Here is a 72,089-nt window from a genome sequence, read left to right on the forward strand (position 1 = left end):
GTCCTGGAAAATAAACCAGTAACCTCAGAATGCAAGAATACCACCACTGGGTTAATAGGACAAACTTTCTGAGGGACACAGGGAGTAATTCACTATACTTCCCCTTTCTCTAACTCCTTTCCTCACACCGATTTCTTTTCTTTCCTCCAGGATAGGTTTTATCCTGTGGAAAAAAATTTGGTTGTATTTGTAAAGTGCCGTAAATAATATCCTGATTGAAGTAGGCAATGTTTTAGCTAATGATGCTCAGGAATCAAACTTTTGAAAAAGGTCAGTCAGCTAGCTACTAGCAGAGACCATCAGTGGCTTGCAGGAAAAAAAAAAAAAAAATCAGATAATATGTGTTTGCTAAATAGATAAAAAGAATAAGCAGTTAAAAATGGGTGAAAACTCCCAGGGTTTATTGTGAACTAGAAAAACAAAAGCAGACAGGTGACCTTTGATTCAGCCCATTTACTTGTGGAGTGAGCTATAAGAGGCTCCAAGATAGAGTTTGGTTCCTAACAGGGTCCACAGCCAAAGGGCAAACTCAGAACGTCTCCTCCTCTCGTAGAAACTGGAACACGGGTGAGAAGTCTTTTTTGGAGTAGCCCTTCGCACACATCATCCTGTAGATCTGATGGGTCTGACTGTCCAGAAGGATTGGGCTCTTCGTGCTGGCAGCAGAGTCCCGTGCTAATCCCAGATCCTCAGCCATGAGTGTTGTTCCAAATCCACCCTGATAGTTATTAGCCGAGGGAACTCCATCCATCACCCCAGGTACAGGATTATAGGTGTCACTTGACCAACATCATCCTGAGCTCATATTTAGGATTTTAGCCAAGAGTTTTGGGTCAAGCCCTAACCTGATTCTCAGATTCATAGCTTCTGCAGTTCCAATCATACTAATAGCTAACAGCAAGTTGTTGCAGATCTTCACAGCCTGCCCAGTCCCGACGTCTCCACAATGCACCACATTGGAGCCCATGCACCCCAGAAGCTCTTGGGCAGCAGCAAATTCTTCTTCGACTCCTCCCACCATAAACGTGAGGTTCCCAGACCGAGCAGCTCCCACACCACCAGAAACAGGGGCATCCGTGAAAACCGCTCCCATTTTCTCAACTTCTTTGGCCAATTCTTTCGAAACCATAGGATCAATAGTACCGGAATCTATTAATAGTGAGCCTTTCTTCACTTTTTTTAGAATTCCATTTGCTCCAGAATAAGCTTCTATTGCATTGATGCTGGTGGGCAACATGGTAATAATTCTGTCAGCTTTTTCAGCTACATCTGCTGGGGAAGACACTGTTCACCTGCATCTAGAAACTCTTTGCATGCATCAGGGAGCACATCATAAACAATGAGTGGATAGCCATGTTTCATGAGATTTTTTGCCATTGGATTCCCCATGTTGCCTACTCCAGTGAATCCAACTGGAGTCTTAGAAGCCATTGACCTAGAACACACCGCTGCAAGGCTGGCCACTGCCGGTCGCTGCTGGCGGCTCCAGTACCGGAGGCCGGAGGCGGCTCCATGGAGCCGTAAGGAGGCGGCCACGCTGCCCGCCCCCGCCCCCCCTCCCCACGGTGACCTCCGCGGCTCCCGGCTCACCCACTGACTGCTCTAAATTTTAAAGTTGAAGTATGGGGAGGGAGAAGACGCAAGACTATTTTACTTGCAGACAGAATTGCGGATAGAAAGTCCAAGGTGACTTTAAAGGCAGGAGTGAGAGGAAGATGAATGTGTTTGGACACATTGACTGTGAGAGAGGGAAAAAAATGGGAAGGAGAAAAAAGGCAGGAGAGACAAGAGGGCGAGAAGTAATGCATCTTAGTAAATTATCAAAAGCGCTAAAGGCAAAGTAATCTTGAGCCGTGACCTACTCGCAAGAACCTATTAAGTATTTCCTACTCTGAAGTGAATTTTCCTGCAGGGTCAATTTATTATGTATTTTATCTTCTCAGTTTTTAATCTAGTCATTCTAACTGTGATGATGCTTTATGTCTCTCCCTACCTCTCCAATAAATATTCAGAGATAAAGGTATTACATTCTTAACCAAATGTTGTTCAGTTATTTCCTTGATTAATCTAAGTACAAACTTAGAACATATATTATGGTTGTCAATTTTACATTATATATATATATATAAAAATAAAAATGTGTCAAACTCAGTAGGCACAGCAATAAATGTTTGAGTGATTTGATGAATAAAAAGCATCTGCCTGACGTCAGTAAATATAGCAAAATTAACAGTGAGAATCTTCAGATTAACTGTTCACATTTTACTGTGACTTTGTGTAAACATCTTACTAAGAAATGATGAAACACAATATCAGCATTTATCACCTGTCCATAATTCATTAGTCTAACTCAGAGTTTGGCAAACAGCCTGTTGGCTAAATCTATACTACTGTCTGTTTTTATAAAGTTTTATTGGAATACAGCCATGCTTATTTGTGGGTCCTTTCGCACTACTACAGCAGAATTCAGTGGCTGAGACTACTTTTATGGCCAGCAAAGCCTAAAAGATTTAGAGACGTACCTCTAAGATGTTATGGGTTTGGTTCCAGACCATGGCAATAAAGTGAATATTGCAATAAAGCGAGTCACACAAATTTTTTGGTTTCAGAGAGCATATAAAAGTTATGTTTATACTATATTGTACTCTATAAAATGTGCAGTAGCATTATGTCTAAAAAGACCAATGTTCATACCTTATGTCTAAAAAATACTTTTTTGCTAAAAAGTGCTAACCATCATCAGAGCCTTCAGTGAATCATAGTAGTAACATCAAAGATCACTGATCACAGATCACCAGAACAAATATAACAATAAAAAATTTGACATATTGTAAGAATTACCAAAATGTGACACAGAGACACGAAGTGAGCAAATACTGTTGGAAAAATGGAGCCAATAGACTTTCTTGATGCAGGGGTGCCACGAACCTACAATTTGAAAACATGGAAAATCTGGGAAGCACAATAAAACAAGGTATGCCTATGCTATCTGATCCTTTACAGAAAAGGTTTGCTGACCTCTGACAGCTACTATGCACAGGAGGGGCCTCCTTGTCCTGACTGTGGCTCTAACTGATTCAGGCCAGAAAATATGCCAGGGGGGTCGGCAGTGGCATTTTTACCACATAACAGCAACATTTATTGATAGCTTACTGTGAGCCGGAATGGTCTAAGCAGTGTACATAAATAATAACACTTAATCCTTGTAATAACGAGATAAATATTATCACTATGACCATTTTAGAGGTGAGGCAACCAGAGAGATTTTGTGGCTCACCTTTGATTACGTCAGCGTGTTGAAGCCAGGAATGGACCCTGAGTAATTTGATGCTGAACTTTAAAAAAAAAAAAAAAAACAGAGAGATTTGAGTAAAAAAGTTATTTTGGGGACTTCCCTGGTGGTGCAGTGGATAAGACTCCGCCCTCCTAATGCAGGAGACCCGGGTTCGATCCCTGGTCAGGGAACTAGATCCCACATGCATGCCGCAACTAAGAGTTCATATGCCACAACTAAGGAGCCCACCTGCTGCAATTAAGGAGCCTTCCTGCCGCAACTAAGACCTGGTGCAACCAAATAAATAAATAAATATTTTTTTTAAAGTTATTTTGTATCCTCATGTTCTTCTTATTTTGCTATCTTACAACATTTGCAGCTGGGACTAGACAACACAGAAAACACAGTCAAGAGTCTTTTTGAGGAAGGGTTACAGAGGGCGAAGACTAGGCTGCTGTGACAGAGATGACCCAGAGAAAAGTGAAGTTCATTCCCTCACTTCTAACAGTCCCAAGGTGAGTGGCGTGGGTTGATGGATGGCTCTTTTCCACACTGCCCTTCAGAGAATCAGAATTACTCCCATCCATGGCTCTGCCATGTTCTAGGGGGCTGACGTGTCTGCAGACAGAAGCTGAGTGACAGTCATCCCTCTTCTTCTGTCTGCAGATGTTGAAGAGTGTGTAGGAGCACACATCTGCTGTCCCAGAACCCACACCTAGTTGTGGTACATGCGACTTCAGCTCACAGACACTCAGGAGAATTTAGTCATCTGGTATCCTCCTGCCTGCAGAGAACACTGGAATATTTAGGCTCCAGCTGAGCAGCCATGTGACCAGCCATGACCCTATTTCTGTGGCAGAGAGATGGATTTGGGGTTGACAAATGGCAATTTTCTTAAGAGCAAAAGAGTAAAAATTTTATCTTTTTAAGGTTTTTCAGTGGCATAACTGGTCCATCTGACTTTTGGTTCAGTTGTTCTTGAGCAGGAAAACTTTCATGATAGTTTATGAGGGGGAGAAAAAGCAAATGGACTATTGAGTTTTAATTGAAAGAGGATCAGAGTGGAGACCTTTCCTTGGGTCATCTCCAGAGAACATCCTTGGATTATCCATCCGCTGTTCTACTTTGATTTTCAAACCTCTATTATTATTACCTTTTTTCCATCTCTCTATGATCTCGATTTTTTTCAAAATACTTAATATTATTAGACTATAGTAATGTGAAGTATACAAATATGTATTTTTAGCAAGTGTATATCAATATATTTATAGTCCTCATAGCTAACTTATTTACTAAAATTATATTAAGTGATATTTATAGTTTACATTTCTTATGTGTCAGGAAGTTTTAAGATACTGATGGTGACTTTTCTTCTTATTTTCAATCTAATTCTTATTGTTCTACTGTATTGTAATTCTTACTGTGCATTGGCAAAACAGATTATTAGAACTGAGTATTTGGGAGCTGGAAAAGTGTGAAAAAGCTTCCTAGAGATCAAAACAGAAATGAGTTGAGTCTTGAAGGGAAAATAAAACTAACAACTAAATATATTTGCAATATCCACACACATGCACACATTTTCTAAGGAAAATTTAAAAACTCTATAGTAATGAATATTAGAGTACAAGTGACTTTGTGTCTGAATTTCATTTTCCTCTGATTAAAGTGACATTTTCCTTTGCCTAAATAAGCTTAAGCTGAAACTGTCTATATGAAATCATCTAACTATAGATCTCTCCTCCAAAACAGTCGAAGTTGCTTGATTATCTTGGTTTTCCAGGCATTGTATCTCTCCCATTTACCTCTGTAGGCTCTTGGAGAAGTCAATGAAAATAAATGTGTGTGAGTTGATACTTTCTTTCCTTCCTTTGATGTATACAGCGAGATACTCACAATGTAGCAACACTTATACTTTTAAAAGAGAGAATCCTGGTGGGAAAAAAAAAAAAAAAACTGAGGTATGCATCCCTGTAAAGCAAACTTTGCTTTAGTTTGTTTCTTTGTTTTCTAACCGTTGAGAGGCATTTGAAAACACGTGGAGTGCTTTAGATTTCTATGTCTGGTAATTATTTCCCGGGTCAGAGTCAGATATGACAAAGTCCTGCAACAGAGAAAGAGGCTCGCAGGTGCACATCAAAAGACTGGCTTGCCCAGGATGCCGGAAGCACTGGTGTGGAGGCTTGAGTAGAGTTAAGCTCCCCGGCCCAGGATGCCTCATTGGTCAGGTGGGAAAGAGCCGGGTACGGAAGTCAAGGAACTACCTTAAGGATTCAGTGAAATGATCCATGCAAAGTGCTTCGTGTTTGGCTCAGAATAAGCAATGCGTACATTCATCGTTATTTATAGAATTAGGTTGTTTCTTCCTGCTCCAGGTCTTAACCCTTGGAGTCAATTTCTAACATATTTTTTTTTTTTTTACTTTTATTTATTTATTTAATTTATTTATTTATGACTGTGTTGGGTCTCTTAGTTTTCGTGTGAGGGCTTTCTCTAGTTGCGGCAAGTGGGGGCCACTCTTCATCGCGGTGTGCAGGCCTCTCACTATCGCGGCCCCTCCCGTTGCGGAGCACAGGCTCCAGACGCGCAGGCTCAGCAGCTGTGGCTCACGGGCCTAGTTGCTCCGCGGCATGTGGGATCTTCCCAGACCAGGGCTCGAACCCGTGTGCCCTGCATTAGCAGGCAGATTCTCAACCACTGCGCCACCAGGGAAGCCCTCTGACATATTTTTTGTAAAGCAGCAACGATCATACTTACTTCACAGGTTCCTTCTAAGGCTTAAAGATTATTATTGCTATAAAGTATCTCACCCTTGGTAGGTTACAGATATTCTTATTCTCACCAGTCTCCACTGTTTTAATATTTTAGTTCTATATTTTTTAAAGTCCCTTTGATTTCTGGAAAAAAAAGTATACGTTTATGGTTTTGCATTTCTGACTTCTGGTTAATACTACTATTAGTGTGTTCTTCTCATCACCTGCTGGAATTTCTTCAACCCAGCAGAATCTTCCTTGTAGTTTTCCTCTTGCCACCTAGTAATGCTCAGTCCCTATATTCTGGGTTGGGAGCTGTGATATTACTTATTAAATCATCCTCTCCGTCCCCCAGTTATTTTCCTAAAAAAATCCTTTAGGGTTTTTTTGTTTTTGTTTTTCCTTTTAATCTGTCCTCTTACCTTCTCTCTTTAGATAACATGTCATATTATGTCTCGGGGAAAGTTTCCTTTTACTGACTCAAAATTTGTGACTTGACTTATTAAAGATTTTGTATTTCACCCTCCCTCAAAAATCCATTTTAACTCAGATTTCTAACTCCCAAATTCACAATTGCTTAATTTTCAAAGGCTTTCTTGTGACATCTTAATAGAAAGAAGATAAGATGGAAGAGGTAACATTCAAAATGTATTATTTGGATTCTCAAGATTAGACCTATTATTCTAGAGTTTCCTGAAATATGCATAGAAGTTCTTTGGAGAACCCATTCCTTTATGATTTTGTGAAACAGTTTTCATTGCTTTTTGGTATCTGTTGATTTAGAAATTACTCAAATACAGTGTGGACTTTTACATTTATGATAATATACAATTCAACTGAATGTTTGAATAAATACATCGCACAAAATTTATTCAGAATTTTAAAAATTTACTATGCCTTAATGGCAATTAAAGCCAAGGTCCTTCCTCAATTAAAATTGACTGTGATATTTTTCAAGAAAATAATTTTGCAATTTTACATACAATGATGTGTAGTATCTTTATGTAGTACTGGTTTTAAATGTGATTATTTAAACTATTTTTAATATTACTTTCTAAGTATGCCAAGTGTTTTACTACATATATCAAAATATTTGAATTATTTTTTGATATTTAAGTAGTTTTCTTTCTCATTCTGCTTGATTAAATATTCTTACATTCCAACCAATGCCAAAACTTAGCCCAGTTTTTCTTCCCTTTATCTTAACTACTTGTCTGTAAATGGGAATAATAATAATATAAACCTCAAATGTTGAATTCAGTATTAAAACTAATGCATATAAATTGCATAGCATAGTGACTTGTATAAACCAGGCAATCTGTAACGATTTTGATGTAGAAAGTATAATCAATTCTATCTTAGTTCGTTCGGGCTGCTATGACAAAATACTACAGGCTGCGTAGCTTATAAACAGCAGAAATTTATTTCTCACAGTTACGGAGGCTGGGGAGTTCAAGGTCAAGGAAGAAGGCCCTCTTCCTAGTTCATAGCAGGTGCCTCCTTGCTTTTCGTCACATGGTGGAAGTGGCAATGAGCTCTGTGTCATCTCTTTTATAAGAGTGTCAGTTTTATTCATGAGGGTTACAGAGTCATGACCCAAGCACCTCCCAAAGGCCTCACTTCCTAAATACCATCATGTGGGGCATTAGGATTTCAACATATGAGTTTGCGGCGGATGCAAACACTCAGACCATAGCAAATTCCTTACTCTGTTGTTGGAAATATAAAGTCTAAGTTGCACTAATCTACTAAAAAACACCTAAATCGATGATTTTCTAAAGTTTTACACTTTATAGGTTTTGAAATCTGCTTCCTTCACATTTGTAGTTTCATCATTTTTAAAGTGTACAGTTAGTATCTGAACTCTTTTTATTTTGCTTTGTATTTTTTTCATAGAAAATAGCAGAGAACCATCTGAATGTAACATAAAATTAATAATAAACTGTTCCTAAAAGTCAAATGGAGAAAAATGTCAGCTATGTAGGCCTCAAGAATAGTTGGAACTTTTAAAAATATCTATTTATTCTTTTTGCCCAGGGGAAGCAGCAATGGTAACAGAGAATCTATATGGTTAATGATAAAACACATAAATAGAAACTAGAATCACCTTGTAGTATTCAAACCCCTGCTATACCCACCACTTATATTTTTTTTGGCTTTTGTTTCTTCAACCATAAAATAGTGGCTACAATATTATTTCCCTCATAAATTCCTGTGCAAATTAAATAAATTAATGTAAACAAGGTGCTTAAAATAGCATCTAGCACATAATAAGCACTCAGCAATGTTACATATTATCCATGATATTGAAAATAAAATATAATATAAAATTTGATAATGATATTTGGACATTTTTGGAAAAATGAAAATCAACCATGATCTGCCATCAATGTTTAAAGTGACAGAAATAAAATAATGATATTATTGGAATTATTTTGCTTTTCTAACACTTAACAGTGATTTTATGTCTTTCATTCCTTGCTTGGACAAGAAAATCAGTTAATTTTTCAGCCTAGCCGTTTCCTTCTCTCCTTAAATAAATATATTCGATGAAATTAAGTTATGAAAAAGGAAGTAAAATTCCAGCTGAGACTGGTATTGAACTTAATTCTCTAAACAAACAAACAAAAAAAAACTAAAGAAATACATAAGGGTAATAACTTTCTCTCTAAGTAAATATTGAAACTTTCTGCTCTGGTTAAAATATAATTATATTCAGGAAGTAAAAACTGTACTGCCTTTCAATACACAGTATGTTTTTTTAAACATCTTTATTGGAGTATAATTGCTTTAAAATGGTGTGTCAGTTTCTGCTGTATAACACAGTGAATCAGCTATACATATATACTTATATCCCCATATCTCCTCCCTCTTGTGTCTCCCTCCCACCCTCCCTATCCCACCCCTCTAGGTGGTCACAAAGCACCGAGCTGATCTCCCTGTGCTATGCGGCTGCTTCCCACTAGCTATCGATTTTACATTTCAATACACAGTATTTTGATAGTATTATTTTATCTCCGAAACACATAAGTGCACTGTCCAACTCTCCAGAACGAAAAATAGAAATACATACTGCGAGCAGAAATCTTGGTATAAAAGGTCAAACTGATAGACCATTTATTCAGTACTGAAAGCAAGTGAGCTGTAATAGCCTCCAGTCTTGGGAGTGTGAGCAGGAAAGGAAAATGCAGCGGAACCAGAGGAAATGAGGGCATGCAAGAGGGCAAAGGACAAAGATTAACAGTCACCCTTACCGGGTAGCAGCAGGAGGGATTCTCAGACACTTACAGTTCCATCAGTTTGGTTTTGTTTTCTTTCATCATGTACTCGTTCTGGATAAACACAGTGATCATTCTGAGAGAACATGAAAAACAAAAGAATATAAATGAATATATTGTGTCCATTGTATAAAACATCTTATAATTCACCAAAGCAACAGTTGTTCCTTCTTTGTGAAAGTACTGAAAATATGCTAAACTATTAATAAAATTCATTTTTCTTTAGCTTAAGTTCTCAGTTTTTTATCTAGAATATACAGAATCAAGAGTGAAGGATTTAACATGATAAACCACATCATTTGAATGCAACTCCAGTTTATTACTGCACACTATGAAAAAATAACAAAGCTTAATGCTAAAATATAGATACTCCAGTGAAATAAAAGAAAAATGCATTTTATATGTATGAAAAACAATATTTACCTAATAAAATCCTGGAATGGAATAGGTGCAAAAACAGTAAAATAGGCCACTGAAGAGAATAAGTTTTGAATACAGAAAGTATACTGAATATAGAAATATTCAGCATATATAGAGATTTTCTTGAAAGATTAGCATATAAAGCTGTATGCTTATATGTATGTGAACTGCATCACTGATTTACAGTTTTTGATAATGACTAGGAAAAAAAATCACATTTCCCCACATTTCCTAAATTCTTCTCACGTCTTTCTACTCCATCGTTTACACGTTTTAGATAATACAAACCCCATGGCATTATTTTAACTGAGAGAAATAAAAAGGTAATAGCAAAAACTTAATCTCACTAAGTATCTCTAAAACACATTTTAGCAGTTTTCTGACAATGTGAAGAGAATTTCTGCCTCATACGAAGCATGTATCACGATTACCCACTAATTTAATGCTAAACTAATTTAGTAGCTATGTTTTCAGATCAGAGCAACTTTGTACAGTATCATGTAGGTATTACATTTTCCTTCTAAGCTTCACTCAATGAGTTCTTTAAAATAAATAATGAAATATTATTTTAAAGGTAAACAATGGGTACAAATATCATTTGTTAAAACAAATAAGGCAATTAAAAATAACGGTTCCTAACAGATTGAAGTATTAGTAGAGTGCAGTTGGTCACAAGAGAAGAGGGAAGAAGCTATTGGTACTCAAAGGAAGGTAAATGTGAGCAAGAGTGAGCTGGTACAGGAAGGAGTGCGAGTAAAGTCTTGCCATGTGTCCTCGTCTGAGCACAGAGGAAGGTGAACTTTGGTCTCTCCTGGGCACTAGAGGCTCAGAAAGCGGATGGCTGTGAATTTTCATCTGAAGCCAGACACGAAGCCACAGAACAAGGACAGAAGAAAGTCAAAGTGACTATTGCCTCGAATTCATTGTGCTTGCAATTATGCAACTCTTGAAAACATGAGACTGCTTGATATTTTTTAAAACTCTGTATTTTACAATGCTTTTCCCCCCCAATTTTTATCATGGCTATTTTAAACACACAGAAAAATAGAATGATAAAATGAACGCCCCTGTTAACTCTATTTGATAATTGTTAACATTTTACCATATTTGCTTCATCCTTTCTGGCTTGGTTGATTTCATCTAGAATCAGAACAGCCTTATTTGTCAGTTTTTCCTTCTCTGTGTATTTAATAAATGGTAATTGCTCACTTATCACACAATTATTGACTAATATCTTTATCATGCAAGTTTTACGATTCAAGGAGCTGTAAGTACTACTTTAAAAGCTTCGGGATTTTTAGAGAGATTTTCCAACAAAGATGTTAGTATAACATAACTGCAATCTCCATCTAAAGTAGTATTGGCCTCTCTTTGAACGTTTTATGAACTGGAGCTTTTTATTTTCTTCTCTGAAAATGTTCATTCATAGAAAAAGTTAAGCATGCCTTCCATGATTGGATCTTTCATGGATTGCTATATCTCAACACACTATCATTTGCTCATTTATCTCAACTGTATGCACTTAGCTAAGCCTGTTAGCCTCCTTTAATTTTTTCACAAGCTTTTCCTCTTTCTTAGAAAGATATTATTCAAATAGTCTCCTATCAATAGACATTTGTGTTGTTTTCATTATTTTTCTATTACAGATAGGGCTACAATTATTAATCTTGCTCATATGTAATTTTATTCTCATGCAGGTATATCCTTGGAATTGATTTCCAAAAATGCATTGACTGGGTCCAAAGTTAAATGTACTATAATTTGTAAGATATTGACAAAATTCCCTCCCTGCAGTTGTACCGTTTGCCTGTTTCCTCAACCCTTGCCAACAGAAAGAGAAATGTTATCTAAAATTAATGCTAGTTTTAATTTGCATTTTTTATTTGCATTTACCTTTTCATGAGGGGAGGTTGGCAAGAGCCTTGGTCCAATGATGTCAATAACACCATGGTACTGGGAGGTGAAATGACTACTCACAAATTCTCTCCACAATAGACCAACACTAGAATGCTCTCCAAGAGCATCCTCTGGTATCAGAAGAGCTGTGTGTTTTACTGTCATTATATTTAGTATTTATACTTATTGTTTATTAAGTGATTTATGAATTTTGTTAGATGTTATTTAATATTACTTAATAAATAAGATAGATTTTCAAATCATTTAGAAGCTTTTTCGTTGAGGTGGTTTTGAGTTGACAGCCATATAACAGGTACTCTTCAATATTCCCTCATGGATCTTTTCATTTTCAGAGTGATTCACCAAATAAAGTTTTTCATAACCTCACCTTCCATCTGAAAGCACTGTTAGCCCATCTTTGAATGCTTTATTGCCAAAGACTCCTTGCTTCTCATCCTAAAGTTTCTCATGCATGAAAAATCAAGCATGTTCTTTATGCTCAAGTCACTCATCTTTCACATATTTCAATTCACTATCATTTGCCCCAATTTTTATTTCTAACATAAGCACTTTTCTAGGCTGTGAGACTCACATTTTCTTCACAAGTTTTTTTCTCTTTCATAGATGATATTTTCACTGCATATTGTGGGAAAATGATGGTGATTATGCATAATATTTTAAAGAATGCAATCCAATTCAGAGTACAGCCAATTATCTATTTGGATGATGAATTTTTAGGAAAACTGGTGTTGTCATTATAACAAATAATAACTTCATGTAAATTCAACTAGTAAAGGATATCTTTATTATCTCAATAATATCGACTAAAATTTCATTATTTTAAATTAAGTTTTTAACACCTTATTTGATTTTAAAATTGTCTAGAATATATTCGCTGCATGATAAATTACCCCACAACTTAGCAGCTTAAAAATTCATTTTATTTTACTCATGCTTTTGTGTACTAGGTATTTGAAGGTCCTAGCTGGGCAGTTCTGCTTCAGGTGTCTCATATAGCTGTAATCAGATGTCATCTCGGACAGCAGTGATCTGAAGGTTTGGCTCAGCTAGATGTTCAAGAATGGGTCATTCTGATGCTGGCAATCAGTGCTGGCTGTCTGCTGGAAGCTCAGCTGGGCTGTTGACCAGATCATCTGTACATGGCTTATTCAACATGGCAGTAGGGGGAGATACTGTTTCAACCATCTTTGGAAAGGACCATCTGCCACGTTAAGCTCCTATCGGTATGTATTTAATATTATCACATTAAACCAACACATTAGAAAGACACATTAGAAAGACAAAGACATGTATATATATATACACATCTTGATTTACAGCTTCCTTAGGGCTGAGGAACATGGGCACACTGCTTTGCTGCATCTCCTGACTGCTGCAGCGATTAGTCAGTTCACTTCTAACTTGATCATGATTTTTTCCCACGTATCTGATGACTTGAACTACTGTTGTATCTTTCTATCCCTTCCTGAAGTTTGAACCTAACAGGCAAATACATGTAACTGTCAACATAAATGCAAATGATTAGTTTTCCTATAAAATAATGGCATAGTTATCAATATTGCAAAGCATAGAAAGGATTTATATTTAATTCAGATAAGTCATTGCATCTAGAGGAGTTTTGGGATAAGAGTGGATGGTGCAAAATATTATCCAGTCTCTTCTGTAATGTATATTGTTTTTGGAAATTCTGGGTTATAAGAACACATTTTAGTTTAGCTACTCTCTCTCCTTGTATGTACTTTCAAAAATTTTCAATATAACATGGAATATTTACAGTTATAATAGTAACAACTGTGTATAATATTTTTTTCTTTAACACATACAATTTCACTTTTTAAATACAAGGTATAATTTAAATTATATCTTACCTTATTTTCATTTTGCTTGCTTTTTAAATAAACATATTATGTATTTTGTTTTAAATTAATATTTCCATGTATTAGAAATATAATTACCAAATATTTCAATAAAATAATTGGTATTATACTTTAAATTTAATTCTGTAAAAATATTACACATATATTTTGCAGATGATTTCTATCAAAATAACTGCAAGTAGAATGATATTATTTTTCCACTTTTATCATTTCAACCTTAGCAGTCATGGCTCCTTGAGTACATTTCTTCCCTCTAATCTGCAAAACTTCCAGAATCAGGAGAGAGTCAGACTAATGACAATAATGAGACTCATGTCTGGAAAGCACTGATAATGCCCCACGTGCATTAATGACATCCGTGTAACTGAACACTGTGAGACTTAAATGGATCTTGGAACCATAAAACTGTAGCAAGCAATTTCCCATTTTTCTGCCATGTGGAATGGTGCTTCTTAGCAGTGTTTACCTCCTATGAGCTTCTGAATTCAATATGCATGGAAAAGCAGATCATATTTAATAGGGTCACTTTATTAGTTTAAGAGCTAAAATGTTATCCTAACTGAATACTGATTTGTTCTCAAATATATAAATATAAATAACTTCCTCTAGAGGGGTCATTTTGATCAATATTGAGTCTGACATGGGCCCTTTTCATAGAGGTAATGGAATAATGGTGAAAGGTGCTATAAGCCCAGAATTTTAACTGAGTTAATAGTGGCTAGTTCTCCAGAACCCAGAGGAAAACAGAAAATGACCTAGAAAGGCAGGGCAAAGTAAAGTTTAATTCCACAAATGGTAGTAATTTAGTAAATAGTTTGTAGCATTATTTAGGATGTGTCCAAATACATTTTAGCTTTTAAACATGAATGTCCAACAGATTTTTTACGTTCTTTGTATACCTTTCCAAATGAGTTATTTTGGTAATACCATCTCCTCATCTATAACCCACTGCATATTTTAGACCAAATATTAAGAGTAATTCTTAATTAGAGAAAAGGGCTGGTGTTGACATTGCACTGTCCAGGTCCTCCATCATCTAATAATAATAGTGGACATTTATAGAGTGCTTATTAGGTGCCATATTTGATCCACAGTTCAACGCATTTTATATACATTCTTATCCACCCAAATTTTAAAACAGATTAGGCAATTGTAATATTTGACAAGGTACACAGCTGTCGATTTTTGCCATGCAAATTCAGACTGAAATCCAAGTCTGAACTATTGCTTCACACTATCCCTCTAGTTTCTTTATTAATTCCCAAGTCCCAGAATTATATTTCCCACAACTAGACAATTAACCATCTGCCCTTCTCTTTCTACTTGAATTTCTGAAGAGTCTACCCCTGCCATTATCTTCAAATTTCACCCAAAGCCTTTGGACCCCTTATCTTCAGTTCTAGTGCAGGTCTTTCACCCTTGGTCTGCTCTTATAGTCATGCATCCAAATCGTACCATCACTTCGCTAACTAGCCATTGTCTCAAAGTAAACACACTTCAGATGAAATACACTTTCTAATTTCTGCAGTACTATTTTTTCTATTCATTAATATTTTTTAATCAACACCACACAGTTTCAAAAATCTCTGTATTATTTCTAAATAGCTTAAGGTGGAAAGAGACTTGGAGAATAATCCTGGTTTTATTGCATGACTCTAGCCATGATTGAGTTTATAACACCTACCAGGCAAAGTTCATGCTCTCATGGAGCTTAGTATACTATAATTGGAGAAATAGATTTTAAACATGTATATATACAAATATCTGTATAATTAAAACATAATACTTGCTATATATGAAAATCTCACAATTCTGTTATATAGCACAACAAGCGGACTTTAAAATGAAAATAGTGCAACCAGGGAAGATATTAAGAGGATTTAATATTTAGTATGGGGAGGTATCATATAACATATCTCAAGGCAGTAACATCTAAACTGCAACTTGAGTGATGACTACAAATTCAGTGAATTCAGTAGGTGGTCAGTGTGTGTTTGTGTGTGTGTGTGTGTGTCTTTAGTTGGATAAGTTGGAAAGAGAGCTGAGGAATGACTCCCTGGTATTTTCCTTGCACAATTCATTTCATGAATGGTGGTGCCTTTCACTCAGCCCTGGAGAGGATACAATTTTAGAGTAAAATTGTGATATCAGGCAACAATAATTTTTTCCTAAAATGAAAGTTTTTTCACATATATTCTACTGTTAAAATTCTTCTCCAGGCTATCATCTTGTGTCTAGATGACTTAACATAGCTAACTCACTTTTAATTTTAATTTTTCCTCATCTGCCACTTTCATATCCCTAAACATACAATTTGATATGATTTGACCTACAGAACCTATATAGATTTCTGTTATTTTAGGGAAAGAATATATATTTTCTTTCAATTGTTCAATGTTCTTGAACAATTAATCCTGAATGAACTGTGTGCTCAGAATCTTAGATCTTCTCCTCTAAGTCACATGACTGAAATAACACTGATATTTTTTACTTCTTAATATATACTAAACTTATCCCTTTACACCAGGAACTGACCCAGGCTTTTAATGTTGTGGAACGGCTCTTTCTTCCGCTCACTTGCCTCTTCTTTCCTTAGGGAAGACATATTCATCCCTGAGGTTTCAGGTTATATATCTTTGAGGCATTTTGATTCATTCTGCCCAATCTCAATTATACTCCCTTATTATACCTTGAGTTTTCTTTGATAGCAATCATTACTGTAATTTATAATTATGCATTTATTTGTATATTTGTGTTTAAAGTCTATTTTCTCCAACTAGAGTATAACTGAGCACCATGAGAAAAGAATCTCTGTCTACCTGTTGTGTTACCAGTGTCCAGCACATACCAGGGACTCAATAATAGTTGAAGAAGCTTGAGATAGGCATATTTTATGTTTCCTTCATGCATAACATGTGCTTCTTCATATTTCTGTGGGTTTGATTATATGAATCTTTTTGTCAGAAATATCCTCTCTTGTCCTTTTGCCCATTCTATCCATTCTTTAAAATTCAAAACTAGATTAGAGGCTTCATAATATCTAACACAGATGTCTCAAGCATAGTTTCTTTCGACCAATTTCTATGGCGCTTGCAGTCCATATCATACAATTAAATAATTATCCATATGTTGTTCTCTAATTGTTTCCTTGCCAAGACTATGAACACGTGGTTGATGTCCTATGTATTCTACATACTTTTGCACGTCTCTCAATACCTGCAGAACTACTTTGGATAAATGGTGCTTTATAATAATTTTTATTTTAATTAAAAAAAATTTACTTTACTTGCCTTGATGTTTAAGTTATGAATAAAGAGAACTGAGCAAGCCCCATGATTGTATCAATTCAACACTCTATGAGAAAATTTACGTACTCAACAGAGTGAGAGAAGTGTAATGAGGGACAAATTACAAATGAAATCAACAAGGGTGATGAAATATACCCCACGACCAGCCTGAGGGGTAAGGAGAAGAAACAGTTGCCAACATCTGGAGTGAGAGCTTTAGCTCTTGCTTCAGCAGTGGGAGAGGGCCCCCTGATGGGAGCTATCATCTCCAGGAGAATAATGGAGCCATTGTCAACCCTTGGCCCAGCAAGCAATACACCAACGGAGTGAAGACATCATTCTCACTCCCCTTTCCCCCCAATTTCCAGATAGTCTTTCTCATTGGCTGAACTCAAACTGAGTAAAATGTCCATCATGGTCAACCACCCAGGGAATGGAGCAAAGCAGAGATGATCTGAAGGCACAGGGAAGATATCCAGGACATGGACAGCTAAGTTTGGTACCAGTCTCCTTGCTATAACACAGAGGCCCCAATATACATTGTCTCAAGCAAGACAGAACTCTGTTTCTCTCCTGTATAACTCTCCGAAAGTAAACGGGCCAGCACTGGTAGTGCCCCTCTACCTTTCTAATCACAAAGCTTCTACCTCTGGGTCCAAAGTGGTTGCTCCAGGTCCTGCCACCACTCTTTATCCCAAGCAGTGGGAATGAGAAAAGGACAAGGAAGCACATTGCCTTGAAGAGCTCGATGTGAAAGAGGCACCTATCACTTCTTACATTCCATTGTCCCATACAAAGTCATCTGCTGCAAGTACAGCCCAGCTAAGTCTTGGGGATTTTACTATTTATAGAAGAAGAAAAAACTAATGCTGGTGGGAAACTATCTGGGGTGATCCAGGCAGAAATGTCGGGTACAAAGGCACTAAGACAGAAAGAAGCTTGTTGGAACACATTTATGTGTGAAGAGAATAATGATTCACAGCATCTGTAAATAGGCATACACATAATCCTTTACTGAAGTTTACACATCCTATCATATATTGTGCACAATAATTTTCCTAAAGTGCCTTGTTTTGAACAGTCAATTTTGGTACATGGCTGATAAAATGTGTGTACTAAACATATATATCGAGTTTATTGCTGCAATCAAATAAAACCCAGAGCAAATTTAATGGATATTTTTCTAATGACGCGCATAATTGTCTTTGCACTACATGCTAATAATGTAGATATAGGTGAAATGCCATTTCCAAATAATACTAATTACAGTCATTTAGGTGGAAAACCAAATCACATATTAAATTCTCTGATGTCTCTAATAGGCATTTTCATTGAGTCTTTAATTCTCCTCAGCATCCTTGTGAGGCAAAGCAGACACTGACACCAACAGTGGGATTTTACTTTTGAGAGGTAGGTTTATTTAACATTTTACTCTGAGTTTCTGCATGTTAATTTCATATTAGTGTTCTCCAGGATCTGTCATATCTCTAAAGGATCATTATATCGTCCTGCCCTCTTATCAGAGTGAAGAGTAAATTTATAGTGGAGAAAGGGTGCAGATTTAGAAAGAGGCAATAAATGGGTAGAACTTCAGTCCTCAAATCCTGCTCTCTTACATTTCACCCTCCTTCATTCTTCATACTTAGTGGATGTCTGCCTCAGGCACAGGATAATCGCAGGACCCTTTCTTAAAACTGTCTGCGCTGCTTGTGCTTGGCTTGAAATGTCAAATGGTTGACTAAATCACTCCCTAATTAGAGATAAAATCCACACTATGCAAATTTCTCAAAAAGTTAATAAATTATAAAATAGCTTCATTTATTATGTAATTGACAAAATCAGATGCCTCTTGCCAAGGGAAGAGAATTAGGAAGCAGTAAATCACTGTGCTTGAAGGGAGGGGGATTTTGCCTTTGAGGAATAAAGGGCACAAGAGGAGACCTAAATAAAAATCATCTATTTTATAATGAGTTCCTAAACTCATTATTTTTTAAAAAAGGTTCTGTTTGTCCTTATATGGATACAGGTGCCTGGTTGTGCACACACAAAATCATTTTTTAAATATTTCTTGGCCATATAAAATTTTAAATGCTGTATTTGAAATATTCTTTTCCAAATCTTTGAAATTCTGATTATATTGTGTAAAGTTGATTTAATTAACAAGTAAGTGCCAGGCACTATGCATTTATGTGTTTTATCACGTATCTCTTGTATGTGGTCATTGATTTTGCTCATGACTGCAATTGCTATATTTCAGTTTTCTAGGTAATCATAACTGGTTATTCTACGTTAGTATTTATGTAAACATGTTAGGAAAATATGGTTGACTGCTGAGCCACATTGTATACTGTGTTTGCATTTGCCATCTTGAACAACTTTTGTATTGTCCCCGGGAATAATAACTACCTCATTTTGCTTTTCATTTCCTGCGTTCCTTTCAGTATTTCATTCATCCAAACACCTGACAGAGTTACAAGAATCTAATTTGAGAAAATCAAATTCTCCATCACTTCTGGTTTTGAAATCACTTTCTTCCTCGTGCTTTGCTCTAGACTTATTGCACCTTCTGTCATCCTGGAGTTTCCTCTCTCTATCAAAGAGGGATGCCCTTTGTAGGTGGTATCCCTTTTGTCCTGAATCTTGTCTTTCTTTTTCTGAGATAACAATCTTTTGAATAAAAACATCCTCTTCTGTTAGGATGAGAAAGGCTACATGTGAAGTAATTATTTTTAAAATTTATATTTGAAGCTGCCATTATTCTACCCTTCCTCCAACAAATGAAAACACACTTCATTTCATAAATGGGCTGGAGATTTTACAGTGCTAAGGATAATTTCCCGATATGCCCAACTGTTCCCCAAGCTTCCAAAAAACATGTCAATATGTTCTATGGGATGTAAACACCTGTATAACTTATTAAGACTAGAAGTCCCAAATAACTTATATGTATTATGTGTAGTTAGGTTGTATTAGAAATATAAGTTGATAAATCATAGTAGAAAATCCTTTGGAATCTCAATTATATGTCCCAACTCTTTATTGTTGAAGAAAGGAAGCATCATAATGTAACAGAGTAAAAACAATATATATATTGATGTAGAACATAGTTCTAATAGCCAATATTTAATAGACAACTCTTAGGATGAGAACTTCTTTATGAGTTTAATAGGTAAGATATACATTTTAAGCCAACTTGGACTGAATTGCACTCAGCTTTTGAGGAATATTTACCATAGAAGTTGGAAATTTTTTGAAAAATGAAAGTACCAAATTTATGTAGAATTTTAAACTTGCTGGAACTGACATCTCCAAATTCTACCAAGATCTTCAGATTTCCAAATCCAAAGGAAGTCAAATATATGCAATTGTATCTTATGAATGCAAATGAAAAATGCCATTTGCTAATAAATCACTATCCATTAATGTGATAGATTTAGCATGTATTCATAATTCAAATTTGAGAAAACAGCCTCAGGCAGCTTTCTTTCTCTTTTCCTGATAGAACTCAGTATTTTTACTCAGTATTTCTATCCTGATTTTAGAATATCTCATACAATTTGTTTATGTATCTATACATATCTTATATATCCATGTAAGATAGAGGAAATACGTTCTATTTCTGTATGAGGCACTGGTGTCTGGCACAATATCTAGACCAGAGTAGTTACTTAGGAAAATTCAGTTGAGAGACTATGTCCATGAGATTCTGTTTCAGGAACACAAAGCAATAGACTCATCAGCTCACTGAAATTTCCTTTCATTAATCTGTAAGGGGATCTGTGTGATGTCTCCTGCTTAGATGTGTACATCACCAGTATTTCTTTATGTTTTCCTAGACACTGTCTGATCCTCCCAGAATCAGATTTTTAAAATTTCTGGTCACAATGGGGAACTCACGGAATACAGTCCCCTCACATGTAAATCTTCAACCTCTGAGGGGTATAAAGGACCACCTCTCAGATGAGACTGGAGTTTCCCTGAGACTAATACATTTCATGCATATATTGAAGGTTCACAAACAGAGATGAATCAAGTTCTCTGTGAGTAAGAGAGGATATTGGAAGTCTTGCTTGGATATCTCTGACTGCTCTCCTGTTTGCCAGTGCTTTCATTCTTCTGCTGTGTTGAATCCTTCACCTTTATTAGAGCCTGTGTGAGTACACAGGAATAATTGTTGCAACTAGTGTAGTTGGCAGGGTTATTGAAACATCTCAAGATAAATGGCAAAGGCTTTCAGAGGAAATAAAAAACGAAAAAGGAGAATGAATCATCTCTAATGCCAAGTTGGCCCTTGAATCATCCCTGATTTGAGGTTGCCCAAGCATTATGATCAATTAGGGAAATGGAATGTAGAATTATACATTCAGTGTCGGGGGAAAGAGCAAAATGTATAAAGAACAAGCTACAAACCAAGGGCAAATCACCAATTAATTTGGCTCCTTGGCTGCTTTTAGCTATATTAGTGAAAGTCACAGTGGAGCCAGTTATCCAAAGTGCTAGATACGTCTAGCTGAGGCTAAATTATGACCCTGGTTAAGAACTGAAATATTATTGTGAAGGGTTTGCAAAAGTATCAGGGCGTGATAGATGTGACTGATTCCACCCCTCATTATACAAAATACTATGAAGATTAGAGATTCTGAACAGGTGACTCCTGAGACTAGGGGTTATTTTGTCAAGGAATTGATTCATTTTGTGGACAGATATAAACAGCTACCAGAAGACTCCTGTTAAAATGGATTTTACATATTATTAAGTAGGGCAAAGTTCACTAGCTCTGCTCACAACTGAAAGGAGGGGGACGTTTGAGTTAACACAGGATTCTCAGCGGGCAACTATTCACCACTGTGTGTGAGATGGATGAATCCTTCAATCTCACCCCTAATTTATTAGTCTGTATTGAAGGAGTTACAATAAGGTATAAGGAGAAGGAAAGCTGCTTTACTCTTCCTAAATAGATCAGTATGCTGAGAATATAAAGACTGATAAAAACATGTTTTGAGTTGTTAAAAAGAAATCTTTGTTAAAAAGAGTAACTGCGTCAGGAAGATTAAACCCAGGGGAAATATTTAGATGGCTGATTAAAAATGGAATGAAAATGGACCATCATTGACCTGACTTTTATTTAATGTGGTGGTGGTCTGCTCTAAGAGACTAGGTGTCCAGACAGTAAGTCTCCTCTATCAGTTCTTCAGAGTCTGCAAGAGACTCAGTTGATCTTTTCTATATACAAGAGCCTCGATAAGGTTTAAAAATCTGAGAAAAATACAAATCAAAAATCTAGATTCTTTTAGATTTTCTGAGAAAAATACAAATCAAAAATCTAAATCAAAAATCTAGATTCCAGTGAAAATGGTGTGGGGTGATAAAGAGGGCTACCATTTTGAGTAATGGGGTGGCCAAGGTTCCTTGGTACACCACCGAGATATGGACCCAAGGCCATTCACATTAGCGTGAAAAAGTGGTAAAGAATCCTTATTGGCATTACTGGACATCAGAGCACAATGTACATTCCCTAAATTTGTAATGGAGTTTAAAGAGTAATGTGATGAAATTTGAGAGTTATGATGATTTGACTGCAGAAGTCTTAAAAGGGAAAATATGCCACAGAGTCGAACTTGGTAAAAGAAAATTATGCATGATTTTTTGGATACCTTGCCCTGAACTCCTCATTGAAAGCATGTTATACCTGATTGGGAGTCTTTTCCCTTATACTAGGCATTGGGAAAAGCATTGTCCTGCAGATCTACTGCTCATATACTTTTAGTTGAATATTTCTGATGGGAAACTTTACAATTACCAAGGAGCACTCAGTTAGGTAATTTGAAGCAATATAGTTACCTGGGGTGGGATGGGGAGGTCAAGGGGGATTTTGCTCTTACTTAAGATGTGTTAGAGCAGGTATACTTGATTCTTTTACTTACTAGTTCAATACAGCCTATAAAAACAGCTGACAGTTCTTGGAGAGTAACAGTGGACTGCAGATGACCGAACAAAAGTGATGCTTCCAAAGATGTCACCTATACCAGAAATGGTGTTAACAGGGCTTCCCTGGTGGCACAGTGGTTAAGAATCCGCCTACCAATGCAGGGGACATGGGTTTGCACCCTGATTCGGGAAGATCCCACATGCCGCAGAGCAGCTAAGCCCATGCACCACAACTACTGAGCCTGTGCTCTACAGCCCGCGAGCCACAACTACTGAGCCCATGCACCACAACTACTGAAGCCCGCATGCCTAGAGCCCATGCTCCACAACAAGAGAAGCCACCGCAATGAGAAGCCCGTGCACCACAACCAAAAGTAGCCCCCACTCACCACAACTAGAGAAAGCCCGCACGCAGCGATGAAGACCCAATAGAGCCAAAAATAAATAAAATAAATAAATTTATATTAAAAAAAAGAAATGGTGTTAACAAATCAAGCTTTGTCACAAGCTGCAGAATATTGGTCTTCTGTGCAGATCCATTTGGCTAATGCTGTCTTTTGACTCCTACTTCCGAAGAAAGTCAAAGAAAGTTTGCATTCATGTGATATGGCCAAGAATACATTTTTTACTGTGCTCCAACAGAGATATTTGTCTTCTCTTGATTATTTTCATGACTTGGTAAAAGGAAAGCACTAGAATTATTTTCATGGTATAATAATGATATCTCAACTTAAAATCAAGTTGAATTACAAATGTGGAATAATCGTATGACCACCTGGGGATGGTTGCACCACCTTGCTAAAATACAAAGTGTGACACAGATGGTGGAATTCACAGGAAGAACGTGGGCATGAGCCACTATTGGGAACATTCCTCAAACAAAAATAAATTGTTATTTCTGCCAGCAAGAAAATATTAAAAAGAGGTACAGACATGATTGGGTTCCTTTATTTTATTTTTTTAAACATCTTTATTGGAGTATAATTGCTTTACAATGGTGTGTTAGTTTCTGCTTTATAACATAGTGAATCAGAGTCATGTACCACAATACATTGCAGCTCTGTTTACAATAGCCAGGACATGGAAGCAATCTAAGTGTCCATCGACAGATGAATGGATAAAGAAGATGTGGCACATATATACAATGGAATATTACTCAGCCATAAAAAGGAACGAAATTGAGTTATTTGTAGTGAGGTGGATGGACCTAGAGTCTGTCATACAGAGTGAGGTTCCTTTATTTTTGAAGCATGATGTACCAAATTCAGCTTCTACTAGCTCCACTCCAACAATTACATGAAAGAATGTTGAATTTGAATGGGGCTAATGGGGCTCTGTTATGGGTTGAATTGTGCCCCCTCATTCCTCAAAAAAAGCTCTCTTGTACTGACATGCTCATTCCCAGTACCTCAGAGCATGACCTTACTTGGAAATAGAGTCATTGCAGATGAAATTAGTTAAGATGTGGCCATACTGAAGTTAGACGGGCCCCTAATCCAATATGACTGGTGACCTTATAAAAAGATGTCATGTGAAGGCAGAGATATATAAAACAGCATGTGACGACAGAGGCAGAGACTGGAATTTTGCAACTGCAAGCCAAGGAATGCCAACGATTGCTGGCAAACTGCTAGAAGCTAGGAAGAGGAAAGCAAGGTTGCAGAGAGAGGACGGTCCGGATGGCACCTTGGTTTCAGAATTCTAGCCTCCAAAACTGTGAGACCACATGTTTATGTTGTTTTAAGCCATTAGCTTGTGGTATTTTGTTACAGAAGCTATGCAGCTAGTACAAGCTCTGAACAACAGGGCATATTGGAGCTTCACTGCTCAGTTGACCTCTTTGGCTTCTCACAATGACAGTGTGTAGATGGCATTATTAGAAATGCTAGTGATCCTCACCTCACCTTTTCAATTAGAAAAAGAAAAGATACATTCCCTCAATGGGCAGAATTATTAATAGTGGTCTTGTAGTATCTAAGGAAATAAATTACAGTAATAATAGAAATACTAAAGTATTGACCTATACCAATTATTTTTCAGTAGGCATTGGACTGGCCATATGGTCTTGAAAATGGAATTTGAATGGTTAAAGGAGAAAAGGCACATTTGTAGAAGATGCTATGGTGTGGAAACGGTTATGAACATAGAGGAAAAATTTAAGTGGGGCATATAGGGAGGAAATTCTCCTTCTGAATATGGAAGTGTCTGGTAGCAACAAGTGGTGTCCTCATCTGCTCTTTGAAAGTAGCATTCTTGGTACCAAAAATGAGCACTCACGGAAAAATGTAAGCCATGTACATGGACAGAAAAAGAGCATTTCCTACTGCATGCCTCAAAAACTAGACAATGGACTAAAATTGTTATGCTGCTTGACAGGAATATCAGACACTAAAATCCATCATGAGTCAGACCATGAAAATCTGACTAGTCCATAGTGTGGGAAGTGGATTGCATAGGTCTGTTACAGACAGCTCTCTGTGGATACCTATGGGTCTTAACTAGAATCGAGACTCATTCTGAGTTTGATCTGCATCCCCAGAGACAGAAGCAGATGTTTCTAACCCTACTATATGATTAACTTAGAAAATATTTTATTTCGGAATCCCTGCTTAAATATCATCAGCTAAAGAAACCGGTTTTACTGCAGGTGCAGGAAAACATTGGCTAAAAATCATTATGTACAAGGAATCACATACCTTATCATATACAAAGTAGCAGATTGTTTGAAGGTTGGAAAGAGTTACTAAGATATGTACTTACAAAATTGAGGGACAAGAAGTGTCTAAAGGGATGACTTAATGACTGCATGGATGCGTGCTGAAACTTAATAAGCATAGAAGTAAAGAAATATCCTCGCTGCATCTACTGTTGAAGTAATGTGGTGAAAATAGGGAAGAGAGGGTGGCGGTTATATGGAACTTGGATACGCTTCCTCGCCACTTCTACAAATATTTTTTTTCTCTAACTGATCCTATAGTAGTTCAGGGACTTGGTCGCATTAATGAGTTCCAGAGCAGGGACTGATTTTTAATATGACACAATGACAATACCTTTAAAAATGACTGCCCAAATTCTTCATACAAGTTTGAAATGATTGTTTTTCCTCCTCAACTTTATATTGATATCACAGTTACAGCTTCTTTCCTACCCAGTGGAGGAGATCATGCTATAAACTTTTAATAATTTAAACCTACTCCATAAGACTGGGAAGAGATAGAAGAGGGAAGCATTTGCAAGAATCATATTGATGACAATTAATACAAGTTGGGCCCCTTGGTTGAAACAGAGGCTTCAGGTAAAAATTAGTGATAGGTGGAAAAATGGGAAGTGACCACAGAAAAAAAGGGTAAGACATAGTTGATGCAAAAAGACAAAATAAAAATTAGTTTGGTATCCCCCAAAAGTTGAGAGCTATATTCTCAGGTGCCTAGGGGCTAAAATTGTGTATCAACTGAAATTTCCTATATTTGAAGCAGAAGGTTCAGGACATGGGTTCCAGTGAAATTAAGATTGTTCAATTCGGATCTATTTGTGGGATGCACTTTGATGAAGCTAATGATGTCTGCGGAAGAAAGCAGTACAGAGAATTCCTTTGCAGAGGAAACATGAAGAAACTATTGCCTCCAGAATGAATAAAAAAGCACTTGATTCAACAATAGAACCACTAACAAACGTGTACCAATTAATTCAATGGATAATTTGTAAGGAATATGTCAGGAGGACGAGAAACAGTAGCTTCTGATACAAAATATTGGCTCAGATTACTGAAACAACAAGTAATGACAAAGAACATGGTCCAGTTTTCCTTGCAAAGAACATGGACCAGTTGTTGTTGACGAACAGCAGTATTACTTAAATTATACTATATGCAATCTTCTCAACAATCTGGAAAAATATTTAATACTATTTTAGAAGGAAGAGAATTGATATGTCCATAGGTTTAATAACTTGTCAAAAATCACATAGCTAGCCAGTGAAGGAAACATAATCAAAACTCAGATTTACCAAAATGAAATGTGTGTACATGACCACATGTGTGTTTTATCTCTATGTCATTCAAATGTTTAAATAGGTAAGATAACCCTGAAACAAAGAATACTATTTTTCTTTAATTTATTGATTACATTTACTATTTTCTCCTGTTTTTAACATTTATTTATCCAGACTAATATTGTTTCTTGACCTCCACATATGCTGAATAGTCACTTTTTAGCAAAACATAAAATTAAACACTAAAGTTGATTTTCTTATTTTTTTCTTCCCCAATGGTTATAGTTTTACTATTCCTTCAGAATCTCCTGGAAACATAGAAACATCTGCTATGCTTTTGGATTAACTTCAGTGTCCTTATAAAAAGCACTTAATTAATAAGCGTTTATAGGCAAATATTGACACCAACCTGGTGGAACAAGAAAGAGAATGAATAGAAATTCTTTTGCTCAAAATAGTGGTAGTGTGGCTCGGAAAGCTATAGCTTTCATTCAAACTTGAAGAAATTATTTATCAGCACGTAATAGGAGATGGGAAATATTTTAGGTTCTTGGGGTACAACAAAAGCAGACAACAAAGATCTCTGGCCATCACCAACCTTACATTCTCCTGAGTATGGCAATCAATTTAAGTGACACTTTGTGGATCTGACTGAGGATTGTAAGAATCCAGGGGAGAGGATTGAACCTTGTCCATCAACTGGTCCATCAGTGGTAAGCTGAATGGTTGTTAAAGGAGGTGTATCTTGATCTTAAATTTGAAAGTAGGATACACAAAAGTGTGAAGAAGAAAAGGAAAAGGAAAGGAACTTTGTGTTTATTTTATATCCTTTGCCAAGCACTCTTGTTTCAGGAGAGTAGCCTAATCTGTTGCTTTCTGAATCCCAGATATTTTCTTATTTTATCACAATTTCCTGGAGTTCTAGGAGGTTAAATACATTTCCTAATATCCCACAACTTTTAAACCAATGTCCTAATGTGGGGAGAATGTGGATAGTGACCACTTGGATATTCTGAATGGAAAAATACATATGTTCACACACACAGATGCAGTTTTTATAGTTTCAGAGGATTCATGAATTGCCTAAAAATCAATATTAATAATCAGATTAGGAATTTGTGTTTTATGTAGAAGGGCTAATAGATCAAACTTTTAAAGCATCCTACAGGGCAGTAGAGAACAGCCTTCCTCTGAGGAGGTGTATCTCTGATACCACATGTTTAATTAATTAAGATGAATTTGCACACTGGGTGTCTGGTAAGTAAGAATGGTTGCCTATCTGTGACTGCTTTAACCACTAAGAATAACATGACCTGTTGTTTGTATATGTGACTGTAAACAGCTTAGATACAGTATACAGCTTAAGACAATTTTATGAATGAGACTTTATTTTCAAAATCTCAATCTTTTAAAAAATTAATAGCCCATAAATTTTAAACAGTTTCCTGTTATTCATATTCAATTCATAAAAGGTCACTTATTTAGATTATGAATCAACTCAAACTCATCTTTTAGCCTCTGCTGAATGCAGGATATTGGGAAATGCATTTGGTTCCTGTCATGATTTTTGTTTTGTAACTACACAGCTACAGCTGTGTAGTGGCTCATGCTTCAGCAATTTTTTAGATTGATATGGTTGTCTGGGACCAAATCACTGTGCTATAAATAACTAGGCCAGAAGGCAATATACCATAGAGTTCTGAGTGCAAAAAGTGGATGTGATTTAGTCCATTGGTGGGAAAGGGAGCCCGTGTTCCACCTCTACTAAGAAATTGAGAAGAAATACTGAACAAGTGCCCCAAGAGGAACAAAATGCGTCACAGATGCTGCTGGTTACAACACAATATCTGCTCTCTTCTGCGTTGCTAGTACTAGGACTCCAGTCTTATTGGGGAGTCAATGAACCAGCTAAATACAGAATTACTGTATGACTCGGCAGTTCCACTCTTGGATATATACCCATAAGAACTGAAAACATGTTCAGACAAATACTTGTACATGAGTGCTAATAGCTGCACTATTTGCAGTAGCCAAATGGTAGACACGATCCATATATACATCACCAGATGAATGGATAAACAAAAGGTAGTACACACGTACAATTTAATATTATTCATCCATGAAAAAGAGTGAAGCACGGATACATAGATGAACCTCCAAAACATTATGCCAAGTAAGAGAAGCCATAAATAAAAGGCCACATACTGTATGATTTTATTTACATGAAATAGCCAGGAGAGGCAAATCTGTAAACACAGAAAGCAGATTAGTGGTTTATGGGTACCAGTTGGGGAAGGAAGGTCAGAAGGAAACTAGGAAACAGGTATGGTGATGAACATGTTCTGGAACTACATAGAGATCCAGAGTTCCATCACCTCATTGAGAATGTACTAAATGCCACTGAATTGTACACTTTTAAACGTTTATCTTATGCTTTGTGAACTTAACCTCAATTAAAAAAAAAAAAAAAACTCTTGAAAATAAAGTTTGTCCCAAGGGTCACGGTGAGAAAAAAGAGAATGATTCAACCAAAATATCACATTTTCAGTTTTCTTGCAACTATGTGTGGCCACATGATTAAGTTCTACATATTAAAATGTCAGTAGAAATGTTATGAGGGATTTCCAAGAAATACTTGGTTACAGGGGCATTTTTCAAGTATCATAGTATATAAAATTATATAACACTTTAGAAATACGTGGGTTTTTTTCTCTCATATCTTACATTAAAAAATGTATTTAAACCTTTCAAAGGCGTCTTCGAGATCAGAGTAGTTGTCATTGCCAGAGGCATTTCTTATGCCAGCTCAGTTTCTCAGAGTACAATGTCCCTTCTTTCTAAATTGTTTAAAATCGTGAATACTTTAAATCCATATGTGATGCTGCCATCAGATAATTTGTCAACCTTCCAGCACCCACTCATAAGATAACTTACCTTGTGATGTATGTTTATGATCTCTCTACCACAGACTGTTATTACATTGTTGTGTGTGCAGGTGTGATCTACAAAAGATGGATACAATGATTTACCTGGGAATAGATTCTAAATATAAATTTGGTTAATGTCTTTTTCTCTTTGTTTATCTTTTCTACCATGTAACTTCCATAAGCACTGCTAATTGTTGTTGTTTTTTTTAATTTCTTCATTTTTCTGTGTTTTTGTGTTCTATTGTAAATTGTAACAATATACACAGAGCATAAAAATTAACATTTTAACCATTTTTAAGTGTGCAGTTCTGTGGCTTTAAGTACATTCACATTCTTGTGCAACCATCACCACCATCTCCAGAACCTTTTCCTCTTTCCCAGCTGAGACTGTACACCCATTAAATACTAACTCCCCATCCTCCCCTCCTTCCAGTCTTTGGTAAGCACGATTTTCTTTTCTTCTCTATGACTTCAGCTGCTCTAAGAACCTCACAGAAGAAGACTCATACAATATTTATCCTTTTGTGACTGGCTTATTTCACTAACAATGTCAGGGTTCATCCATGTAGTAGCATGTGTCACAGTTTCCTTCTTTTTTAAGGCTGAGTAATATTCCATTGTGTGGATGTATCACATTTTGTGTATCTATTCATCTGTTGATGTATACAGTTGGGTTGCTTCCATCTTTTGGCTATTGTGAATAATGCTGCTGTGAATGTGGATTTACAAATATCTGTTTTAGTCCTTACTTTCAGTTATTTTGGGTATCCATCAGGGAGTGAAATTGCTGGGTCATATGGTAATTCTATGTTTAGGTTTTTGAGAAATTGCATAGCATTTCAACCTGGTTTCGATTGAGGTCTAATGAATGACTTCATGTTATGCCCCAAATTTGCTTTATTATTCAAAATAATGCAGGTGAAAGAGTGATATAAAACTTGTAATGACAGATTGATAAAATTATACTTATAGGTGGATATTTTTGTGAAAATGGAAAAATGTATTTTATATACAGTTCTACACAGTATTAAACCTTGTTTGAAGTTGGGGACACAAGAATCTGCACTTGGAATTGATTTATGTTTGGTATTTTTTAAAGTATATCATCCTATGTTATATTTCCTCTCTTTTGTTGTTCTTTGTAATACACAGCTTTTATTACAGCAGGTTTTAAAAATGCTTTCAGGAACTGGCAAATAACTAGCCAGCAGAAGCATAATCACTGTTTGTGCCCTTGAATATGTGGATCTCATTAAATAAGTATGAAATATATTTTATTTCAAGGACACTAAATTGCTTTGCTTATCGAGATATATCAACACAAATTGGCTTTGCCATTTGATTGTTTTGAAAAAGTACCTATTTAGCATCATACAGCTTTGTAATATACACTGCTTGAGGTAGTGTGCAGTCTTCTATTTCATTATAAAGGACAAAATTGCTTCTTTATAGCAGCTTTTGGATTAACTTTATTTTTCTATGCAAAATTTTTTTTTATTGAAAGTTAAATTAGTTTTATTCTGGAAAGGTCATAGGCTGACCTACACAAGAAGTGTAAAAGGGAAAACAATCATTCTTTGATGACTTTCAATTGCTTCTATGATTATGGGATTCACATTCCAAATTCTTCACATTTTGAATTCTCCATCCATACATTTGTCAGTTTTGCCTTTTAACAAATTTCAGTTTTACTGAGATTTTCTAATTTATTCGTTTAGAAAGTTTCAAGGTATTGTCTCTTTAAGTCTCTACATTTGTTGGTATATCTACTTATTCTTTTTTTAATTATTGATGTGTTTTTCTTCTTGCTTAAATATATTTGTTGTAGATCTGTTGAGTATTTTTCCTTTACTCTAACTCAATTTATTATAATTTTTATTACTTTTCTCTCTTTTACAAAACAGTTTTGATTTTATGCTAATTATGTCCTTTATGCTTTCCATGAAGTTGCTTTTATTACTTTTTATAGAATTACGTATCTTTTTTCCACTTAAATTATAAAAACAAAACACCCATGTGGTAGTTTTTATTACTGTTCACAATATCCATTTTTTCTTCCTACTGATGATTACATTATTCTGCCACCTACAGTCAGTCTTGGCTGTGTGGTTTCCATTGGCAAAAGAAATGTGAGATGTGACACATGTCACTTCTAGGCAGTAGATGTAAGAGACTGATCATGATTTCCCTGCACTTGTTTTCCTCTGCTTTGGATACCAGAACTATGACTGCATCAGTGTAATCCAAGTGTGGAGACAAACGTTACGTAGGGGAAAAGACCTAGCCAACCAATGACACACATTGTATGCTGACAAGTGATTTGTTGCTGCTTAACTTACTAAGGTATGGTGTTGTTTGTTACTGCAAAATCAAATAGTGTCTCTTACATCATTAATGGGCTAAGGAAAAAAGACATTCATGTTATTTTAAAAATACATCAATAAAGACAAGAATATTCCATTTCAAAACTCGTGGCTCTCAGTCTGTAACTCCAGGCTACCCTCCCAGTCCAATGATGAGAAAAACACCAGACAAATTCCAAGACACAGGCATCTTACAATACAGTGAACTAGTACTCCTCAAAACTGTCGAAGTCACCAAAAACAAAAAAAGTCTGACAAAATGTTACAGTCAACAGGAGCATAAGGAGACATAAAAACTAAATGAAGTATGATAACCTGTATGGGATCCTGGAAAAGATAAAAAAGTATTAAATAAAAACTAAGGGTTTAGGAACCAAGATGGTAGAGTGGAAGGACGTGCTCTCACTCCCTCTTGCGGAACACCAGAATCACAACTAGCTGCTGGACAACCATCAACAGGAAGACACTGGAACTCACCAAAAAAGATACCCCACATCCAAAGACAAAGGAGAAGCCACAATGAGACGGTAGGAGGGGCAAAGTCACACTAAAATCAAATCCCATAATTGGTGGGTGGGTGACTCACAGACTGGAGAACACTTATACCACAGAAGTCCACCCACTAGAGTGAAGGTTCTGAGCCCCACGTCAGGCTTCCCAACCTGGGGGTCTGGCAAGGGGAGGAAGAATTCCTAGAGAATCAGACTGTGAAGCCTAGTGGGATTTGATGGCAGGACTTCGACATGACTGGGGGAAACAGAGAATCCACTCTTAGAGGAAACAAAGTAGTGTGTGCATCGGGACCCAGAGGAAGGAGCAGTGACTCCCAGAGGAGATGGAGCTAGACCTACCTGCTAGTATTGGAGGGTCTCCTGCAGAGGCAGGGGGGTGACTGTGGCTCACCGTGGGGACAAGGACACTGGCAGCAGAAGTTCTGGGAAGTACTCCTTGGTGTGAGCCCTCCCAGAGTCGGCCATTAGCCCCACCAAAGATCCAGGTAAGCTCCAGTGCTGAGTCACCTCAGGCCAAACAACCAACAGGGAGGGAACCCAGCCCCACGCATCAGCAGACAAGGGGATTAAACTTTTACTAAGCTCTGCCCACCCGAGCAACACCCAGCTCTACCCACCACCAGTCCCTCCCATCAGGAAGCTTGCACAAGCCTCTTAGATAGCCTCATCCATCAGAGAGCAGACAGCAGAAGCAAGAAGAACTACAGTTCTGTAGCCTGTGGAACGAAAACCACATTCACAGAAAGACTGACAAAATGAAAAGGCAGAGGACTTTGTACCAGAGGAAGGAACAAGATAAAACCCCAGAAAAACAACTAAATGAAGTGGAGATAGGCAAAAAGAATTCAGAATAATGATAGTGAAGATTATCCAGGACCCTGGAAAAAGAATGGAGGCAAAGATCAAGAAGATGCAAGAAATGTTTAAAAAAGACCTAGAAGAATTAAAGAACAAACAAACAGAGATGAACAATAAAATAACTGAAATGAAAACTACACTGGAAGGAATCAATAGCAGAATAACTGAGTCAGAAGAATGGAAAAGTGACCTGGAAGACAGAATGGTGGAATTCGCTGCTGTGGAACAGAATAAAGAAAAAAGAATGAAAAGAAATGAAGACAGCCTAAGGGACCTCTGGGACAACATTAAACCCAACAACATTTGCATTATAGGGGTCCCAGAAAGAGAAGAGAGAGAGAAAGGACCACAGAAAATATTTGAAGAGATTATAATCGAAAACTTCCCTAACAAGGGAAAGGAAAGAGCCACCCAAGTCCAGGAAGCTCAGAGAGTCCCATACAGGATAAACCAAGGAGAAACACACCGAGACACATAATAATCAAATAGGCAAAAATTAAAGATAAAGAAAAATTATTGAGAGCAGCAACGGAAAAACTACAAATAACATACAAGGGAATGCCCATAAGGTTAACAGCTGATTTCTCAGCAGAAACTCTACAAGCCAGAAGGGAGTGGCATGATATACTTAAAGTGATGAAAGGGAAGAACCTACAACCAAGATTACACTAACTGGCAAGGATCTCATTCAGATTCGATGGAGAAATCAAAAGCTTTACAGACAAGCAAAAGCTAAGAGAATTCAGCGCTACCAAACCAGTTCTACAACAAATGCTAAAGGAACTTCTCTAAGTGGGAAACACAAGAAAAGGACCTACAAAAACAAACCCAAAACAAGTAACAAAATGGTAATAGGAACATACATATCGATAATTACCTTAAACGTGAATGGATTAAATGCTCCAAGCAAAACACACAGGCTTGCTGAATGAATACAAAAACAAGACCCATCTATATGCTGTCTACAAGAGAACCACTTCAGACCTAGGGACACATACAGACTGAAAGTGAGGGGATGGAAAAAGATATTCCATGCAAATGGAAATCAAAAGAAAGTTGGAGTAGCAATACTCATATCATATAAAATAGACTTTAAAATAAAGAATGTTACAAGAGACAAGGAAGGACACTACATAATGATCAAGGGATCAATCCAAGAAGAAGATATAACAATTATAAATATATATGCACCCAACATAGGGGCACCTCAATACATAAAGCAACTGCTAACAGCTATAAAAGAGGAAATTGACAGTAACACAATCATAGTGGGGGACTTTAACACCTCACTTACACCAATGGACAGATCATCCAAAATGAAAATAAATAAGGAAACACAGCTTTAAATGATACAATAGACTGGATAGATTTAATTGATATTTATAGGACATTCCAACCAAAAACAGCAGATTACACTTTCTTCTCAAGTACACACAGAACATTCTCCAGGATAGACCACATCTTGGTTCACAAATCAAGCCACAGTAAATTTAAGAAAATTGAAATCATATCAAGCACCTTTTCCAACCACAACGTTATGAGATTAGAAATCAATGACAGGGAAAAAAAAGTAAAAAAACACAAACACATGGAGGCTAAACAATAAGTACTAAATAACCAAGAGATCACTGAAGAAATCAAAGAGGAAATCAAAAACTACCTGGAGACAAATGACAATGAAAACACAATGATCCAAAACTTACGGGATGCAGCAAAAGCAGATCTAAGAGGGATGTTTATAGCTATACAAGCCTACCTCAAGAAACAAGAAAAAGCTCAAATAAACAATCTAACCTTACACCTAAAGGAGGTGGAGAAAGAAGAACAAACAAAACCCAAAGTTAGCAGAAGGAAAGAAATCATAAATGTCAGAGCAGAAATAAATGAAATAGAAACAAGGAAAACAATAGGAAAGATCAATAAAACTAAAAGCTGGTTTTTTGAGAAGATAAACAAAATTGATAAACCATTAGCCAGACTCGTCAAGAAAAAGAGGGAGAGGACTCAAATCAATAAAATTAGAAATGAAAAAGGAGAAGTTACACCAGACACCGCAGAAATACAAAGCATCCTAAGAGACTACTACAAGCAACTCTATGCCAATAAAATGGACAACCTGGAAGAAATGGACAAATTCTTAGAAAGGTATAACCTTCCAAGACTGCACCAGGAAGAAATAGAAAATATGAAAAGACCAATCACAAGTAATGAAATTGAAACTGTGATTAAAAATCTTCCCACAAGCAAAAGTCCAGGACCAGATGGCTTCACAGGTGAATTCTATCAAACATTTAGAGAAGAGCTAACACCCATCCTTCTCAAACTCTTCCAAAAAATTGCAGAGGAAGGAACACTCCCAAACTCATTCCATGAGGCCACCATCACCCTGATACCAAAACTAGACAAAGATACTACAAAAAAAGAAAATTACAGACCAATATCACTGATGAATATAGATGCAAAAATCCTCAACAAAATACTAGCGAACAGAATCCAACAGCACATTAAAAGGATCATACACCATGATCAAGTGGGATTTATCCCAAGGATACAAGAATTCTTCAATATACGTAAATCAATCAATGTGATAAACCATATTAACAAATTGAAGAATAAAAACCATATGATCATCTCAATAGATGCAGAAAAAGCTTTTGACAAAATTCAACAACGATTTATGATAAAAAAATTCTCCAGAAAGTGGGCATAGAGGGAACCTACCTCAACATAAGAAAGGCCATATATGACAAACCCACAGCTAACATCATTCTCAATGGTGAAAAACTGAAACCATTTCCTCGAAGATCAGGAAGAAAACAAGGATGTCCATTCTCTCCACTATTATTCAACATAGTTTTGGAAGTCCTAGCCATGGCAATCAGAGAAGAAAAAGAAATAAAAGGAATACAAATTGGAAAAGAAGAAGTAAAACTGTCACTGTTTGCAGATGACATGATACTATACATAGAGAATCCTAAAGATGCCACCAGAAAACTACTAGAGCTAATCAATGAATTTGGTAAAGTTGCAAGATACAAGATTAATGCACAGAAATCTCTTGCATTCCCATACACTAATGATGAAAAATCTGAAAGAGAAATTAAGGAAACACTCCCATTTACCATTGGAACAAAAAGAATAAACCTACCTAGGGAGACAAAAGACCTGTATGCAGAAATAAACCTAGGAATAAACCTACCTAGGAATAAACCTACCTAGGGAGACAAAAGACCTGTATGCAGAAAACTATAAGACACTGATGAAAGAAATTAAAGATGATACCAACACATGGAGAGATATACCATGTTCTTGGATTGGAAGAATCAGTATTGTGAAAATGACTATACTACCCAAAGCAATCTACAGATTCAATGCAATCCCTATCAAATTACCAATGGCATTTTTTACGTAGCTAGAACAAAAAATCTTAAAATTTGTATGGAGACACAAAAGACCCCGAATAGCCAAAGCAGTCTTGAGGGGAAAAAACAGAGCTGGAGGAATCAGACTCCCTGACTTCAGACTATACTACAAAGGTACAGTAATCAAGACAATATGGTATTGGTACAAAAACAGAAATATAGATCAATGGAAAAAGATAGAAAGCCCAGAGATAAATCCACGCACCTAAGGTCAACTAAGCTATGACAAGGGAGGCAAGGATATACAATGGAGAAAAGACAGTCTCTTCAAGAAGTGGTGCTGGGAAAACTGGACAGCTACATGTAAAAGAATGAAATTAGAACACTACCTAACACCATACACAAAAATAAACTCAAATTGGATTAGAGACCTAAATGTAAGACTGGACACTATAAAACTCTTAGAAGAAAACATAGGAAGAACACTCTTTGACATAAATCACAGCAAGATCTTTTTTGATCCACCTCCTAGAGTAATGGAAATAAAAACAAAAATAAACAAATGGGACCTAATGAAACTTCAAAGCTTTTGCACAACAAAGGAAACCATAAACAAGACGAAAAGACAACCCTCAGAATGGGAGGAAATATTTGCAAACGAATCAACGGACAAAGGATTAATCTCCAAAATATATGAACAGCTCATGCAGCTCAATATTAAAAACAAACACCCCAATCCAAAAATGGGCAGAAAAGCTAAATAGACATTTCTTTAAAGAATGCATACAGATGGCCAAGAAGCACATGAAAAGCTGCTCAACATCACTAAATATTAGAGAAATGCAAATCAAAACTACAAGGAGGTATCACCTCACACCAGTTAGAATGGGCATCATCAGAAAATCTACAAACAACAAATGCTGGAGAGGGTGTGGAGAAAAGGGAACCCTCTTGCACTGTTGCTGGGAATGTAAATTGATACAGCCACTATGGAGAACAGTATGGAGCTTCCTTAAAAAACTAAAAATAGAATTGCCATATGATCCAACAATGCCACTACTGGGCATATACCCAGAGAAAACCATAATTCAAAAAGACACATGCACCCTAATGTTCATTGCAGCACTATTTACAATAGCCAGGTCATGGAAGCAACCTAAATGCCCATCGACAGACGAATGTATAAAGAAGATGTGGTACATATATACAATGGAATATTACTCAGCCTTAAGAAGGAACTAAATTGGGTCATTTGTTGAGATGTGGATGGATCTAGAGACTGTCATACAGAGTGAAGTCAGAAAGAGAAAAACAAATATCGTATATTAATGCATATATGTGGAACCTAGAAAAATGGTACAGATGAACCAGTTTGCAGGGCGGAAACTGAGACACAGATGTAGAGAACAAACGTATGGACACCAAGGGGGGAAAGAGGCAGGGGGATGGGTATGGTGATGTGATGAATTGGGAGACTGGGATTGACATGTATACAGTGATGTGTATAAAATTGATGACTAACAAGGATCTGCTCTATAAAAAAATAAATAAAATAAAATTCAAAAATTAAGAAAAAAACAAAAGGAAGCTTTTGCTTATACCCACAAGTTTTTTTTTTTCCTTAGAATTTGAATCTCTAAAACATTATGGTGATGATTATTATATAACAACCCCAAATAGTTAAAAGCCTTCCTAAAGTGGCTTATCATAATTCTTTCACTTATTTTAGTGAGGGAATTTATTTTTAAAATATCTTAATAATAAAATCAATGCAGTTGTTATAAATGAGATCAAGATAGGTTGATAAGTTACAACAAATATACTGTTTTCTGTGTAATGCATTTGCAGTTATAGATATGAATTAAAACATCTATTCCCTTATTAGAAATGAAGAGAAAAATATGAAATGAGGTTTATTTTCTTAACGTTCAGAATTTATTTTCTTATTATAACTATATGAGAATGATTGCAACATTATCCCAAATGAGTTGTTCAGTACTTCCACTGATGTAGTAGCTATGTGCTTGAAATATTTTGCAAAAATTTTTGTTAACAACTCTCTTAATTTTTCTCCTTTTACTTATTTTCAGCCAATAAAGCCATGTGAACCAATAAAACAAACAAAAAACCAAACAAACAAACAGAAAAACTAAGGAACTATAAATAAATTATGAACAATAATCAGTAACATTTTCTTTAAATAACAAAAAATATCTGGAGTGAAATCAAAGAAATATTCAAATGCTGATCTAATAACTGCTTTATCTTTCTATCAACTGGGCACCTTCAATAATATTTCCTAAGAAAGGAACTTTTACCCCCATGTCTTGAATAGCACCTGGTACATAGTAAACACTTAATAGATGCATATGAAATTATGGAATGAAATAAACCAGACATTATAGAAAGGTGACCTAAAGCCCTCCTGAATTTGGACTTTTCCCTTTAAAAACAACAAGACTCAACAACAAAGTTAGAGTAAGAATGGGAATTAATACTGCAATTTATTTGTTAATGATCAACTCAACTCAAGGCTTATTCCATAGTAATACCTCAATGGATAAACTAGAGTTGTTTCTTTTATACTCCTACTTACTATACACAATGATCATATTGCTTGTCCTTGACAAGAATTTCTCTATTTTCTATTTTATTTTCACTCCGTGTATTTTCAAAGCAACATCTATTCTTCATATCAATCTTAACGATCCACCCATTGAGGATAATGCTGGTGACGTTTATCTGGAATATAGTATATGATTCTAGAGTGAGCTATTTTTGAAACATTTGTAAACAACTGGACTATTGAAATTTAGATGTATTTCTATGCTATACTGTATTTTTTTTAAATTTATTTATTTATTTATGGCTGTGTTGGGTCTTCGTTTCTGTGCGAGGGCTTTCTCTAGTTGTGGCAAGTGGGGGCCACTCTTCATCGCGGTGCGCGGGCCTCTCACTATCGCGGCTTCTCTTGTTGCGGAGCACAGGCTTCAGACGCGCAGGCTCAGTAATTGTGGCGCACGGGCTTAGTTGCTCCGCGGCATGTGGGATCTTCCCAGACCAGGGCTCGAACCCGTGTCCCCTGCATTGGCAGGCAGATTCTCAACCACTGTGCCACCAGGGAAGCCCTGCTATACTGTATTTAAAAATGAGGAAATGAAATATGCTATCTACACTAAATGGAATTCCTAAAATAATTGACATTGAAAATGTTGTGTTATAAACATGAGCTAAACATGAGATAAAATGCAAAATAGCCTAATGTTTAATTCACTGTGACTCTAATTTTCTGTAAACAGAAGCTCAAGTATAGAATGACCTTTATCTCTTTTATAGTCGGGAGACACAATACTGGTACCATCGGATTTCCATATGCATTTTAGCATGTGGAAGCTGTCCCTTAGGAATCCATTATTGAATCTTTCAGGAAGTGTGTTTCATATTCCAATGTTTTCACTGCATATTTCTTATGCTGTATTTGGGAGTAACAGAATTCGTAATTGTCACATATAGAAACTTTATTTTTCTCTTTATTCTTTTCCCTAATTTTGGATGGCAAATGTTGGTAATCAAGTGATATGTATTATACAAAACTACAGTCAGTCAATTTTTAAAGAATATTTATTATTGTAAGTAATTGCCACTAAATACTTAAATATATACTGATCTGTTGATGTGCAGCTCAACACAGCTACAATTGGAGCTACTGTTCGTTTCCGGCTTTCTACACAATTGTTAGTATCACATAAGGAAACCATGTAAACATTCAGAGCAGCAGAGTATGCTATCCTCAGGTTGGTCTATTAAACTTTCCTCACAGGCAAGGATTGCTTTTCTTAGGATGGCATACAGCTAAAGAGTTTACATTTTGGAGTCAGACAGGCCTGGTTCCAAATTCTCTCCCTGCTGTTTGGCCTTAGACTTGTTACTTAATCTCTGTAGAGGAGGCCCATCCTTGTGCCTTCAAATAATGATGGTAAGACTTTGCTCCAAAATGTCTTTTTTTATGGAGTAGTGATAAAGACGGTAACATAGGCAAAGCGTTTAGCAGAGTGATTGCCTCTTTCTAAATCCTTGCAAGTCCTAGCTTCATAATCATTAGTATCAATGTCTTTGAATAAAAATACCCGAGTGATTCAAGAATTAGCATGTGAAAGTGCCCACAAGCACATGTTCTCTTGCAAAGGAGGCTCCTGAATTCATTTTGCAGACAGCTAGGTTGGCTGTGGGTGCATTCCAAGGCAGTGGGAAGGATTGGGCTGTGCAGACCTTCCTAGCAAGTCTGGTCCAAACATTAGGGGGTCACCATGGGCTTACAGTTGTGCTGAGACAGGGGTCCTCAAAGCCCTGCCAGCTTAGCCAAACTCCACAGCAGGATGCTTTCCAGCTGTGAGCAGCACCCATTATTCTCAATAGATAATCACTTTTTATGAGTGCTGAAGCCTGAAAAAGATGTATGCAGTACAAACACGCGTTTTTTTTTTTTAATTAAATTTTGCATTGTGGATCAATAAAAACATCAAAAATAAAATCTAACTTTTATTTACAAAATATAAAAGATTGACAAAAATATCAATAGTGTGTATATACCAAAATATTTTTTAAAATATATTATCTTTTTTGTTTTTATACGAAGGGTGGATAATGATCCAACTTCAAATTATTCCCTTGGTCAACTTCAGATTAAACACTAGCAAAATGAAAAAAAGATAAATAGAAAATTGGGTTTTCTAAAACCAGTTGGAAAGTTGATCTGTTTGCAGCTGGACCAAAGTGTCTAATTATACGACATTCATTAAGCATTTTTTTCTTAGGCTCTTAAACTGCACTGGTTCTTTCTGCAGGTTTTTTCTCTTTTTCAGATTCAAAGGGAATAATTTTCTTTTTTTTCATTTTTTGAAATAGACTTTATTTCTTAGAGAAATTTTAGATTTACAGAAAAATTAAGCACAAAGTGCAGTTTCTAAAAACACCCTCTCTGCCTTCACAGATTATCCTATTATTAACAACTTGCACTAGTGTAGGGCATGTGTAACAATTGGTGAACCAACACCCATACATTATTTTTAATTAAACTCTATAGTTTACGTTAGGGTTCACTCTTTGTGTAGTATAATCTATGGGTTGTGACAACTGTGTAATGACACATAATCACCCTCACAGTATCATATGGAATGGTTTCACTGCCTTAAAAATCCCTTGTGCTACACTTATACATCTCTCCTCCCACCAAACACCTGACAATCACTGATCTTTTACTGTCTCTATAATTTTGCCTTTTCCAGAATCCATATAGTTGGAATTATACAGTATATAGCCTTTTTACATTGGCCTCTTTCATTAGCAATATACATTTAAGTTTCCTCCTTTTCTTTTTGTGGCTTAATGTATCATTTGCAAAGACTGTATTTGTAAACCCAATTGAAAAATTTTTAGCAAGACTAACAAAAAAAAAGAGAAGATGCAAATAACTAAAATCAGAAAGAAAAATGGAAACATTACTTCCAACCTTTCAGAAATAAAAAAGTATGAGAATATTATGAAGAATTGTATTCTAACAAATTAGATAAAGTAAGTGAAATGGACAAACTCTTGGAAATAGCCTAAACTGACTCAAGAAGATATTTAAAAAATTCTAAATAGACTTAAATTAAAGAGATTGAATCAGCAATACAAAAGCTTCCAAGGAAGAAAAGTCCCTAACCAAATAGCTTCACTGGTGAATTCTATTAAACATTTAAAGAATTAACACAATCTTTCTCAAAATCTTCCAAAAAATATAAGAGGAGAGAATGCTTCCTGACTCTTTCTGTGAGGCCAGCATTATCCTGTAACCAAAGCCAGATAAAGATATCACAAGAAAATTACAGACCAATATCCTTTACGAATAGTAATGTAAAAATCCTCAACAAAATACTACCAAACTGAATCCAACAGCACACTAAAAGGATCATACACCATGATCAAGTGGGGTTTATCCCAAGAATGCAAGGATTCTTCAATATAAGCAAATCATTCAATGTGATAAACCATATTAACAAATTGAAGAAAACCCATATGATCATCTCAATAGATGCAGAAGAAGCTTTTGACAAAATTCAACAACGATTTATGATAAAAACCCTCCAGAAAGTAGGCATAGAGGGAACTAACCTCAACATAATAAAGGCCGCATATGACAAACCCACAGGCAACATTGTTCACAATGGTGAAAAACTGAATCATTTCCACTAAGATCAGGAACAAGACAAGGTTGCCCTCTCTCACCCCTATTATTCAACATTGTTTTGGAAGTTTTAGCCACAGCAATCAGAGAAGAAAAAGAAGTAAAAGGAACCCAAATCAGAAAAGAAGAAGTAAAATTGTCACTGTTTGCAGATGACATGATACTGTACATAGAGAATCCTAAAGATGCTACCAGAAAACTAGTAGAGCTAATCAATGAATTTGGTAAAGTACCAGGATACAAAATTAATGCACAGAAATCTCTTGCATTCCTATACAGTAATGATGAAAAATCTGAAAGAGAAATTAAGGAAACACTCCTATTTACCACTGCAACAAAAAGAATAAAATACCTAGGAATAAACCTACCTAAGGAGACAAAAGATCTGTATGCAGAAAACTATAAGACACTGATGAAAGAAATTAAGGATGATACAAACAGATGGAGTGATATACCATGTTCTTGGATTGGAATAATCAGTATTGTGAAAATGACTATACTACCCAAAGCAATCTACAGATTCAGTGCAATCCCTATCAAACTACCAATAGCATTTTTCACAGAACTAGAACAAAAAATTTCACAATTTGTATGGAAACACAAAAGACCACGAATAGCCAAAGCAATCTGGAGAAAGAAAAATGGAGCTGGAGGAATCAGGCTTCCTGACTTCAGACTATACTACAAAGTTGCAGTAATCCAGACAGTATGGTATTGGCACAAAAACAGAAATATAGATCAATGGAACAGGACAGAAAGCCCAGAGATAAACCTATGCACAAATGGTCACCTTATCTTTGATAAAGGAGGCAAGAATATACAATGGAGAAAAGGCAGCCTCTTCAATAAGTGGTGCTGGGCAAACTGGACAGCTACATGTAAAAGAATGAAATTAGAACACTCCCTAACACCATACACAAAAATAAACTCAAAATGGATTAAAACCTAAATGTAAGGCCAGACACTGTAAAACTCTTAGAGGAAAACATAGGCAGAACACTCTATGACAGAAATCACAGCAAGATCCTTTTTGACCCATCTCCTAGAGAAATGGAAATAAAAATAAAAATAAACAAATGGGACCTAATGAAACTTAAAAGCTTATGCACAACAAAGGAAACCATAAACAAGATGAAAAGACAACCCTGAATGGGAGAAAATATTTGCAAACGAAGCAACTGACAAAGGATTAATCTCCAAAATATACAAGCAGCTCATGCAGCTCAATATCAAAAAACAAACGACCCAGTCCAAAAATGGGCAGAAGACCTAAATAGACATTTCTCCAACGAAGATGTACAGATTGCCAACAAACACATGAAAGGATGCTCAACATCACTAATCATTAGAGAAATACAAATCAAAACTACAGTGAGGTATCACCTCACACCAGTCAGTATGGCCATCATCAAAAATTCTACAAACAATAAATTCTATATAGGGTGTGGAGAAAAGGGAACCCTCTTACACTGTCGGTGGGAATGTATATTGATACAACCACTATGGAGAACAGTATGGTGGTTCCTTAAAAACTAAAAATAGAACGACTACATGACCCAGCAATTCCAGTCCTGGGCATATACCCTGAGAAAACCATAAGTCAAAAAGAGTCATGTACCACAATGTCCATTGCAGCTCTATTTACAATAGCCAGGACATGGAAGCAACCTAAGTGTCCACTGGCAGATTAATGTATAAAGAAGATGTGGCACATATATACAAAGGAATATTACTCAGCCATAAAAAGAAATGAAATTGAGTTATTTTTAGTGAGGTGGATGGACCTAGAATCTGTCATACAGAGTGAAGTAAGTCAGAAAGAGAAAAACAAATATGGTATGCTAACACATATATATAGCATCTAAAAAAAAAAAGTGGTTCTGAAGAACTTAGGGGCAGGATAGGAATAAAGACACAGACCTAGAGAGTGGACTTAAGGACACGGGGAGGGGGAAGTGTAAGCTGGGACGAAGTGAGAGAGTGGCATAGACATATATACACTACCAAATGTGAAATAGCTAGCTAGTGGGAAGCAGCCGCATAGCACAGGGAGATCAGCTCGGTGCTTTGTGACCACCTAGAGGGTTGGGATAGGGAGGGTGGGAGGGAGATGCAAGAGGGAGGTGATATGGGGATATAAGTATATGTATAGCTGATTCACTTTGTTATACAGCAGAAACTAACACAACAATGTAAAGCAATTATACTCCAATAAAGATGTCCAAAAAAAAAAAAAAGATCAATGACCTAATAAGTGCTAAAACCTTAAAACTCTTAGAAGAAAATATAGGCATACATCTTCATTACCCTGGATTTGGCAATAGATTCTCAGTTAACACCAAAAGAAAAAAGTGATAAATATAAAAATTAAAAGCTTTTGTTCATAAAATGTCATTAGCAAGACTGTGAAAGCACAGTCTATGGAATAGGATAAAATATTTTCAAATCACATATGATAAGGATTTAATATTAAGAATATATAAAGAATTCCTAAAACTCAACAAAATATAGAAAAAATTCAATTTAAAAATGGGCAAAGAACTTGAATAAATATTTCTCCAAGGAAGATATACAAATGGCCAATAAGTGCATGAAAAGATGCTCATCTTCATTAATCATTAGGGTAATGCAGCTCATCAGCACAATTATCTATGACTTTACATCTTCTAGTATAGCTATAATTTTAAAAAGCAGACAATAGCAAGTATTGGTAATGATGTGGAGAAATTGGAATGCTTATACATTGCTGGTGAAAATGTAAAATGATGGAGCTCTCTGAAAAAGTTAGACAGCTCCTCAATAAGCTAAACATAGAATTACCATATGGTCCATATGTTCTATTCCTAGCTATATATACCCAAAAGAATTGGAAATAGAGACGAAATAGATAACTTGTGTGCCAATATTCTCTGCAATATTATTAACAATAGCCCAAAAGTGGAAACAGCCCAAGTGTCTATCAACAGATAGATGGATGGATAAAACAAAAAGTGGTTGTTTTGGGTTTAATTTTGTCCCTCCAAAATTCCTAACCTCTAGTATCTCAAAATGTGATCTTATTTAAAAATAGTGTTGTTGGAAAAGTAATTAGTTAAGATGAGACCATACTGGAGTAGGTTGAGCCCTTAATCCAGTATGAATGGTGTCGTTATACAAGTGGGAAATTTGGAGATAGACATGCAGAGAGGGAAAACAATATAAAGAGGCAAAAGGAGAAAATGACCATCTATGAGCCAAGGAGAAAAGCCTGGATTAGATCCTTCCTCACAGCTCTCAGAGGGAACCAACCCTGCTGACTACTTATCATGGACTCCCAGCCCACAGAACTGTAAGACAATAAATTTCTGTTGTTTAAGCCACCCAGTTTGTGGCCTTTTGTTATAGCAGCCTGGAAAACTAATACAATGGTATGTACATACAGTGAAATGTTATTTAACCATAAGAAAGTGATGAAGTTCTCATACAGGCTACAACATACATGAACCACAAAAGCATTATGCTAAGTGAAATAAGCCAGACACAAAAGGACAAATATTGTATGATTTCACTTGGTTAGGATATTTAGAATAGGGAAACTCATAGAGAGAGAAAATAGAATAAACTTTACCAGGGGCTAGGGTGAGGGGAAATGAGCAAAATGGCCTTAGAGTCTCTGGGGTGATGAAACTGTTTGGAAATAATGATGATGCTTGCAATTATTTCCACTGAATTATACACTTAATAACGGTTCAAATGCAAGTTTTATGTTATATATATTTTACCACAAAAATTCAAATATATGAAAAAAAGAAGTACAATGGGTTAGAAAGCTTCAGAGTCCATATTCCAAATGGGAGAGTTTAAAACAATCTTGGAGTCTTTGGATTTATGTACAAAAGGAGTCTTTCTTGTTGACTAGAAGTGCTACTTTGGATTGTTATGACTCAAGTACTGGGCACAGATTGGTGAAAAGCAGAGGGTGGAGGTTAAGAGTTAGTGAGGGAGCCAGGTCAGCAAGGACCAATATTCAATTCTGAGTAGCCATAAATCTTTGCTAAGATCTTTTTTTTTAAATTAATTAATTAATTAATTTATTTATTTTTGGCTGCGTTGGGTCTTCATTGCTGCATGCGGGCTTTCTCTAGTTGCAGCCAGCGGGGACTACTCTTTGTTGCGGTGCACAGGGCTTCTCATTACGGTGGCTACTCTTGTTGCAGAGTGCAGGATTCAATCGTTGTGGCGCACGGGCTCAGTAGTTGGGGCTCGTGGGTTCTAGAGCGCAGGCTCCGTAGTTGTGGTGCATGGGCTTAGTTGCTCTGCAGCGTGTGGGATCCTCCCAGACCAGGGCTCGAACCTGTGTCCCCTGCATTGGCAGGCGGATTATTAACCACTGCGCCACCAGGGAAGCACTTGCTAAAATCTTAATGTAGCAGTTTATGTGAATGGAAAATTCACTCATATCTATTTATAATCTCAAGTTTCCTTTTTCAGTTCCCTTCATTATCCCCATATTTCATGCCCCTGCTTCAAAAAAAAACTAAATTAAAAAAAATATGTAGTTGGGAAAGACTGAAATAATCATAATAAATTATAATCAAAAGATAGACGTCAAGCACTGTTCTTTTTTTAATGTGATGTCAACTCATTTAAAGTTCATATTAGCAATTTAAGTTTTCTATCAACCCTGAGAAGCAGGCATTGTTCTGTCAATTATGAGAGAGAAATTTGAGGCTGAGAGTATGTAAAGTATGCAGGCCAAGATGAGGTGGAAATGGGATTAAGACCAAGTCTGTCAGACTCTGACATCCGTGGTTATTTCACTGTCTTCTGCTGTGGCTTCCTGTTCAAGGAAATGCACAGTAATGAGAGGGAAGGGATAGACCTGTATTCAGAGCTTGTGGTAGGTTAGAAGAATGGTCATCCTCCCTGCTCCCTGGGGAACCGCTTGATTACTAAAAATTTCTATTGCTGTCTTTGGGGAAAAAAAATCACCTTATAATCATCAATTATCAAGAATATTGTAAGCCCCAAAGGGTGTAAATCAGTTCCTTTTGGGTAAGCAAAAACAACACCCGTTTTTTTTTTAAGACAGAAGGCAAGTTACTTAATTAACATTAAAATAAAGTAAAATAAAGACAGTTATACTTAATTTTTAGCAACTTAAAATAATTTCAATCGATAGTGCCATGGAAAGACTGGAAAATCAGAAATTTCCACATCAAAGAGTCAAGTGGGGCCACAGAAAGAGACAAGCTAAGGCAGTGAGAGAAAAGGTGAGAGAGGAATGAAGATGTGTGTTCATATAACAGTTTTGAGGGAAAGAATGTAAAAGTGTCTGACATATGATTGACTCGACGTCTGAGTGACTTCCCTTACTTCCTTCCTCCCTCCCCCCCTCACCTTCCTTCCTTCATTTTTCTCTCTCTAGTGCCATGAAAATACAAAACTAAATCAATCTTCCATAAATCACAGAATAAAACAAGTAATGTTCTGTAAGGAGCATCTTGTGTTCTGGTGTAGAGTTGCCAAGTGTCTTCTGAATATTCACTCGGCAGGGTATCTGCAATTTAAATACCTTGTATAGTTAATAAGGGTTGTCAAAGAAGCACATTAACATGCCTTAGGGATTAATTTTGGGCTTTACAGATTTCATGTGTGTGAATAAGGTAAGCCTGTAACATGAGTCGCACAATCTCAAAAGGCTATACTTACATCTTTCATGCAGTTAGAGTTTGAACAATCAGATATATCTCAGGTTGTATTTTAATAAAAATAATTATTCAAATATATACTATTGAAGATGTTATTAAACAGTTAATTCTACACTTACATATTTGAATTAATAGTAATGTGTTCATATAGCCATTATAGACATTTCTCTTTAAAGGTAAAAACTAGTTTAGTATACAGTTAACAATGGGTTAGAATAAGTCACTAATAGGTTAATTTAGAAAAAAAGTAAAAATTGCTTGATTTAAGCAAGTTTTGCATCTCATTGCTACTTTAGAGAAAACCTTTAGTTTAACCTTTATGTCTTACAAAACTCTGCCTATGCTAACAAAAAAATGGTGATTTCTACATATGAACATCTGAAATCAACCCCCCAAAGAGAGAAGAGTAGATAGAAGAGAAGTAATATACACATTGGAGACTATATTTTTTCCTCAGCATTTTCAGTAAGTCTGAAAATAAGACAAATTGCTTTTTATATTACCCTTTTTGATATTTCTTTTCCTACATTGTTGTCACTGAATGTGGGATTTCTTCTATAGTTAAGAGATATATTTGTTTCAATGAGGTCACGACCATCCCTGGTTTACCAGATGACTAGTTCACCACATTCACCATCTGCCTGCAGGTATGCATACCCATATTCTCTGCCTTGAGGAAAAGTCAACATATCTTGGAAATCAAAACTATTGATATTATTGTAAGTTTCTTTCAGCTTTTATTTTATTGCATGGCTTTCTGTTTTGTATTCCATAGTTGTAATATTATAGCATATAAGATTTGCTTCCATGAGGGCAAATAATTTTGATAAGTAAGCATAATTTTCACAGAATGCATCATTCTATTTGCATGAAAACTTATTAGCACTCCAGTATGATTTTTTACACCTTTATATAGTTTATCATTGATTTTATATTATCAAAATTGTACAAATAAAAAATAGTGTCTCACTCTTCAACTAATAATTTCCCCTGTGGGTTCTTTATACTTGAGAACAAATTAGTATAAATGATTAGGTATTCTATTAAAGGTAGTTTTTAAACTGTGTGTTTAGAATAAATCTTAATTTAATTGAACTAATGTTTCTCATCAAAATGCCAGTCTATATTCTTTTGAAAATGACACAGGATATACAGAATTATATGTAGCATTCTTAGCACACAATTTATCAATAAATGTTAGTTTATTGATCTGGTTTTAAATCTCTAATATATTATATTTTACACACACGCATTCCTATACAGGATTTTTAAAAATGCTAATAAAATGCTAATGCATATCCATTTAATTTTGGTATTCACCTATATCTGCCTATGATGGCCATGGGCTGCTCACCGACACTCTAGTTTATGAACTTTGACTTAGAGGCAATCAGGCATAGATTGTTGTTGACAGAGGTCAGGGGTTAGTCTGTGACCACTGGTCAAGTTGTCTCACTGAGCAGAGACAGCAGTCTGTGTGCATTACAAGTATAATGCACAAAAGGGAATACCATTGTTAAAATTGCTATTGTAGTTTACTGAATATTGATGTAGAGGTCCTTAAACACATATGGCCGTTGTACAGTGTTCTGGTGGTTTTGAAGGTAAAATGTCCTCTCTTACCTAAAGAACCAAAATGATATATATGGTAGACGTCTTTGTCCTCTGCTTTTATATATATATATATATATATATATATAATTGTTTTTGAATATCATTTTATGTAATAATTGAAGGATATATCTCCATAAGACCAAAGTACATCTGTTGCTTTGCATTTTGGACCTCTTATTCTGGTAACAAAAGTAGTTTATTTTCATTTGGTAATGACCCCTTCCCCTTTCTCAGTCTATGTAATTTGATTCCAACCCTACTCACCCATGTGTCAACGAATAATAATAATTGTGTGTATATAATATATATACATACATATTTTTGACTGATACAAATTTTATTTTTCATGCTAAAATTTTTAGAAATTTGATTTTGTCATGCACAAATACAAGAGGAACAGTTACAAGTGAATTTAAAAAATAGTATTTGTGGGCACTTCTATTTGTTTTACTATCATAAGCATGTTTTGTTACAGGTACAGCAACAATAGTTACAATTACAGAACTGCTCAACTTGGAAATTTAATAAGTATGTTATGATGGAGGCTAATATCTAATATAAACAAAGAGTAAGTGCCCAAACATAGTCTCACACTCTATATTATTCTAACGTATACACTGTGAAAGGACTCCCCCACATTGTTAGCACATCCATCCCCTCACTTTTCTTTTTTGGTGAAAACATTTAAGTTCTTCTCTCTTAGCAAATTTCAAATATACAGTACAGTATTATCAACTATAGTCACCATGTTGTACCTTAGATCCTCAGACCTTATTCGTCTTATAATTGGAAGTTTATACCAACCACACCCTATTTCCCCTAGCTCCCAGTTAGCCCTTGGCGACCACTTTTCTATTGTTTCTATGATTCTATGATGTTCATTTTTTTGTTTGTTTGGTTTTGTTTCTGTTTAGATTCCACATATTACTGACACCATGCAGTATTTGTCTTTCTGTGTCTGACTTATTTAGTGTAATACCCTGAAGTCCCCACCCATGTTGTCACAAATGGCAGGATTTCCTTCTTTCTCGTGGCTGAATATATATATATATATATATATATATATATATATATATATATATATATATATATACAGTTGACCCTTGAACAACATGGATTTGAACTGCAAAAGTCCACTTATATGCAGATTTTTTCAATAAATATACCATTGGCTCCTCTTATCTGCGAGTTCCATATCTGGATCATGTACTATGTTCGATGATATTCAATTGGTTGGCTCCACAGATGAGGAACCTGTGGATTCAGAGGGCCAATGATAGGATTTGAGCATCTGTGGATTTTTGTATCCAAGGTGGGTCCTGAAACCAATCCCCCTTGGATTCTCAGGGACGACTGTATAGATATATACCACATCTTTTTTTTTATTAATTCATCACTTGATAGACACAAGTTGTTTACATATTTGCTGACTGTGAATAGTGCTGTAATGAACATGTATATGCAGATATGTCTTTGATAACCTGTCTTCTTTTCCTTTGGCTATATACTGAAGAGTGGGATTGCTGGATCAAATGGAGTTCTACTTTTTTTTTTTCTTGAGGAAAAATATTTTATTTTTTCTATCATTTTGAGGGGAACCTCCATACTGTTTTCCATAGTGCTGTACCAATTTACCAATAATATTTAAAACTAAAATGCCATGTGCTAGGCACATGCTAAGCCAGTTATTCCATTCCATTTCAATGCTTTAGATATTGTCACATGATCTATGCTAGTTCATTTAGAATCAACTCCAGAAAGTTTTTTGGAGTTATTCAGAAAAAGGCTTGCTTTGTAGTCTAGGATTCTTAACCATAAAATTACGTAAGACTACAGTTGCTGGTAACAACTATGAGGGGAGAACTGTCAATGAGCAAAGCCAATCCAGGAAAATCAGAAGCAAATAATGAAAGAGACTGTCTTCATGCTAAGGCTTCAAGTCCCTGACCTGATAACAACCAGTTACATGAACCAAAATTATTTTTTCTTAAAATTAAATTTGAATTAATTTTGTATCAATTAATATCTGAGAAAACTCTTAAAATTGTTTTGTATTTTTCCAATTAATCTGATTTAAAAATTCAAAAGAAATTTTTGCATAATAGACCAAATCATCCACAGATTGACTGATGTTTAGTTTATACCAGTTGTCTTAGTTTTGTATGAAAACTGTGGAGAAAACACAGTATGTATTTGGAATTAACTCTGTGAAGAAATAATATTAATTCAACTCTTCCTCTTCTTGACTTTTTGTTTGTTTATTTTTTCAGAATCAAATAGTCATTATTTATTCCTACACAGTCATTTTAGATAGTCTATCTAAATAGGCATCGAGAAGTAAAGTAAAATTTTATCTTAAAATAGAAAAATAAAACACATTTTTAACAATTGCTATGAATTAAAATGAAAATTTTATTCACTTGAAAATAACACATCATGGAATTAGCAATGACTATTGAAATGTAAGTATTTCGTTTTGTTAAAATTCCCATCAGAATCAGATTCAAAGAAAAAATTAAACCAGAGAGTTTCATAAAATCAAACAATATCCATTGGAAAGAAGTTTCAAAATAATGGGAGAAAACGCAACCATTATATCCTGGAATAATATGATACGGTATTCATGTTAAAAAAAAAAAATCAGAATAGCCTTTCATTTCTATGAGCGGGAAACAGAGGAAAACCAAAAGGAAGTACGGTAAATATAAAAAGTTAGGAAATGATGTGTTAGAATTTCTCTTGTGAGGGCATAAGCTGAAATGCAATTTTCATTGTTCAGATTAATGTACTTAATTTACAGTAGGATTAGGAAGAACCCATTCCCTTTCAATGGAAATAAGATTGTAGGACCACAGAAATAGTGTTAGAATCAAACATTACGTATTTTAACTATGCAAAGCTAGACACTTATTCCTTACAGTATTTGAGGGAACTTTACAAAAATAATCATATGCTTAAAATAGGAAATATCTGTCAGAGCGAGATGAAAGCACATTTTGCCCAAGAGCCTTCATTTCCAGCTCCACTATACTACAAAAGGCCCCTGAGTGCAAATGGCATCTGCCATTGAGCTGCATCTCTGAACCTTGGTTATTGGGCCATTTGTGTACATGTTTTTCTTTCTGATAGTTAATTCATATATATGAAGACCCACAAAATGGCCGCCCCAGTGGCCCAGCCCACGTCGCAAATCTACACCTAAATCATCCTGTCAAAGAAACAACATGCACCAATCACCATCCTCCAACTCAGCCTTCCTAGCTCCCCTTACCCTGGAAAATAGAACCTGCTACCCTACAAGAAAATCCCGGACCTCCTAGCCAGTCACGCCCCGTTTTGCTTGCCTCTTCTAATGCTCCGTAAAACTTGGTCTTGCCCCAAATCCCTCAGGAAGGGTTCTCCACTGCTTGCCAGGCGCTGTACTCACCCAGTCCATGGTTGTTTTCCTTTAATAAAGGACATCAAGCTCATCACTAAATTGTTTTAGTTTTGTCATTTGACATTTCATACTATCTTATACGTCCCTTACGGTAAGCATCCAGTATTCCTGACTCACTGCACTGAACCTAGTGATTTAATTTTTTAAATGAATATATTCAAATAATTTAGTGTTTCTTTCACCATAAAACGCATCCTTGATTTAAATGTTAACTCTCTGTTAAATACCTTATAATGTTCCTGGTGTTATCTGGAAATGGATCATGTCCCTAGACTCATGTCACTGCTAATTTGGTGAATTGGAGCTAAGTGGCTGAGGTTCTTCAGGACATGAAATACCTGCAGAAATGTCACTGGTCACCCGGAGCAACAGAAATGACTCCTCCCTTTTTTTCAGGGGAGGTGGGTGATTTGCATACCCTTCTCTCTATCAATTAAGTAACAGTTAGCTGACATAACTTAGAGGTGCTCTATCCTAATATATTTTTTCTCTAACAGCCGTGGTTGGAAAGTTTTGCAAATCAATCTATTTTGCTATTTTAATAGGAACCAATCAGAAGCAGCTTATGTCTCACTATCTCGGATCAACAATGAATTCCTGTTCCCAGAATTAACTTTCTAAAACACAGACATGAGAAAACTGAATAGAATGTACACATTTTAGCGTGGGATAAATGACACCTCACAATCTGGACTAAGTTTACTTTTTAACACTCAACCCAAGCCTCAAACCATTTCCAGCTTCAGTCTGAGATAGTCCTTGTCTGTCAAGAGCACTGCATTATAGCAAAGAACTTAGACTTCCCTTGAGTCTACACGCACTCATTATTTTCTTACTGCCATGCCTGATGTCTTTGTGCCTCTTTCCTAGGGTTTAACTGCAAGACTGAATACCATTACTCTTATTCCACTACTTTCCATTAACCTTTAAGACAACATAATTTGCTTCTTTAACACACTAAAGAGGATTTACAAACTAGGAGGTTCCCCCAAATGATTTGGAATGCTATATAGGATTCATGAAGCTTATGGGAAGAATTGTGCAGTTAGTACCTATTCAGTTTCTCCCATATCTCTCCCTAGAAAGCAGCATCACATATTTCAATCTGACTTTATTTATTCAATTCATTAATAGATATCCAAAGTTCCAACAAATTCCATATGGTTAATATATTTAATTATACCTTTTTCACTTTGTAGGGAAAGTTACTATGATGAATAAAAATGTATTTGAAGTCTTTCATTTCATGGGACTTCCCCAGAGGTCCAGTGGTTAAGGCTCTGAGCTTCCAATGCAAGGGGAGCAAGTTCAATCCCTGGTTGGGGAACTAAGATCCCACATGCCATGCGGCCAAAAAGAAAACAGGAAACAAAAACAACAACAACAAAAAAACCCTTAAAAAATAAAGTCTTTCATTTCCATGTCTATGGTTACTTGCACCTAATGACGTAATACTTTTTCCATCCCCTTTCAATTTTGCTTTAATTGAAGAATTATGCGGAATATAAATATATATGTCATTGAATTTTCTCAACAGAAATGTATCTGAGTAACCACCCACAAAGACCGAGACATTACTAACACCCCAAGCCTTTCTTGTGTTTGTTTGTCCCATTCACTCTCCTACTGCATCCTTCTAAATGAGACTATTATTCTGCCTTCTAACACATGGGTTAGCTCTGCCTGTTTTGAATTTTATCTATATGAGTGCCTTGGCAGGCATTTTTAGTGTATGGCTTCTTTCAATTAGCACCATGATTAGGATATTTAGCTATATTTTTTGCATGGAGTTGTAGGTTTTTCCTTGTATAGTGTCCCATTGTATGAATGAATGACACTTTTAAGTATGTATTTCACTATTGATAAAACTTGGGTTGGGATTAATTTTGACACTTCTGAATTAATGCTGCTATACATATTCTTATCTAAGTCTTTAGGTGAGCATATCATTCATTTATTTTGAGTATTTACAACAGTAGTAGAATTGCAAGCTCATAGGACTAAATTCCTTTTTGTTTTTCTTAAAACATTTTTACAAGCTTTTCTTGAGATTAGAGCACAGTTTGTGCATAGTTAAGATCCTCCCCCCATTTGTCTTGAGAATTTATGCAATTTTAATGTTTACTTTAGTACTATATGAAGCTATGGCCAATATGGCCGATGATGGGTTTGACAAGTGTGGAAGTAGAGGTACTTCCTTGGAGTCAACCATCTGGGGTAGAGAGTTTCATCTGTTACATTTTCATGACAAGTAGGTGTTACTTCATCATAAAATGACAACAGCCCGGAAGAGGATAAAATTACTGGATTATATCCTTCTTGCCCCAACTGAAAATAAACCACAACCTCTCCATGTCTGCTGCTTTTTTTAAAAAAATAAATTTAAATTTATAACAGTTTTAATTTATAGAAAGATAGCACAGAGATTTCCCATATGTTCCACACTCATTTTCCCCTATTATTAATATCTTTACATGATACGGTCATTCTTTACAATTAATGAACTGACTTTGACACATTATTATCTGACAAAATATTATAGCATTTAATTAAATTGATTGTGTGTGTCTGATGTTATCTCCATATAGCAGTGGGCAGTGCAGAAATGTAGACTCTCATTACAATAAGTAACTAGAGGGTTTGATTCAAAGAAGAGAAAAACTAAAGATAAATGTAAATGAAGGAAGATAGTGAATGACCACATAGACCATAGGAAAAATTAAAGAATCATAAAAATAAACAAACTGAACTAGAAATGGTACAACAGTATTCACAAGAATGTCCAAAATGTTTCACTGATGGAATGTTTTTTTCATATGTTTTGAAGTTTTAGGTGCATGTTTGAATAGATTGTCTAGATCAGAGCCAGACATGCAATAGAACATTCTGAGATGATTATCTGAACACTTGAAATGTGTCCAATGCAGCTGAGGAACTGAATTTCTAACTAATTTTAATTAATTTAATTTTAAATTTAAATAACTGCATGTGGCTAATCGCTACCGTACTGAACAACACAGGAAGAAATATCGCAAGTGATACTTTTATTTACTTTTCTTTGCTGTATGTCTTAAGAACACATTGCTACTCATAAGTATAAGAAATAGACATATGTATCACTGTTTTTTTCTTTTTTAGAATATTTTTACTTGTTTTATTTTAGGCTGTGCCGTGTGGCTTGCAGGATCTTAGTTCCCAGACCAGGGATTGAACCTGTGCCCCCTGCAGTGGAAGCGCAGAGTCTTAACCACTGGACAACCAGGGAAATCCCTGTATCACTGTTTTTATTGAACATAATTTTTAGTATCACTTTTGCCTCCTTATGAATGTTAGCCATGCTTAGCATAATAATATTGATGTATTTTTACTTCACAGAAATTTTCAAATTGATTACTGATTATGCATCTACTTTTTGATGTCTATGAAACACCTATGGTCTAATAAATGTGTAGAATTCATATTATTCATTTAAAGATTTTATATTTACCCTCAAACTCATCTAAATTACCTAATTGATTTTGCTTTTTCTTATCTTTCATGTTGTGTTTTATTTTGTTTTGCTCTATTGTTTACATAACTCACATCAAGGGCATGTATATTTTGCTTACTATTGGATCCTTAGTACAGGCATAGTGCCTACCTATGCAATTTACGTGGTAAATATTTATTGGTTGAAAGAATTAAATATTGAAAAATACAGCTGCTTTAAAATTTTCTTTAGAGTAGAATATAATTAAATCAATAAATATTGAATAAGTGAGGAAATATGTAAATGCTTTGCAAATGTTGATATGCAACAATGGGTCATTTTTTAATTGAGCTTTATTTTTCTCTTATCTCTTAGTAGATTATTTAAAATATAAGTACGATTATCTAAAGACTTAAAAGGTGATCAAATTTATGTCTTTTATGTTTGCTCATTTTCTAAGGAGTAGTTTCTGTATATGCTAATTGGATGGGTACTATTTGAACCACCTGCCGTAAAATGAATCCATTTAGCAACATTCTCCATGTAATAGGATTAATCTTACTTGCAATTTCTCTTCTATTAAAGCGGTAATGAATGCAAGTGGTGTTCGAAACAGTTTATTTTCATACAGTTGGTGAAGTTTAGCTGGCTGCAGAGTAAGAGGGGAGGGAATGATTAAGGCGTCCTTATTGCCATGGGAAAGGTGTTGCCTCATAACTAAGCAGAGATCAGGGTCATAACAAAGTCAATTTCTGGAGGTTGCCTGTCTAAGAAACACCCCTGTAATGCCCTGAAAGATTTTGTGGACTATATCATGGAGAAACAAAACAAAAGTCTGCTTGAGTGACAAAGGTAAACTAAGCTAGCAATAAACAGCATATTAGGTTTTGTTTGAGTTTCCTATGTGGTAGCTCTGTGAGCTTGCAAAGTAATTTTATATCCTATTGTCTTAAAATATGCAGAAACTCAAAATGACTACACCTCAAATAATTTGAAAAAAGCCCTAATTTGACTTTCAGATTGTTAGAGGATTAAAGTTTCATGCTCCATATATATATATACATACACACCATTTATCACTAGATAATTTACTGAATGTAATATATCATTTTCTAAATTTTCTGTAAATTGTTCTGTTCTTGAATCAATCTCTCACTCTCTTTCTATATATAATATATAATATTATAATATATTAAAATGTATCAAAAGAAATATATATATCTTCCATTTTAATACTTACCATAAAAAAATCCTGTAGTTAAATCTCTTTGTCTGCTTTGTACTGCATGTGTTCTTGCACAGTTGAACATGGTTAAAAACAAACAAAACCTGCAACCATGCTGACCTATCAGAGTTTGGGGGAGGGAGTTAATAAGGAGAGTACCATCTCTTTGAGTAAGGAGCAGAGCCTTGTATATACATAATTCATGAAAACTTGTCCCAGTAAATTGGGTTCCCTATCACCAGATAGATAAATTGGAATGCCCTAGTTAAGGAAACTAAAAAATAACAGCTTTCAGACTCTGTAAATGTCATGACATTCTGATTACTGAATGCTTCAGATTGAGCAAAAATAAACATACTGTTGCTAGTACATAATCAAAATCCATAGTGGGAAGTAATGGCTAAAAATCCATTTGGAGCTGCTCAGTGGTTCCCTATACCTCACCTTTATAAGGTTACCAGGATTACATTGCTTAAAAAGAAGGTATGTGAAGGCAACGTCCACTGCTAGATCAGAAAAGTTTCTCCACCAATGTTTCCTCAATATTATAGCCAACTTGTCCTGGTGTAATGTGTTGTCACATTGAAGGAGTTTGGCAATTACCCATCTAAGGTTATCTGGTGCTACCAAGGAGACCATTTGGTTTTACTAGGCTTTATAAACCTCAAGATTCTTAAAATGTTCAAAATGAAAAACATAGCACTGTCTTATGATGATAAAGTATGTACATCTAATACATATATAAACTATCTTATAAATAATGGGGGATGGATAATCCCCTATGTTTGTTAAGTTTTCTACATTTCTCATTAAGTGACGCAGCAAGTAGATTGCACAAAGTTAAGGATGTAAGTTTTTATCTGTAGAGCAACCACCATGGTATAATGCAAAGAGGTATAGCTAAACCTCTCAATAGATAGATTAAATAGAAGAAGACACAAAAAGAGACACAGAAAACAGATGAAACAAAAGGAAAATAAATTGTAAAATTGTGAATGTAAATCTAACTATATTGATAATTACCTTAAATATCAAACACTCCAATTAAATCATGTCATAATGAATAAAAAAAGTAAGATAATTATGTGCTGGCCATAAGAGACATGCTTTAAATATAAAGACACAATAGAGAAGTAAATAGCTGGCATGAAAGAGCAGCATTTTAGAGATATGAAAGGGAATATTATAAACAACTTTATGCCATCAATCATTAGATAAAATGGACATCTTGGATTGAATGGACACATTTTTTGAAAGAGATATCTTTTTTTTTGTTTTTTTTTAAATTCTCGTGTGTATATACCCAGCAGTGGAATTGCTGGGTATTATGCTAATCCTACGTTTAACTTATTGAGTAACTGTCAAACTGTTTTCCGCACAGACTGCATCATTTTACATTCCCACCACCAATATATGAAAATTACTATTTCTCTATATCTTCACCAATATTTTTTTCCATTAAAAAAATAAGTTGGTCAATCTAGTGGATTTGTAGTGACATCTCATTGTGCATTTGATTTTTATTTCTCTACTAAAAAACCAGTGAGAAGTTGGACTCAGTGTCCTAAAAACCAGTGCCTGGAGCAAGAAAAATAACATCCAAGAAGATGGCTTAACAATCCAGATCTCCATCCAATATTAATAGGACTTTCTAATTCTAATGTCCATCTGCATCTTTTCATTCCTTGAATACCCATGTCTAATTATATATTTTTTCCAAAACTATAAATCCTCAAATTTCCAATTATGAAAACAATACACAGGCATAGAAAAAGGAATTACAGCACAAAGGAGAAAACGAAAGTCAGCAGTAATCACACTACAGTTGGTTGACAAATGTCCCCCCCACAGATTCATATCCACCAGGACCTTCCGAATGTGACCTTATTAAGAAATAGGGTCTTTGCAAATATAATTAAGTTAAGGCTCTCTAGTTTAAATCAACCTGGATTAGGATGGGACTTAAATTCCATGACTGGTGTCCTTGTAAGAAGAGAAGACACAAAGACATAGGGAGAAGGCCATGTGAAAACGGAGGCAGAGATTGGAGTTATGCTCCCATAAGCCTAGGAATGCCAGAAGCCACCACAAACCGAAAGAAGCAAGAAAAGATACTCCCCTAGAGCCTTGGGAGGGTGTGTGATCCTGCTTGACGTCTTTGAACATCTGGCCTCCAGAACTGTGAGAAAATACATTTCTGTTGTTTTAAGCCACCCGGTTTGTGGAAATTTGTTGCAACAGGTCTAGAAAACTAACACACCCATTATCCCCAGATAGCTAGGTCAACTGTCTGAAGTACTTTTCAACATTTTTTTGTATGAATATATTTATGCATATAGGTATGGTAAACATATATATACTTTTATATATATTTATATATATGATAGAGAAAAAGAGAGGGTAACAGATAAAGAGACAGAGTCAGTAAACGCACATCTAATTTTTAAAAATAACTTCTTCCTGGATGTGGTTTATAGATACAGTGGAATAGTACTCAGCCATGAAAAATGAAATCTTGCCATTTGCAGCAACATGAATGGATCTAGAGGGTATTACGCTAAGTGAAATAAGTCAGACGGCGAAAGAGAAATTACTTCATGATCTCATTTATATGTGGACTCTAAAAAACAAAACAAACAAGCATAATATAACAAAAACAGACTCACAAATACAGGGAACAAACAAGTAGTTGCTAGAAGGGAAGAAGATGGGGAGGTGGGTAAAACAGGTGAAAAGGATTAAAGGTACAGACCTCCAGTTACAAAATAAATAAGCCATGGGGATGTAATATACAGCATAAGAAATTTGGTCAATAATATTTTAATAATTTTGTATGGGGATAGATGGTTACTAGACTTACCATGGTGGTCATTTCATAACGTATGCAAATGTCAAATCACTAGGTAGTACACCTGAAACTAAAATAATATTGTATGTCAACTATATTTCAATTAAAAACTTTTAAAATAAATTTACAGTATTTACAATAATTTAATTCAGCTGACCTAGAAAAGGTCTGTGAAATTAAGGTATAACCTTGGTGCAAACAAATGTTACATAGGTATTAGAGACTAGAAAGAAATGAGCAGAGAGGAAATACATAATATCACAAAGGGGTTCTAGCAAGAAAGAAAACAAAGCAATGGGTTTAAATCCTTCTCAAGGAGTGAAGTGGAAAGATTAAGTTCTGAAATGGATACCTAATACATTTTATATAATGTTGACATGCTTGTAAATTGACCCTTGTTACTGCCAAAATGTTTAGACATTTTGAAAGCTATTGTGGAAAATGTCCCCTTTTTATTTATATGTAATCTGCTTTCTTTCTTTTTTTTTTTTTTTTGAATTGTTTTGGTTTATCTGATGCTTTTTTCAAAAGCATTCAGAGTGGAACTGTTGTTACCTTTGAAAGTGAAGAAAACTGCTTTTGTCTAAGTGTGGAGTTGTGAGTCTGTGAATTATACCCTACCACAAAATGTTTTCTCAAAATCCTCTGGGCATAGAATCATATCTACTGCTCAGATATATAGGGGAGGGTGGGGAGCTGGAGTGGGGAGAGAATTTGCATTTGTTAATGTAAGGGAGAAATTAGAACAGCGGAGGGAACACCTAGCATTGATTTAATTTTATTACAATTTTGAGAGCATTTACTCTTTGAATTAAGTTGTACTGCTGTAGAATTCACCTTGCACATTCCAACCTGTTTAAGAGTGAATATACCAGGAATAAACCTCTCTAAAATACATACTGTGAAACTCTGCTGTTCATTTCTTCTAGAATGTGAAATGTCTTCCTTCTCTGCTTATATATGTATATATATATTATTTCCTCAAATATATGAGTATTTAAATAGCCCTGTAATGTTAGAAGCCACCTTGAAAATATAGCTTTTTTTGATTCCTATAGAAATTTATAGGAATTTTTCAATTTGATAAAATAATTAAAACTTATTTTGTTAAATGAAATAGTTATAGCAACTTCAAAGCCTATATATTATTTAAGAAACATCTTTTCAACTGTATTCACTTGAAATAATTTTTGATAAAGGTTTTATTGGAAACACCAGTGATTAATATTTCATGATAAGTATATATGTTTAGTTTTATTTGTGAGATTAAAAAAGAGAAAAGAAGGAAAAAGTAAAGAGTAGAGCCTCTGAGATATGATAAAAAAACACCAGAGAGCTACAAGTCACCTAAAATCCCATAAGCCAGTGACTGGGAAGTGTGTGTATTACATGGCTGAATAGGAAAGAATTTAAACTCTGTCACATGGTATTAATCAGGGGTAGCAGCCATTGCTCAGTTTAATAACCTATTCTACCAGTGTTGATGACAACACAAAGAAATTCATGAGCCACACAATTTCAGGAGTCGCTTCCCTTGTCTGATAATAATTGCATGGGCTTGAGTTCTACAGCTCCAGGAGGTTACAAAGAAGTTCAATATCTGTGAACAAAAAGGAATCTCTTCCCAATCTACACAAGAAAAAGAGATATAAATTGTCATATACAATTTTGGGAAGCTATAAAGTTGGTTGTGTACTTTAAAAAATATAAACAGAAAAAATACATTCATGTAGTTTTAGATTATGTAATATATAATTGTATATAATTAAAGTCTTATTAATATCCTAACAGGACATTTTTGTTGCATTATATTCATGGTTTAGTGTCTTACTGTAGCATCGCAGTGACATAAATCTTATATATATAAGACTACCAAATTATAAAATTAGTTAAGCATTTTGAAGTGTTCTTTTAAAAATGTACCATGGTTTTATACTAATGTTAGATTAAGATTCTTAGTGGGTAATTTTGATCTCTAAATGACATCTGACAAGCACATCCGAAGATGGTGCCTTAGTCCACGCGGGCTGCTATAACAAAACATCACAGACTGTGGAGCTTATAAACAGCAGAAATGGACTTCAATGCCTTGCTCTGTCCTCACAAGGTGGAAAGAGCAAGGGGTCTCTTGAGAGTGTCTTTTATAAAAGCAGTAATCCCACTATGAGGGCTCTGCCCTTAAGACCTAATCTCCTCCTAAAGGCCCCACCTCCTAACACCATTACCTGGAACAGTAGGTTTTCAACACATGAATTTGAGGGACACAAACATTCAGACCATAGCAGATGGTGTCTGTATCCAGCACTTCCTGCACATACTTTATTTGAGTTGAGGCAAAATCACAAGCAGTGATTTTGTGTTTTGCAGTGAAATTAAACCTGTGTGAACTTTGATAATTAGTTATTCAGTTATTAAGTTCATGGGCCAATTAAATAATGATGAACCTCATCCCATACTTATCCCCACCAAGTGAAATGTTCTCTCTCTCTTTTAAAAATAGTTTAGCATCTTCTGAAATATTTCATATTTAAAACATCCTTACAACAGTGACATATAATGTCTTTTTCTGTAAGAAAAGCAAATGTTCATTCAGTTTGTTCTCACTTGTCAATATTGCATATCATACCACAGATGTCTTAAAAACCATCTAAAGAGAGAATATTTGCTGTATATTGATTTCATTTGTCTTTAAAGAGTTGTTTATGCTAATATATGAGATGTAAATGTTTACAAATGCAAGTTTATAACATATCTCAATTTCAAAAGAAAATTTTTTAAAAAGATTTTCATCCAACTAATATTAAAAGTGATTTAAATTTTCTTTGGGGCAAAAACATTAGTTTTACCCTTAAAGCTGACATATTTTTTCCTGGAATGCAAGAGAGAATCATGAATTATAAATAAGCAACAAGACTATTAACTATGAAAATAAGTTAAACTGCATAGGTTAAATATATTATTTTCAGTGAACATTGATGCATATATTTACAAGGAAAAAGCAAACAACCAAGTAAAAACTTTAATGAAGTTCCATAGCATACGTGAAGTATGTGTAGTACTTAAAAAATACATGTATAGCTGATTCACTTTGTTATAAAGCAGAAACTAACACACCACTGTAAAGCAGTTATACTCCAATAAAGATGTTAAAAAATAAATAAATAAAATGAAATGGAAAAAAAAGTACATGTATATACTATGTTTGGTCTTACTGGTAAATAAAAAGCAAGCCAAAATATGAAATATATTTGAATCAGTAGCATGAAGATAATGTATATATCGGTAAAATATGTGTAAAGAAATGAACATGGATGGATTCCATCATTATATACATTTTTGAGATTAATACTATTAATGGGATACTTTGTGTTGTTGTATTCAAATATTAGGTAGTAACGTCATGGCACTAGTTCACCAATAGTAAATTCATACTTATTCTGTTGAAATTTTTTTTATATTCCTTGACATTTGGTATGAAATTTGATATGATTATTTAAGAAAAGTTGTTAATTTTTTCTTAAATAATACCCTAATATTTCTTTGTGTAGGCATAATCTAAGAAATAAATTGGGGCTTGGATATTCATGATGTAGATGTGATGGATAGGGACAATTTTCCTTCTGGTCTTAAACAACTTCTATTTAACATGTTTAATCATTTTCTTTAAGGTTATGAGGTTTTGTTTTTTTGTCTTACTTTTTTTTTCAGTACTACTAAAAATGAAATTTTTTTTTTTTCAATTTAAGGAACACCAGACACCACAGAACTATCAGCAAAGTAACCTCACTTTCCCTGCTTGCTACAAATGGAATGAATGTAGCCCAGGGAAGGAAAATGTGGAGATATATTTAATTTTGTATAAATAAATGATCTTATCTATAGAAAACATTGGAACTGTGTGCACTGGTGGATTTGAAAGGAAAACTGGAATGATCAAGAAGGATACAATGGATATTTTAATACTAATAAAGTATAGACAGGTACAATTTTGCAATTCAAATCCAATTAATTTTTGCCTCAAGTAGTTCCAGAAAATGAATATGGCAGATTCTCCCTCAACCTAATTCCCTTCCTTATTTGTGCACCCAGAAACTAATTAGTTATTTTCAGTAAATATGGTTAGATTTTAAATCCAAGTACCTCTGCCTTACTGACACTTGTTTCAGAAATACTTCTCCTAAGTGGAGTCATTTATTATAATTTATTTATTCTGATTCTTATAGTGTTGGCATAATTATAAGGGGGATTTACGCTACTCTTATTCAAAAATTGTATTCTCTCAACAGCTGAGAATAATAAAAGAAATAGCATTATTAAGTAAACTAGCATGCCCAAGTACGAAAGAACAAAATATCAAAATATTGATGATTCAATGCAAACCACTTTATCTGCATCAAAATAAAACCCTAGCTTTATGAAGATCATACATTTTTCCTAAATGACAAAGTATTTTTAAATTTTATTCACATATTCCAGAAAATTCCCTCTTACACACCATGGGAAGCATTATAAAGAGAAAATGTTTTCAGATAGACCTGTAGGTAATATCATAAAAAAGTTGAGCTCACAAATACCAAATATACCTTCAAAATATATGAACATCATAAACAAATCTGATATCCACTTATTTGCATAGTAATAAGCTAGTTTGTTTCTTTGTAACTTCCACTTTCTTGAAAAAAAAAAAAAAAAACCCTCATTGTATCACAATTCTGTGCCTATTCTGCACCTGTACCTATAGTTGGCTGGAAAAAAATAAAACCCAGAAATGTGAATATCAAGTTGGTCCTATTTGCCGAACTGGCATTATACTGTATTACAATTCCCAATTGCATTTGCTTTCCTATTTTCCTAAATGGCTGCCTCCCATATCCTCTTCTCTCCTCAGTTTTCCCACATCTCTTCATCCTTTCACACACTCAGGTGATAACCTTGCTTCTTATTTCACTAAGAAAATTCCAGTTATCATATGAAAACTTCCACAACTTTCCAAGCCCACAGTTCCCCTGCATCATTGCTCATATAATGTCTTCCTGTTTGTTAGTGTGAGAAAGTACCTCCTTCTTAAAACAAACAAAAAAAAAACATATACAAGAATGAAGCATAGGGGCTTCCCTGGTGGTGTAGTGGTTGAGAGTCTGCCTGCCAATGCAGGGGACACGGGTTCGAGCCCTGGTCTGGGAAGATCCCACATGTCGCGGAGCAACTGGGCCTGTGAGCCACAACTACTGAGCCTGCGCGTCTGGAGCCTGTGCTCCGCAACAAGAGAGGCCGCAATAGTGAGAGGCCCGCGCACCGCGATGAAGAGTGGCCCCCGCTTGCCACAACTAGAGAAAGCCCTCGCACAAAAACGAAGACCCAACACAGCCAAAAATAAAAAAAATTAAAACAAAAAAGAATGAAGCATAACAAACTATCAATATTATTTCATGTAAAAGACTTCAGCTAGTAAGAAAATCAAAACATGTTTATAAAGTCCACACAGCTAAGCAGTTCTTTTCAATTCATTTGTGTGTTCATGACCTTTCTCTACAAGAAGCATGTGTGCCACTTATGCACTAAGTATTGTCCCATCTTGTCCCTCTTGAAGGCTTCACTCCACCTATTTTACCCCTGTCACTTGCATCCTCACTTCTCTCTCGTCTGGATCACCCTCATCGTCATTTAAATATGCCCTTGTCTCTTCCATGTAAAAAGGAACTTTCTCCTGACCTCAACATTCACTCCAGGTCCATCTTCTTTCTAAGCTTCCCTTTATTCAATCTAATATGTGTCTCCCAGTCTCTATTAAACCACATATACAGCCTACATACTATTCTTGTGAAGGCCCTTGATGACCAATGCATGAGTAAATCTGAGAACAAGCTCATTTTTCCTGTTACGTAACCCTCAGCATTATTGAGCAGTTAATCATTTCCTTCTCCTAACAGCGTCTTTCCCTGACCATGCTTTCTTGGCTACCCTCTTATTTCACCACTGCCCGTCCTCATTCTCCTTTGCTGCTTCCTCTACTTTCCCCTAATTTACTAATTTTGGAGATTTCCAGGCTTAGTCTTTGATAACTTCTCTTCTATACCTACATGTATACCCTTGAGGATCCCATCTAGAAATATGTCTTCAAAGATATCCCAAGTTGGCATGTTGTCCCTGTTAACTCCAATCTCCTATATCAACTGATATGTGACCTCTCCGCCAGACCATCTAATAAGCTTCCTAGTCTTACCATATCCAAAGCTGAATTCCTGGTCTTTTTTGCTGTAACCTGATATAGTTGTATACTTTCCATTCCTCATAAGAAAAAGCAAAATGAAGTCATTCCATTCTTAGCTTTTCTCACTTGCAGCCAAAACCAAAATGAAGTCATGCTTAGCTTTTCTCTTCTGATCAATAAATCCTCTTGGCTCAACCTTCAACATATTTAGAATCTGACCACTTTGAAACCACTGGACCAACAGGTCCAAGCCTGCAGTATCTTCTTAGACCAGCTGTCAGCATGATCTTATTAACATGAAAGATAGATGACATCATTCCTTTCCTCTAACCCTTCAATGGCTTCCTATCCCTCTCAGAGTAAGCGTTAAATCACCTCTCCCGCTTGTACTCTTATCACTCCTCCCCACTCTACTCTGCCTTGGGCACAACAGACATGCTCCTTCCTCCAGGCTTTACACATGCCAGACTGTCATCTGGAAAAGTCTGTCCCCAGATCTCCAAATGGTTTGCTCACTCACCTCACTCCAGTCCTTGTTCCAATGCCACCTGCCCAGTGAACCAACTCCAATTGCTCTCTTTAAAATGTATTAACAACTCCACCATCCCAGGAGTCCCCATTACCTTTTTGCCTCCTTAAATCTTATCACTTTTTAGGATACTACAAGATTGCTTGTTATGTTTATTTTCTCTCTTTCTACAGCAGAATGCAAACTTCATGAGAGGAGGATTTTTGACTGTTCTGGTTCCTTCTATAGTCACAGAACTTAGAATAGTTTTTGGTACAAGATAGGTGGTCAACAAATCCTTCTTGACTTATAAATGATTTAATGAATTAAAGCAAATGACATTTAGCTTAATATGATATTTTTTCCATTATACAAAAAAATGTATTAAATTCTTTTTTGTGTGTAAAAAATAGTCACCATAAGAATTTGGTGAGTGAATTAAAGTTTTATAACTTCATCAAGGAAAATATAATTATTTTTAATTTTGGCAAAATATAACAGAAGTAAACATATGCTTAAAGAAGTTTAATCATGTTTACACAAATAATGCAATTCTACTAGCTGTAACTCTGAAGTTTTGATATTCATGAAACATACATTTATAACACTACATATGAGGACTTTTCTGCTGGTGCAGTGGATAAGACTCTGTGCTCCCAATGCAGGGGGCCCGGGTTCAATCCCTGGTCAGTGACCTAGATCCCACATGCATGCCACAACTAAGAGTTTGCGTGCCGCAACTAAGTGTTTGCATGCCACAACTAAGGAGCCCACATGCTGCAACTAAGACCCGGTGCAACCAAATAAATAAATATTTTTAAAAATAACACTATGTATGGAAAATTATTAATCCCCTTTTCATTGATTTCTATGACATTTTCAAATTTTCGCATTGCATCCTATATATTTAGAGAAGTATTCAAAAATATTATATTTGGAAGTCAAGTGCTTATAATGGCTATTTTATTAGTGCACATATTAAAAATAAGTACATAAAGCTATCCCAAGAAATATGTTTATTTTTTGTGTTTTTTTCCACAAAAGCATGTGAGTGCATTATTTTCTATTCTGTATGATTGGGCAAAGGGGGAGTGGGGAAGGGGGAGAAGAGAAGGAGAAGCAGTAGAGCAGAGAGGGGGAGATGATGTAAAGAAACTCAGTGGATACATTTCTAAATAACACATCCACCTATCTCATTTTTTTTTCTTGGTTTATAACTTGGCCTTAAGACGTTCCCTAATTTTAATTCTAATTTTCAGTAGCTTGAAATATTTATATTTATAGCTAAATTAATGTAATGTGGAAATATGGGCAATGAGAGCTCCCAAAGGAATAATAATTAATTTTGCTATAGAGTAATGTTTTAGATTTATCTTTCTATTTGCATGGAATTTAAATCATATTCTCCCTTCTGAGTACAAAATAGCTTACCTTCAATTCTAGCTCACTTGAATCAATGATTACAACTGATAACACTGTATTTCATGTTTCAGAGCAAATCTACTGATAAGTTTATAAAATTAAAGCCGATGGAACAGCTGACTTTACGAGATGTCATGTCTCTGTTAGGCCCTTTCTATAATCAATGGATTTAAAATTTCAGTTTATCTTAAGTTGAGCTACTATTAAGAAACTGATTGTAATTATGCTAGTATACTAAGAGACCATTGGGTTGCATATGAGATAGAACATATTCTCTTCTTTACATGGCTTGGATATCATCTATAAAGACACAGTTAAACTACAGGTACCAAAACACATTTTATTCTCCAAATAAATTTGCTTTTCTTAACAGCTATAGATGACTAATCTGCAAAAGACAAAACATAGGAATAAGAGAAAAATCATTGAATGTGTATTTCTGGTCATATTTCGGATGTAAAAATAATTGAAACATATTGTTTTAGTGTCGATTTTTAAAGAAAATTATCATACCCAGAATATAAAGCAGTAAAAAAGCAGAAGTTGTAGGTCAAAGAGAAAAATAAATGCTATTATATAAATAAATATAATGCTCTTTTAAGTTTTAATGTAAAATATTGTGTTAAATTCTATGGTGTACATATTTTCTAGTTTGCTTTAGAAGGCAGAATTTCCATAATTAACACTGCAGTAAATCTTATATCTTCAATGAACTTTGCTAGAATATTTGCTAGACTTTTGGGGTGGATAGAAGAGAGAAATACAAGGTTTGCTTCCATATTTGCTAGAAATGGGTACATATTATCAAAGCAAGTTGCCAACATGCTTTCCACATTCTTATGGAAATCAATGGTTTAAAGTAACTGTTTATATCTTTATGTGTGCAAGTGTGTTACTGTTTTCAAAAATATTCATGCTCACATTCTCTATTTTCCTAAGAAAAGGAAGCAACATATGAGCAGCCAGTTAGCACTGTTGTATTTTTAAATATAGTTGTTGCTAGAACAAAAGCTTAATTTATGTGTAATGATAAATATCTCACATCTCTATTTTAAAAATAAGGAAATTAATTCAACATTGATAATGTTGGATATTGCCTAAGACTAAAACATATTGTGTGTTGCAAAATATTGATAATCAGAAGATAGAATACACATGACTTTCATGTGTCTATATCTGTAGATAATTCTCCCTCTCTTCTCCTCCTCCGTCCCCTTTCTCATTGTCTCTTTCTCATCCCTCTATCATGTATTTCCCTATCTATCTATCTATTTATCCATCTCCATTTGTCTATGCATCCTTTGGTAAGTCAAAGTAACTTTTTTCCTTGTTGGTAAATTAATGTTATTAAACAAACAAACAAACAAACAAGGCTCCTGTACCATGACAGGTACTTATTGAAGAGAGGAAAACACTATTAAGGGTTCAACCCAAGGACACAGAAGGAATTTTGTCATTTTATACAAATCAGGGACATTTTCTCCACTTTTAAGAAATGAAAAAGTGTTGACCTATGACAAACAGTGTAATATATATATATTTACCAACTGCCAATACACAGAATAGATGAAATGAGTCCTTGAATGATACCTTTGATGTTTTCCTTCCTTTTGCAATCTTTCAGAAAAGAGTTATGGACAACTTTTCCTACTGGGATTCTTCAGGACCATTGTCTGGTAAGTATAGCTTTCAACAAGTTAGGATAATTTTTGCTTCACCTTTGACTTTGTTAGAGAATATAGTTTTATTTAGAAAATTGTGGTGGAAATTGTTCCAGCAATAACATAAATGGTTTTCAAAGTGATCACTATGTCTAGACAAGCATAATTTAAAAAAAAAATTATTATTTTATTTCCATTAAGAAAGGTTAAAAGAGTAAATGTTCTTCTATAATCCACTTTTAGATGGTTTTCACAAAAGTAAATGCACTTTTGTTTACTTAATATTACATCAAACAGTTATTGAAATGAATTGTGTCATGAGATACAAGGACTATAATTTGTAATCAGTCATTGATCTTATTCCTAATTCAGTGCCTAATAGATACTAGATGCTCATAAGTTACTTGAATGAATAGGTGAGTGAATGAATGATTGCAAATATTAAGTAAGATAGAAAGTTGCTCAAATAATGACCAATTTAAATCTGGATTTACTGAAAATATGAACTAGGCAATAGGTGTTCACTTTCAAAACTAATCATTGCACATTTCCATTAAATAGAGAACTGTTTTGTTTTGTTTTTTTTTTTTTGAGAACTGTTTGAGTGCATTTAAAAAGCTATTTAAGTTCTCAAAATTTGGTGTGCATTAAGCATTTGTCAGAACACACATTTATTATAAAAATTGTGAGATAGCCAAAGCTGAAAAATCATTATGACTTTAGCAATTAAAACAAAATACGTGGAAATCTAGACTATTACTGGATTCTGGTACTTCAAAACACCCTCTCCCCTATTTAGTCAGTGAGAGGTACCCAAAACAATCATCATCCTAACCTTTGGGGTGACCCCCCCCCCCCAGTGCATTCCTCTATGTATTGCTACATGATCCTGAATTTAGGAGAGGATTCAAATTGAAGTGTGGACTCTCAAAATTCCTTGAATTAAAAGAACACTAATGTAAGTCTACTACTTCCTTACCTTCTGAAATAATTCAGATTATACTTAAGACTAGGCTATAACCTGAGAGATTCA

At 35.3% G+C, this 72,089-nt stretch overlaps 1 protein-coding gene across 1 annotated transcript; it reads right to left on the reverse strand.

Moving 5' to 3' along the window:
* Positions 1-288: 288 nt before the first annotated feature.
* On the reverse strand, positions 289-11,783 carry LOC132347381 (3-hydroxyisobutyrate dehydrogenase, mitochondrial-like). The gene is given in 4 exon segments (XM_059893799.1): positions 289-1,284; positions 1,287-1,602; positions 9,313-9,378; positions 11,616-11,783. Coding segments are annotated over 4 exon segments (1,305 nt in total). The 3' UTR covers positions 289-529.
* Between the last annotated feature and the right edge of the window lie 60,306 nt (positions 11,784-72,089).

The sequence above is a fragment of the Balaenoptera ricei genome, chromosome 14 (assembly GCF_028023285.1).
Source record: "Balaenoptera ricei isolate mBalRic1 chromosome 14, mBalRic1.hap2, whole genome shotgun sequence".
NCBI classification, from domain to species: Eukaryota; Metazoa; Chordata; class Mammalia; order Artiodactyla; family Balaenopteridae; genus Balaenoptera; species Balaenoptera ricei.